The sequence below is a fragment of the Colobus angolensis genome, unplaced genomic scaffold (assembly GCF_000951035.1).
Source record: "Colobus angolensis palliatus isolate OR3802 unplaced genomic scaffold, Cang.pa_1.0 Scaffold218, whole genome shotgun sequence".
NCBI classification, from domain to species: Eukaryota; Metazoa; Chordata; class Mammalia; order Primates; family Cercopithecidae; genus Colobus; species Colobus angolensis.
In genome coordinates this window covers 4,689,151-4,761,239 of record NW_012115355.1, presented here as the reverse complement: position 1 = coordinate 4,761,239, position 72,089 = coordinate 4,689,151, and positions in this window count along the sequence as shown.

Genomic DNA, 72,089 nt, shown 5'->3' with positions numbered 1-72,089 from the left:
TGTCTGTTCATATCCTTTCCCCACTTTTTGATGGGGTTGTTTGTTTTTTTCTTGTAAATTTGTTTGAGTTCTTTGTAGATTCTGGATATTAGCCCTTTGTCAGATGAGTAGATTGCAAAAATGTTCTCCCATTCTGTAGGTTGCCTGTTCACTCTGACGGTAGTTTCTTTTGCTGGTCAGAAGCTCTTTAGTTTAATCATATCCCATTTGTCAATTTTGGCTTTTGCTGCCATTGCTTTTGGTGTTTTAGACATCCTTGCCCATGCCTATGTCCTGAATGGTACTACCTAGGTTTTCTTCTAGGGTTTTTATGGTATTAGGTCTAACATTTAAGTCTCTAATCCATCTTGAATTAATCTTCGTATAAGGAGTAAGGAAAGGATCCAGTTTCAGCTTTCTACTTATGGCTAGCCAATTTTCCCAGCACCATTTATTAAATAGGGAGTCCTTTCCTCATTTCTTGTTTATCTCAGGTTTGTCAAAGATCAGATGGCTGTAGATGTGTGGTATTATTTCTGAGAAATCTGTTCTGTTCCATTGGTCTATATCTCTGTTTTGGTACCAGTACCTAGAACTAGATGTACCATATGACCCAGCCATCCCACTACTGGATATATACCCAAAGGATTATAAATCATGCTGCTTTAAAGACACATGCACACGTATGTTTATTGCGGCACTATTCACAATAGCAAAGACTTGGAATCAACCCAAATGTCTATCAATGACAGACTGGATTAAGAAAATGTGGCACATATACACCATGGAATATTATGCAGCCACAAAAAAGGATGAGTTTTTGTCCTTTGTAGGGACATGGATGCAGCTGGAAACCATCATTCTTAGCAAACTATCACAAGAACAGAAAACCAAACACCACATGTTCTCACTCATAGGTGGGAACTGAACAATGAGTTCACTTGGACTTGGGAAGGGGAACATCACACATCAGGACCTATCATGGGGAGGGGGGAAGGGGGAGGGATTGCATTGGGAGTTATACCTGATATAAATGACGAATTGATGGGTGCTGACAAGTTGATGGGTGCAGCATACCAACATGGCCCAAGTATACATATGTAACAAACCTGCACGTTATGCACATGTACCCTAGAACTTAAAGTATGATTAAAAAAAATTTTAAAAAAAAAGAATTTCATCTCGTAGTAATTTTCTAAATGTTTGATATCTTACATGCGTTTTACCTTCTTGCAAGGAACTATAGCGTAAACAAAACATAACAAAACAAAAAAACCTAATCCCATGCTATTATTTTAAGCCATTCTGTTTCACTATTATGGCAACAATCATAATAATGTGAACTCATTTAGCACGTATTTATTTAGAGCTTATTATACGTCAGGCACACTAATCATGAGACAACACCCTTGAAGAGCTTGTAGTTCATGACAGTCCATGAAAGGTAAATTTAACAAAGGACTGCAATAGTTCTGTGTATTATAAGCTAAATGCAAACAGATCATAATTTTTTGTGTGATAATTTTCTTACCCATATAAGTTTCTCCTTATAAAACTTATCTTTTGGAATGCCTTCTACCATTTCACCATTAAGTAGCAACCAACAGATGATATTTTCTTTTTTTTGTTTGTTTTGTTTTCTTAATAGAATACTATAATACGTGTGTATATATAGTATAGGCCCATGTTTTAGGCCTCTTTAAGCTGACTTAAAATTATCTGATAGATTGCAATAACTCCTTATATTTGAAAATTGTAAGAACGTTTTCTTCTATGCAGTAGCACAAAAGATTGGTAGTAGAGGTTGTAAAAATTGCACTTCCAAAAACAGCATTCATTTATTTCTTCCATTTAGCAAACTGCTGTTTCTATGATCTCATCTTATACATCATCTCTATTTAAAATTGCAACTATAAATTCTAAATTTCTCTTTACCCTTATTGCTTATTATTACTCCAGCCTAATATCCTGATTTCTTCTTCTCAGTTCATAATGTTGCTTCAAATTCTATCAACAAATTTCATTAGTAGTTTAGTTTAAAACAATTTGGTTAGTATAGAACACAATAAAATTAACCTTTACTGACCACTCAATGTACTGTGCAAAGAGTGCTCACACAAATTTGTTTTCTCTTCTTTTTTTTTTATTTATTTAAAGAAAACACCAATCCATTAAAAACAAATAGTAACAAACTCCAAATATCCCTAAAGGCTTGTGCATTTATTGGAGAAAGTTAAAGAGTTCCTGGAAAATAGATTAGAGGTTAAATAGAATACTGCAGAAAATAAAATCACCTAGAGGAAACTAGGATGAGGAGGTCAGTTGATTTAACCTATTGTGTTGATCTAGACTTCTGGGAAAGGGGAATGGCCTCCAGTGAAAACCTGCACACATATTCATAAAGATTAAACCTGAAACTCACATAATCTCATTTCATGGCTTCCATTTCATTTTAATATTCTAGTAGATTAACTTCCTTTCAACCATATTTTGTCCTTATATAATATTGCTTGCATAATTTGCTGCTGTAGGATTTTATGGTTTTAAATATCAATAAATATTCCAATTATTAAATAGTGCTAAAGTGTGGTAATCTGAAAAGTGCTGACCATAAATATTGAAATGTTTAAAAGAGAAATGGACTTCTAAAAACCACACACAATACACACAATACAAAAATCACACTCATACCAAGAAACAAATAAATTATTTCTTTTTTATTTTATTTTATTTTATTTTTTATTATACTTTAAGTTCTAGGGTACATGTGCATAATGTGCAGGTTTGTTACATATGTATACTTGTGCCATGTTGGTGTGCTGCACCCATCAACTCGTCAGCACCCATCAGTTCATCATTTATATCAGGTATAACTCCCCAATGCAATCCCTCCCCCCTCCCCCCTCCCCATGATAGGCCCCAGTGTGTGATGTTCCCCTTCCCGAGTCCAAGTGAACTCATTGTTCAGTTCCCACCTATGAGTGAGAACATGTGGTGTTTGGTTTTCTGTTCTTGTGATAGTTTGCTAAGAATGTTGGTTTCCAGCTGCATCCATGTCCCTACAAAGGACGCAAACTCATCCTTTTTTATGGATTATAAATTATTCTACTACAAAAACAAATAAATTATTTCTATAGTAATATTGTTATTTTCAATGTACAGAACATTTTCCAAGAAATTAAAAATACAAAATGTTAGGTCTGTAGACCAAATACACAAGTAAATAAGTCTGTAGATCAATTACACAAGTATATTCAAATCTAAATATAGTTATAATATGCTAATATATTAATATCAATGAAAGTATTATTCTAATATCTGTGAAACTATCAGACAAAAACAGCAAAGTAAATACAGTATTTTCTTTTAATTTATTGCCATTGCTTTATACAAAACATTTTCTAAGAAGGGTAGTGACTGTTTATGAAATTGTGAAGAATATTAGTTATCCTTTCAGGTACTTTAGGTATTGATAACACAATGAACACAATGATTTTTTAGGTAGACTTAGTTTTGCTTCAGACTCACTTTGCTTTCCTTCTCTTTGAAATGGAAATAATCTTTAATCATTCAAAAAACTGCCTTACGAACAGAATTGCAAGTGGCAAAGGAACTTTTCTTGTAGAACCTAGACAAGAACTAAAAAGAAAACATGAAATGTGATTTTGAAATATTTAAGATAATTGTTAGAGAAACATTGTTAAATTTCACATTATTCAGTAATCTTATATGATAAAGTAGGTAGCTTTTTCATAAATAATTATGTTCAGTTTCCTGTTTGATAACACAAACTGTTTTAATTTCATGTATTCTTTCATATTTCACAATATGCTTCCCGTGTGTAATAGAAACCAGATTCAATAGTTACATATCTAGCTGACTTCATATGCACTTATTTCAATAGACTTCAACTTATTTGGCCCTAAAATAGCTTTTCATTGTTTTTCCCTTAGTCTAAAACACCTTATTCCTCTGTATTCCTCTGTTTCTTCTGGTATTATTACTAAACAAAAGGATAAATTATCTACAGGCACATAATTCCTAAGATCCCACCTCTTCTACAACTCCTATCTCTGTTGCTTCAATTTCAATATCCACAAAATGACATGTTACTTTTTCAATCACACATGTAAAAATTATTTACAAATCTTCAAAATAAATTTCAGTTTAAAAAAGTATCTACACAAAATATTTTACCCAATGAACAAGATATTTGAAATTGGTTAAAATTATTAGTTATAGACTAACAAATATATTATATTTTAACCTGCCTTAAATCTTTCATCTCTTCTATATACATTCATGTAATATTGAACATACATACATACAAAAAATCTTTTATTGGAGTGTTATTTACAGTAATCAGTATAATGGTCATCCAGCGATATCCACATTCTAATCCCTGGAACATGTGAATATGCTACTTTTCATGATAAAGAGGTATTAATGTAGCAGATGGAATTAAAATTGCTAGTCAGTTAACCTCAAAATATGGAGATTATATTGAATTACCTGAAAAAATAGAATGTAATCACAAAGATTCTTAAATGTGGAGGAAAGGGGCAGAAGAAGAAATTAGGGTGATGCAATGTGAGTAGACTCAATCTGCTGTAGTTGGGCTTTGAAAATGGATGAAGAAGTTAATGAGCTAAGGAATATGGCAGCTTCTGGAAGTTGAAAAGGGGAAAAAATGGATTCAACCCTACAGCCTCCAGAAAAAATTGCAACCTTGCTGATGCTTTAATTTTAACCTAAGGAGATGCTTTTCAGATCTCTTTCCTTCAAAAATTAAAGTAATAAATTTGTGTTGTCATTAAATTTGTGGCAATTTGTTACAGCAACTATTGAAAACTAATACACTGTCTCTAGTTAATAGGGGAGGAACTCACTAAACGTAACAAGAAATTAGACAGGTTATAGTTAAACAAAACTCTTTAAATTAAAACCACAATATTTCACATAAAATCATATCAAAGAGTATTAGAGTTTCTATATCTTTTATCTTTCTCATTGCACTCTGAAGACCAAATATGTCAGTTATGGTTCATAGTTGCAAACAGAAATATACTTGAAGGTTTTTAGCAGAATATTTTTTTTGAAGGACATTGGATGACTCACTAATAGTCTTAGAAAATATACAGAAATTAACAGAAATGAGGCAGTGTGAGGATCAAAAATCATACCAAAAGGCACCCAACTTTTGATACCACTTCTATCACAGATGGATTGCCAAACCCACTCCCCCAGCTCCTCCTGGATATGTCTCACAGTCCCTGCTACTATAAGAGTTTTCTCACTTGCTCCTGAGTCATTGAGATGTTCAGTATGCAAAGTCCTGCCCAGGTGTAAATATCTGGAAGATCAAAACTAATATATGTACTCACATCTTAGATTCCAGGATTGTGGAGAAAAAAATAACTGCTTTGATGTCACTTCTTTGGAATTTTGGTCCCTGTCTTTTGTCAAGACTTACAGAATGAGAGCTCCTCATATAACAGGAGTTTGCATGCTAAATATCTCATAAGTACTTAAATTTAATTTTAAATATATTTATGTATTTTATAATTATTGTCATTCCATGGTAGAGATGAGGAAGCTGAGGTTCAGATTAATGTTAAGTAGTTTGCCTAAAGCCATTTAAGTAGTAATCAGAAACAAAGGCAATCTTCAGATATTGGATTCTCATTTGCTGCAAGCATGGTGCCTAAAATTCAGCATATATGTAATGTATTGGAGTAGGAAAATGAATATTTAAAAATTATAATAATAATTAAGAGTAAACATTGGCTTCATAATAACACACATTTTAATTTCAATGTTAATTTGTAATTTAATTTTAAACTTTAATTTTAAGTACACTGCGCTACTTCCTTTAGTGAATACATTCTCACTCATAGTGTTGAGATGATCAAAATACTAGAACTCCTTAATTATAATAACTAATTGAACTTTTGTAACCCTAAGCCCTGACCTGCCTATACCAAAAAATAAAAATAAATAAATAAATAAAATAAATGGCTTTTTAGTAGAAGGTAAATATTTCCTGTTTACTTAAAGTTCACTTGTCTACCAAGGCTGCATTCTCTCTCTGCATTTGTTTCCAGGCTCTGGGTATAAAGGACAAGGATCATTTTCCATGTGGTGCCTGAGTTGAGTGTGAGGGTACCATGCAACTTCATATCTGATTTTGATTGACTATTCTGGGTCCTTATGGCCTCCAAGGGTTCACTACCCAGATTTAACAAATTAAAGCTAACTCAGAAAAAAAAAAAAAAAAAAACAACTATGCAAAGAAATTGCATAGTTAAAGCATAATCTATAATCTATTTTATGTATTTTATATAGCATATATAGAAAAATGAATTATCTCCACTTTGAAGTCTGTAATAATTTTCAAAATTTATGCTTTGTTTAGAAATAATAAACTGACTTCTGATAACCTGCATTAGATTCTATCACAAAGAAATATGCATTTTATAATATATTTTATTATGCATCTGTCAAATTTGCTTTCTTAAGCACATATAATACTTAGATTGTAGTCCATGTAAAACTTACTGAAGCTAAAATACTTTCACATAAAGCACTTTTAGTTAATCAGTCTTTCGGAGCTCTTAAAACAAGTGCTTCTATAAAACTGCATCACATTTAAATGCTGATTCCATCATATACACTTCACAGTCTTTGTTGCCTGTGAAGATTGATTGGCTTCTGTTGCAGTACAAAATGAAATTCAAATTTATAATTTAAATAATTGTAGCTTCCCTTACAGTGCTTCTGTTTGAAATGAGAGCCTCCACCCTTGTCCATAAAATCTTCCCTAAAGATAAGACTGTATTTCTATGCTTACTGGTAGGCATCACGTCATCAAAATGAAGGCATTAGAAATGAAAAACGAATCTTAACAATTCTCTCATGGCCCTCAGGTGGTACTTAGAAAACAGGAAATCCTCGAAAACAATCACAAAGACTAACCTTTGGCTTTAATGGCACCCAATTTCAGTAAAGCAAAATTCTCAGGATGAGTTCACTTGGCTGTACTGCCTGTAAGATCAATGAAATAGCAGATTATCCAGCCAATCCTCAGACTTTTGAAAAAATTTTACTACACAGAACAGTTACACAGAATGTTGAGGGTTATATTACACAACAAGAACAAAAATATAACCTCACTGTGGGGGCAGGATTATTTCTTGTATCTTGTTTACAGGGAAGGCAGTTTGGACACTCCTGGAGGAGAGAGAGAGTTGAAGACTTGACCAAAAGTCATATGGGAATGGATTGTCATAAACAGGAGCTCAGATTTTTGTGCTGACTGATACGACCAGAAATGGGAAAAGGAAAGGGAGAATGCTTTTAGTTCTGGAAATCTTTAAGGCAGTAAATATTGCTGGTGGGTGCGTGTGTGTGTGTGTGTGTGTGTTCGTGTGTGTGTGTTGTTTGTGTGCGTCTATGTATTTATGCATAGAAAGGTACTAGGTGCACATGAAATTCTGTGGTTCCCTTTCTACCATTGCTTATGCCAGTCTGGGGAAAACTGTCTTTTCTTATGCATGCCTGAATTTTAGTTCAAAATTATAGATAGCTTTTATGACAGACACAGTTTTGTGATCCCAAAATAGTAAAGAATCCGTGGATGATTTGACACCAACTCCCGATTTCTTTGTTTCTACCAGTATAACTAACACTTATGAATAAAAGCTAAAATGTGTGGTACCAAGACATGAATCATTTCATAATACGGTAGTCACAGATGAAATAAATTTTCATAATAATTCATAGAATTTGATTTACAAACTGTCTTTCTTCTACATTGCCATATTGGAAACTAGATTTCTAAACTACAGTGTACCTATGGAATTTAATACACTCATGCATATAATGGAACTTGGAAAATATAATATCATGACTATTACAGATGGACTCATTCAGATTGCATATAATGAGTCTTGTGTTAGAAATGCCATATTGTGACCTTGCAATGTTTGATTGCAATTACTCTAGTCCACTGGCCTGCATAGGAAACTGCCTTTTCTGCTATAATCTTACATGTGAGTAAAATTCTGATCATAGAGACATATTCTCCTTAATGATCAAATAAAGTGAGGCTATAGCATCGATATCTTAAAAATTAAAAAATTAACACCTACATGTCTGGTTAAATGTAAATTATCATGTATGTCTCTCTTTTTGACAAGAGCTCCTTTATGAATATTTATGAATATAAATATATGTAACAATAAAATATAAAAACATGGTAAATAATTTTTAAAAAAGGTTAATGCAGGAATTTACCATTCTTGAAAATGACACCAAAAGACAGCATGTAAGTTTATTTATTAGCTGGATAAAAGGATATGGTTTTCTCCCAGTTACGGTTAATGACTTATTTCTGTATGTAGAAATGCAAATTTAATATTAATAGAAACAAATGTAATTATTATTTATTCTGGAGACACTGAATATTGTGCTTTTAACTTAAATTAGTTCTAATTTCAGTTAGGTAATACCAACAAAATATATCTTAAAAATTCCATAGTCTTGAGATTATACACACACACTACATAATATATATACATATACATACAACCAACACATACATGTGTATGTTTTATATATGTGATCAACTACATTTAAATAATGCTTATTATTTGGTAGGCACTGTGATAAGATCTTTACATGCATTATTTCAGTTAACTAACAAAAAAGCAGCAAAGTAGCTAGTATTGATTTATTCTTTTAGAAAAGGAAACTGTGGTTTAGCTTAATTCACCCAACTAGAAATCATGGGAGTTAGTTTCTGAATACATGTTTGGTTAATACATTTGTCGTAATAAACATTCAGACATCTTTATTGTCTATGATTCTCCATTTCATCATCCATATATCCACTTTTTTTTTTTCTTAATTTCATACACTTAGCTGTAGTTCATAAGACAGGAATTTTAACGAGAAGATAAGGACAAGAAAATAGCTTATAGTGATTTAAAGAGGAGATGAAAAATGTGGTGTGGAGGTACCTTGTACACATAGGAATATGAAGAGTTTGTAGACATGAGGGCTTGAGTTTTATCTAGAATGAGAGTCAATAGACAGAAAGAAAGGAAAACCCATGATAAAGAAAATTTTCTAATCAAAAACCTACTATGGTAAAATGATAAGTGATTTTAAAATATAGTAAAATAATTCACCTGCAAAAGTCTAGGGAGAAAGTAGACAAGAGAAGATGTATCAGAATTACAAGACAAATGTGAGGTATCAAAAAAATTATGCAGAAAATAGGGAAGTTGAGTAAACATAAATCATTACTTTGCACCCAAAAAATAAATCAGGAACTAAAGTTGTATGCTAAAGTAAAAGACTTGGAGTAGGTTTTTAAGGGTGGTGATAAAAGGTTTGAATTAGGTACTAATGTGGAAACTATGCAGCTTAATAAGAATAAATAGAAATGACTGGCAAACATTACTGGGGCATTCAGAGGCACTTTAAATTTATATAAATATTTCACTTTCTAAGAGATTAATTCTTTTAATCAACCTTCATATCTTCCTCAGTGACATGCATAGAGAATTGTCAAAATGCTGAGTGACTTTTAATTTTCCAATTCGATCTTCATAATTACATGAACGGAAAACTTTTTTTTTGTTTGCAATAAAATGCATTTTAAATATTGCATATAATCTTGTCATTTACCTAGACCTGCCAACTGTGTTCTTGCATAGATAAAAAGGATTTTTTTAAGTTGTAGATATTTTTAAATTAACAAAACTCTAAGTACTCTTTAAACAAAGCCTATGTTTTGCAACGACATAACTAATTCAAATAATTTTTAAATAAAACAGAAAATTTCTGCACATTATATTTTAAAGGGAAAAAGCATTCTTTTCCAAAATATGCCAAGATTTTCTACAACTTTGTTATAGTCAGAGAAATAACTTGCTATCCATTTGCTCCATATATGAATTTTGTTATAATTTAAAAAATTAAAATTAGTAAAAAATTAAATATTCTTTAAACTAATTAATTTAATATTTAACATGATAATAAAAATTCGGTATACAGTATAACATTTAAAAAGAAAATACTTCTATAATCTGACAACAGGGTTTCAAAAAAGTGACTGTCTACAAAGAAATGAAACTTTTTAAAATAGGTTTTCATTATAATAATATGTATGGGAATAATTAAACTAACATAATAATGTTGTGAAAATGTGTATTTCCTGAGTAGAGAAAAATTGAGGAAAATGTTGGTACAAACAAGCATTAGAAATCTCAGGAATTTTTCAGGTGCAATTTTCTATATGATTGAAAGCAGGCATTTAAAAAATCAATACTGAAATTATACCTAAGTGTTATTCTTTATTTAATTTCTGAAATACAAAAACACTGTAAGTATTTATGAGCCAAATGCAATTAATTTCCAAATATATTGCTATGTATATGGAAGACGTTTTACATGAGATGTATCTTTTCCTCAATTTAGCATTGAGCTTTTGCAGCTTTTTATTTCACTTTAATAATATATTTCATGCATAACAAAGAATATACTTGATGCATATGTAAAATATAAAGATATAAAACAAACATCAGTATACTCACTAAAACTAATTTCAAGAATGTTACTAATATTCTCGGTAACTTTTGCACAGATATTCCAAATTTTTATCTTTTATGTTTTATTATAGATTATCACGTTATGTATACATTTGAACAATTTTGAATGTTATATATCTATATAATATAACATTATACTGCATGTTTCACCAAATTTTTGGCAATGAATAATTATGTTTTTGAGCTTTGCACAGCTACAGTTTGATCATAGTCATCCATGATTAGGGTAACTTTGATAAACATGTAGATATTTATATTTTTTATATGAAAATAATTATAAAAATATTGTATGTGTAGAATTTGGTCTTTAATATCTAAATTTGCATACTGTCTAAACTTTATTCTAAGTATCATTGATTTCCACAAAATATAAGGTTATATTATTATTTTTTAATCTATTATATCTTTATTAGTTTATTAAAGAATTGTTATATTACTATATCTTAAGTTTTCAATATTGCTTCATTTTTAATTATAGATAAAGAGAAAAAATAAAAACAAAAATATTGAAAATACATATGAATTCATAAATCACAAAAATGCTTATGTATTATCAGGAAAATATTAAAATAATAATAAGTAACTAATAAAATTAGTTTTGTTTGCCTCAAGTTTCATCACCCTGATATAATGTCAACTTCGAGAGAATATTTTTTATAAGTGAGTGACACAGAATTATGTCCTAAGCATAGTCATTTAATTTGTTATTAATTCCAATTATGCATTTCACTAATCATATAATACATATAAAGCTAAATATTTAAAATGTTAATCTAAAATTAGGTTAAAACAAAAAAAAATTGAAAATAACATTGAAATACACACATTGAACTAGGAGAAAATATTATTAATGAATAAATTACTAAAATCAGTAATTTTAACTTATAACTTGTCACTTATAGAAATTAAGAAAATAATAATTAGAATGTACATATTTTCTAAGTACACAGAATGTACCATTTTCTGTGCAATGTCTAATATGTGGGACAGTAATCTGAGCCAAATAAAAATAAAGTCTTTAAACAGTGTCAATTCAACCGAGTGTAGGAAAAGTAACTTCAGATTCATTACTGTTTACCTTACACTATACTACAGACATAACAATAAAGATTGCTATTAGTAAGCATTGGGATTATTAGGATTATATCACTGAAATATGGTTTCCTCAGTTATAGATAGAAATAACATATCTGGATTATTTTATATATAATTTTTAGATCAGGATTCTTTTCATAGTCCTGGGATACTAGAAGTTAAGGTTTGAGAACATTCTGGAATCCAACTTTATATTTATAAGGGAGAAGGCCTTTAGGTTTGTTTCACATCCTCCAATGTATCAGTGACTTTTTAAGAAGTTTGTAATCTCTACTGTAGAAAATGTTGAGGCATGATATAAATTTTTTCTACTTAATAGAATAGAAGCTTTTTAGTCCCACATTAGCACTTTTTATATATTTTAAAAGACATAGAAGAAATTCTCCTTCCATTTCTTTATCTGGACTATAGGAGAAGAATCATCAGAATTTCGATACAATCGTATGATGAATTCAAATGAAATCAACTGACATTGTTAGTGTCAACTCTGTACCAGATATTCTAACAAAACACAAAACATTATCCCTGACCTGTAGCTATTTAGAGCTAAAAAATAAGAACATCATTAAATGTATATTTTCTATTTCATTTAATGAATAAATAATTATAATGTGGTAGATTGACCTAATTTACACATTTATCCTAATTTAAATGAGTAATATCTTGTCAAAACAATTGAATCATGCACTGTGATGAATAGAAACAAATATGCAAACTTTGCTTTTCCAGGGGGATTCATGATACAGTGAAAGGAAATCAAAATCTGAATCAGTAGAAGACCAATTAGACAAATCAGAGAAAAAACAGTGAGTGGTAACATTGCTCTCCTTGAGTTGTTCATGACCAGTGATTGAAAATTTTAAGAAAGGCACAAAAGAATTTTAAGAGGGATATTCAATTATAGTAGTTACAAGGAACTGTTACTGAATACATGACCAAGAAGAAATCAATTTCCTTGCATAAGTTTCTTGTGAAGGACCAAATCTAAATATTCAGTCAGGAATGATACTGCTTTGTTTGCTATACATACAGATTGTGAGAAAGTGACTTGAAATATTAATCAAAATTTTCAACCTCTGAGATTTTGTGAGGAAAAAAAGCACCAATATAAGTGTCCTTGAAAGGAGTTTTCCATATTATGGAGAATAAACTAAATGTGTGGTAGTTGTTCATGAATACAAAGTAACTAAAATAATTGAGGAATTCAAAAACTCATGAGAGATCTCATATAAATAATCAAAATTTTAAATTATACATAACACTGGTAACTGACATTTACATACCATAAAATACAGAATAATTCTCACAACAGAGTTAGTTTAATATATGTAATTGAGTGTTCAAAATAGTGTCATAGATACCACTTTGGCTTTGGCCCTAACAGAGAATAAATTTTATTTCCACTTTCTTTTACCATTAAAGAAACAACAATAAGTAGGGAGGACATGTGGTAGGATGAATAGGAGGACTATACTTTGAGATTTGTATGAATCACCTTCAAAGCACGAGTAGGCAGACTTACGTAGACCCATTATATGCTTGCATGTTCCATATGCAATACTTCGAAAGAAAGAGAACCAATAGTCACATGTCTCCACAGTTTATGATATTGTTTTTTACATAAGACAGTTTATGATATGGTATTTCCCATGAGACTACACTGGTATGATTTGGCTGTGTCACCATCCAAATCACATATTGAATTATAGCTCTCATAATCCCCATGTGTCATGGGATGGACCTGGTGGGAGGTAACTGAGTCATGGGGGTGGGCTTTTCCTGCGCTGTTCTCATGATAGTGAATAAATCCCATGAGATCTCATGGTTTTATAAAGGGCAGTTCCTCTACATATGCTTTCTGGCCTGTTACTACCTAAGATGTGCTTCTGCTCCTCCTTTGCCTTCTACCACAATTGTGAGGCCTCCCCAGCCATGTGGAAATGTGAGTCCATTAAGCCTCCTTTTCTTTATAAGTTACCCAGTCTCATAGCAGTGTGAAAATGGATTAATACAAATACTCATGTTTGCAGGGAGCTACTTGGGAGACTGAGGTGGGAGGATCACTTGAGCACAAGAGTCTGAGGCTGCAGGGAGCCATGATTGCACCATTGCACTCCAGCCTGAGCAACAAACTGAAACTTTGACTCAAAAAAAAAAAAAAAAAAAAAAAGAAAAACAAGAAAGTCCAAGTCCGGTATCCTAGGATTGACAAATTTGGGGATGTTTGGGGATGTTTTGCAAGGTCAGATCAGAGACTGGATACCATTCAGTAAAATGATTGCTATAATGACAAAACTAGTAATCATGTATTAGATCTCATCCCAATAAACCTACAAGCAGTATTCAACACATTTGAGTAATTCCATCCTTCTTGAATCACTCTTAACTTAGCTCGAAAGGTAAAACTCTTATGACACTCCTACCTCAACAAGTAATTATTTTCAGTCAGACTTGCTTGTTTTTCATTGTTTTACCTAGTCCTAGAATTAGCTGGGCATGAGTCTTTAATTAGAAATACATGGCCAGGCACGGTGGCTCATGCCTGTAATCCCAGTACTTTGGGAGGCGAATGTGGGCAGATCATGAGGTCAGGAGATCGAGACCATCCTGGCTAACATGGTCAAACCCCATCTCTACTAAAAAATACAAAAAAAATTAGCTAAGAGTGGTGGCAGGTGCCTGTAGTCCCAGCCACTCTGGAGGCTGAGGTAGGAGAATGGCGTGAACCTGGGAGGCAGAGCTTGCAGTGAGCCGAGGTTGCATCACTGCACTCCAGTCTAGGAGACAGAGTGAGGCTCCGTCTCAAAAATAAAAAATAAAAAAATAAGAAATGTACATCCAGTCACATGAGTTTGTGTGTCACATATAGGCTTCCCATTCTCTAATTCATATTACTTGTTCTAACCTTTCTCTCCAAATCCAAACTACTAAACATTTCTACTTTGCCACCTAATAGTTGGTTCTTTGTGCCGATTTAATGTGTTGAATTGACTTGGCCACAGAGTGCCCAGATAATTGGTGATCGTTGAGAGTGTTGTTGAATGAGATTAACATTTGAATCAGTTTCTGAGTAAAGCAGATTGTCCTCCATAAAACATATCATCCAATTAATTGAAGGTCTGACTAGAAAAAAAAGTCTGACCTTCCCATGAGTAAGAGGGAACTTCTGCTTTATTGCTTTAAGTTGATCATGGTTTTTTCCTGCCATCAAACTTCTATCGTAACATCAGCTCTTTTTTGTTCATGAGCCTGCCAACATTTTCAATGAAACTCACACCATTACTACTCTTGGTTCTCAGGCCATTAGACTTGAACTGGAACTACAACATTAGCTCTCCAGGAGCTCTATCTAGCTTGTCAACTGCAGATCATGGGACTTCTCAGCTTCTACAATCATGTAAGCCTTATTAGAAATATAAGTCTGTGTGTGTGTGTGTGTGTGTGTGTGTGTCTGTGTGTCTGTGTGTATCTCCCTTATTGGTTCTGTTCCTCTGGAGAAACCTAACAAACTTGATATTCCACCTGTGTTGCATATCTTCAATTTACTCCTTTGGATACATTTTCCACAATTTTTCCTTTTTGCTTTGTACCATGGAGAATTTATTCCATATTAACAGAATCAACAGTTTCCTTTGCCTCCTTGTTTTTGGCTGAACTTGCATAATGAGAGGTACAAGAATGAAGTCTAGAGAGTAAGAGGAGATTATGATTGGGACATTTATTCCCTTGGAGCCCTCCCTACTAAGATCAGCGTGTGCTGGTTTACTTTATTGATGAACACAGCTTTCTTCAGACAGTTCTACTTATGGATGTCCTCCCTGTCATTTGTGTTAACTGCTCCTTCTCTTTGTCTTTTCAGACTTAGGGTTTATAATGCTAATCAGTCCCCTAATCACAGTTATTAGCCCACAAACTTTTGTATAAATCTTTCTTGATTTTCCTAGGCCTTGGTAAATAATCTCACTCCTTTATTAAACTCTCTTCAAATTACCCAAGTTGAGTATGCCATCTGTTTTCTGCTGAATGCTAATGAAACATCCCCCAAAGTCTTCATCATACCGACTCCTTAGGAAATAGCAAATGCATTTAACAATTGCCAAGGACAAAATTTTGTCATTATCTTTGTTTTCTCTCATCCTTTTCCTCTTCGTGTCAAATTTATTCATAATTTCTGTTGGCTTCTCCTTGAAAATATATTCAGATTTTGATAACATTACATTTGTTCTCCACTTCTAGCACTCTACTGCTCCAGTTATCTACATCCTATTCTCATTGCAACAACCAGACTGATTCCCTTAAAATAACAAATATACTATGTCACTTCACTGTACAAAACCTTAAAGTAGCTTCTCATCACACTTAGAATAAAAGCAAATTTTCATCATATTCTAGAACATGATATGGTACTCATCTTGCACAACTCTCTTCTTCCTTCATCTGTACCAGCTACATCAACTTTTTATTGATCCTTGAATATCTCAAACATGATTTTGCCTCAGGTCTTTGTTTATCTTTTGATTAAAAAATTCTTCTCTCTGATATTTTCTGTCTGATTCTTCATTACTCTTTTCTTCACTTACCTTATACCTCTAATAAAATATTTCTTAGCAGTGAAGTATTTCCTGATAACTTTACATACATGAAAACCCATCATACCATTTCATTTTACATATATCCCTTGATTTTATCTTAAAAAAATTAAGGTCTTCCATACATATTATTTATTTATTATTTATAACCTTCTTTTGTTCAGTTCTACAAATTTTAGTTTCTATCTAGTATCATTTTTCTTGAGCATAAAATTCATACAAGCATTTTTTATAGTGTAGTTCTCCTAGTGCAAATTTCTTAAGCTTTCAGTTGCCTGAACATGTATTTATTTATTTTAGACAAGGTCTCACTCTGTCACTCAAACTGGAATGCAGTGGCATTATCTTGGCTCACCACGACCTCTGCCTCAAGCAGTTCTCCTGCCTCAGCCTCTCAAGTAGCTGGGATTACAGGGCCACACCACTACCACTCATCTAATTTTTGTATTTTTAGTGGAGATGGGGTTTTATCATGTTGGCCAGGCTGGTCTTGAACTCCTGACCTCAAATGATCCACTGCCTTGGCCTCCCAAAGTGCTGTGATTACAGGCATGAGACACCCTCCTTGAGCCTGGCCCCTGAACATGTATTTAGAAGGATATTCTTACTGAATATTGAAAATTGATGGACAGTCTTTCTTTTCTGTTAACTGTTATCTTCTGTATTATACTATGACCTCAATTGTTTCTAATATGGTCAGCTGTCATTCTTATCTTTAATACACTGCATAAAATGTGTCATTTTTCTTTTTAAATTTTTGAGATTTTCTCTTCATTTTTGCCCGTTTGATCATGATGTGACACACTGTGGTTAACTTTGTATTTATCTTGTTCAGGTTTTGCTGAAGTTATTAGATATATAATTGGAGATTTTGATCTAACTTGATATTTCTCAGCCATTAACATATTCAATTTTTTTGTCTGTATGTTTCTATCTTTATTCTCTTCTCCTTCAGGTACATCCTCTTATTGCCTTTATTTAAACTGCTTAATTGGCCCAGAGATTTGTAAACCTCCATTCATTTTTCCTCAATCTTTTTCACCCCACTCTGCTTTACATATAGGAAAATGTCTATTCACCAATATTTAAGGTCAGATAATTTTTCTTTTCTTGTTATTCTCATTTATCTGCTAAGATTCTATCCATTCATTATGATATGCTCCCTTTATTTATTTCATCATGTTTATAATTACTTATTTAACATTTTTGTCTCCTAAAGGAACCAATAAATAACCATCTTAGGGGTAGTTTTTTATAGACTGACTGATTGATTTGAGTCTGGATATATAAAGCACCTGTTACATAAATAACCCACCTCAGAAAGAGACTCCATCTTACACTTCATAGGATACTTTGCCAAGAAGGACAAGGTGTTTTGCTTAATAAAATAAAAAAAAAAATAAAAAATAAAAAAAAAAACACACAAAGACTGCATCCAACCATATAAGGACATAAACAAGCACATTTTTCTACTATCAGTCCTCATCAGAGGACTCTGTAACCATAAAGATAACAGGCTTCAACAGCACCAAAATATGTCACTGAAGGCTCTGCCCACATCAGTCTCTTCCATGCAAGACCCAGGGACTGCCTGGCCTAGACCAAGAGATATTTTTATCTTCATCACTCTCTGTGGTCTGATTTGTTAACCCATCTTTCTGTCTCTTTTTCTCTTGATGTTAAATGTAACTTTTATAGTTACATTTACATATTTATATATGTAACATTTACATATTAATTAAATGTACTATTATGTGTGGTTTGCAATATTGATTGACTTGTGGAAAGGTGTGGGCCTATGCACCCTTGGCTGTGAGTACCAAGGGAATAAGAAGTACTAAGGGAAATTGCCTCCTTGGGAACTCCAATTAGCATGTGGCTTTTGCGATGGAAATAACATCAGTAAAAATCCAATATTGTGGAAAGACACAAATATGTTGACTTGGTTATCTCTGACTTTGCATGGTTCATGAGACTGGGTCATGTATTTCTATTAATTTACATGAATGGAATGATTGTTTCTATACTAAACATTGCTAATAATATATGTAGAGACTCTGTGCTCTGTTACATTCTTCTAGAAAGTGTTTATTTTATTCTAGTAGATACGTCATCTACTTTTAATCACTATGAACTTGAGTAGGTTTCGTTTACAAAAATGGGGCAGCTGTGTCTATAAAGCTCATGATGTTTTCCATGCCCCTGTAACATGGTGAGACTATCAACTTCCAAACTGTGTGCCCATAAGTTCTTCTCAAAACTTGTATTTAGACTTCCTTAGGGCAGGTCTAGAGAAGAAGGTGCTATACGTTACTTCTCAGTTTCAGTACTGGAGTGACAAAAAATGTTACAAATTTGCAGTACTTGAGTAGTGACAGATCTTAAATATTTGTCAGCATTGCTTAATCTCAGTTATCTTTGTTTTTCTCTCAAATTTCTGGCAGCTGCTCTCTGATAAACCTTTTATACTCTTGTTCTGCATATTGGAAGCTCAGTCTTAGGTCAAGGTCTCATGGTTAACTTCTAGGTAGATTGTTTCCCCCACCTCATGGAGCTGATTTTTCTCTGTTGACCTACCCCATGCAGTCTGGTTATTTTATCTGTCCCAATCACAGATAACTGCTCTTTTTCAGCTTGGTGGTACTTCCATGCTCTCATTAGTTTCCAGCTCACTGCGCTGTGGTCAGGAAGCTATCTCCAGGGAGAGCTGGTGTGACCATGGGCCTTGATTTATGAATTTTTATTCACTAACAACCAAAATCTTAAAGGTTATCTGCTCTACAAGGCTTAACATGAGTTAACTTATGTATTTCATACACTATGAGAAAGAAAAGTAGCTCAGAGCAGTCTGAAAAATGTGAGGTATACAACATTTCTCAGGACCAGAAAACGAGAGAAGGAGTCTTCACCACCTACCCCCAACTCACGCCCTTGGGGAAATTGGGGCAATTATTTAAAGCCATTTCTTCCCTTGCTTGGAGTTTCTAGAGTAACCGACAAGTTATTTAAAATTCCATCATAAGTTGTACAATGTGAGTCCTACCCATTATGTTTATGTTCCTGGAATTTACAATACAAAGAATAATGTATAGCCAGTTGATAGTTTATGTTCAATTTAGGAACTGTCCTTTCTTTTATCTTTTAAAACCTACTGGCAATTGCTGTTAATCAGAGCATAACATCAAACCTGTGTCTCCCATGTTGCAGTCCTCAAATTTGCCCCAAATAAACTCTTTACTTACATTAATTTTGCCTTAGTTTCTTTCTTTAGGTCAATAAGTGTTAAGGATTTTTAACATTTGGATGACTAGTGTGATCCCGATACTGTCAACGCTGGGAACAGAACTGTCTGTCTGTCTGTCTGTCTATTATCTATCTATCTATCTAGCTATCTATCCTTATCAAGCTTCATCCTTAGAAAACATGATGGTAGGTAAGTAATGAATAGACTGATGTTTGTGATAACTTCATATGAGAAATTAAACCAACAGATAAACAGGAAAACAAAACCCACTTACTTCTATGCAACATGATGTTCCAGAGAGGTGCTTACATCAGGACAAGTAGGATAGAAAATGATGTGGATCACCATAGGAGCCAGCTTAGATTTGTAATTGGAACATAGAGGAGACCTTAGCACATTTCTGCTTGGATGACATCCTGAGATCAATACTCTTTCACTGCTGTTTATCTGGGACAAAGAAAATAGTTTCTCTCGATAATGAGAATATTAATCTAAAACTTTCTGATTAAGTTATTGTTGAGTAGAGTCAGATGGGACAAATCAGTCTTCCCTGGTTTAATTGCAGCAGGATAATTTGAAGAAAATAAATAAAGCAATAACATTAAAAGAACAAAAAAAGATCATAGATCATTATAGAACAGTGTCTATCAGGACTGTGTCTTCTCTACCTTCATTCATTTCCAACATCTAGTAGTAGGCAGAGGGTCATTGTCTACATAATGCCTGCAGTAGAGGGAGTATGTGGGTGCCCCATGGGTGCAAGTTTCCAGAGTGTATTCTGCATCCTCCCTGGCCTTCAATCATGATATACTTTTTTATTTTTGAGTATAGGCTAAATAAATATAACAATTTATGTAAATCATTAATCACAAAAATAATTCTCAATAAGCAGTTATATCAATATTTTTGCTTAAAGTGATTACTTTGTTGCTATTACAGGGAGAAAGCATGTATACAATGATTTTATGTCAATAATAATTCACCATTTGCTGTGAATCTACATAGCCTCAGAGTTACTCCTCATTGGCCCTGTCCTTTGAGGTTTGTGGTGTAAATAGCTCTGAACTGGCAAGTTGTCCTGGTGGTTCATTTCCTAGTTTTTCTTTCAGGTATTACAAAACATTAAGCATACATCAGGATGTGTTGCCCGAAACCCGCTTTATTTTGTCTTGGCGTGACTTCAGAAGATTTTTCTATTTTGTTATATTGGAGAATTTGACATTTGCCATCATTTTAGAGGTATTTAACATGTTTCCCTGGGACAAATTGGGAATAGAATTTTTAAATTTCACTGTTAAACCAGAGACTGGTTACAATTTTAACTACCTTAGATTTGGGCTATATTTTAGCTATCCACTGTATTCACATGCCACCTACCTGTCAAATCCAAAAGTGATTATTTAAAATTATTAATAGTTTCAGTTCGAGATTTATAGATAAAATATTATTTTTTCTGCTAGCAATCTCACCACCAAAATGTTCCAGACATTTGCTAACAATTTTTTCTAATAACATTAACGATGTAAATGACTATATGTTGAATCTGAATTATGTATTTATTCATTCATTTATTTATCAATATATCTTGTTTCTTTATTGAACAAATTAACAAAATTCTTACTTTTTCAAATCTTAATTTTGAAAAATATACCAACGGTTGTAGGTGACAATTTTATTTTTCTTTTCAGTAAAAAGAAATCTCTCAGAATGTATATTTGAAAATGCTAAGTGAAAAAACTTATTTTGATTTATCTCTTCTTATGTCTATTTTTTATCAAACCAAATTATAAAGTTTTAAATTTTGAAAAAGTACATATATACACACATACATATGTATGCATACATGTACAGCTGTATACACATACATATGTGTATACATGTACTTTTTCAAAATTTAAATATGCACATACATATGTGTACAGGTACATATATATGTATACATGCACATATGTGTATATATACATATGTGTATACACATACTTATTCACATTTTTTAATTTTAAATTTTATACAAATATAAATTACGTATATATATTCACTGAATATGGCTTTTTTCAGGGTCACAGATCCATTTGAGATAATGTTTACATAACTGCTTCCAAATGTGGCTGAAAGTGAAAATTACTCAACATTCAATAAATGGGTACCTATTATTTTTATATCACTTGAGACACAAAGATGATAATGATGTGATCTCTATTCTTACCATTTAGGAGGCAAAGAGGATAGGTAAACAAATAACTTCAGAGCAGAATAGCAAGTGATTTATGTACAAAATGTTCTAAGAGTACAATAGAGAAAATGACTAAAGATGCAAGGGAAAGTTACTGAGTAATTCAGAGGAAGTGACATTTGAGATAGGTTTGAAAGCATGAATATCTGTTCAATGAGAAGTCAAGAGAGTATATCACAAGGCTTTTCACACAGAAAAGGGTTTGTGATTAACTTAAAATTTTTGGAGCATACTTCACTTAAAGTGGAGAAAAGTTTGAGGGCAGTTTTAACAGAAATTGAGTTTCAAATTAGGATAAGATTAAGACACATTTAGGGTTAGAAATATTGACTGGGACCAGATTATGAAGGGGTATTTGTCATTCCAAAGTGTTTAAATCTTACATTTGAGATAATGGGAGATCATGGAAAACTTGGTTGTGTGGGTGAAATATGTTTCAATCCTAAAATATCAAGAAAATGAATAATTTTAGCAGAATATTGCTTTTATCTTTTCTGTTTTATGTAAAGAAAACATTGCAAATATCAGTTTTCTTTTATCACTCTCACCAACCACTGCCCCTTTCACCCACTCACACATACCTCTCTCTGTCCCTCATGAAAGCTCATAATTTTCATACTATGGGGTTTTCATTTGGACGGCTGTTTAAAAGATTTGGTAAATGCTCTAAAACAGTATCTAATATGCTTCTGAGTAGTACACAGAGCTGTGAATGCATGTGTGTGTATGAGAGGGACATTTTAATTATTTACATTGAATAATCTATGTTTAAAAATGTCTCTTACACCTGGAGCTCTCCACTTTGCTAGGTTTCTGGTCTCAAATTTATGACACAAAGAACTGCACCAGAAATAGAGCAATGCTTCCAAAATCAAACTGCAACACAGTCACCTTGAGGGTTCCTGGTACTTTTGAATTTCTCATAGGATGAATACCAGGATGAATAGGTTAAAAAAATGTGTTTAGAATATTGGTTTGGATAGTAGATTCTAGTTATCATAAGAAGTAGGGTTATTGTTATATATTGGAGGCTGGATGGAGAAAACTGGTAAGACGGCCATATGAGAGACAGTCCCTGGAGAAACTCCAACCAGCCCGCCCACTAGAGTGGAGCTTTGGGAAGTTCATGATGTTTGCAACAGAGAGGATCCTGTCCCCTCCTCTTCTTGCGTGGAACCTGGGATACAAACTGCTGGGCAGAAAGCACTGTAATGGAGGGACTGGCCTTGTGAGAGACCCTGTTTCCTCCTTTTTTTTCCCTTTTCACCCAATAAAACCCTACTTTACTCACCCTTTAAGCTGCCTGTGAGCCTAAATTTCATGGTGTGGGACGGACAGAACCCTGTCTTTAGCTGAAATAAGGAAAAGGTCTGCAAATTTTTGGCACCCAACATGGGGCTCAAGAAGTAATGAGTGAAATGGGGACTCAAAACCTCTCACTGTTGCTTCTAAGCCTTTTCATTCTCAGACTTCTGAGAGTGGGGGAAACCATGCCCCCACCCCCTAGAGCTCCCAGGCCGTTTCATGGTCTTTTCCTTCCTTTTTCAATACAGACCCAAGAGTAGCAGCTCCCACTACTTCCCCCTCCCTTCTGGGATGCATGGTCCAAGGGTCCCACACAGCCTGCTGGCTGATTCCCAGCCACAAGGTGCTGCAGACTTCCCCTTTCCCATCCAAGGGGTTCAGCTCCATTGGACAGTAATTAAGCTTTTCTCTTGATGGAGGAACCACTGGCCTAGGAATAAGAGGTTCGTTTCCAGGCATTTCTAAACTGTTTTTTATTTTTGTTTCTTTAACCCATTCTTAATTTCTCTGGCAGTTAACCTTTAAAGTTTTTTCTCTTGTAGAAGATATTTCACTAGGCTAGCCCTCACCTGCCCCCACCCAACTCTCACTGCATTCTTTACAAAGTTTTGGTTGTGAAATCAAACCTCCATCTTGTTTTACATCCTGGGGGCATGGCCAGTAACTGCTTGGCAAGGCTTTGTTTAGCAGTCCTGCCTGAGAGGGTGAGCCCTCTCAGATTCAATATCTGCATGTTTTCCTAGCCCTCTTAAAAGGCCCCACCCAGTGACTATGTTTTCTTCTGCCTGTCTGTGTGTGTGTGTTGTGTGTAATGTCTATAAAAAGAGCTCAAATTAATTTTGCCTAAAGAAAGACAAGCTCTTGAATCTAATACTTTTAAAGGGAATATAAAAGTTGTGGTACCTTTCAGTTCACCTGACTTTAGTCTTTGAGAAATAAAAACAGCCCTAAAGACTCTTGGAAAAAATGCAGGTCAGATACAAGGTTTTCTAAGTGTTTTAAGGTTACAAACTGCTTGTGGGGTTTTGAGAACTGTCTGTCTTGCGTACTTCACAACTGGTAAGGCCTAGAGACATATGGAACTAACCATGCCCTTAACTAAGAAGGCAAACCTTGGCTGCAGTTAGGACACGATTAAAGGAACTTATAAAGTTTTACCTTAAAGTTAAAATTGCTAAAAGATATCATTATAACATGTAATTGAAACTATTGAAAATAGATTTACATGCAAGGGATGCAAGAAAAGTAAAATGTGTTTTATAGTAAAAGATTATTAGAAGACATGGAAATGTAAACTTTGGCCTAGGGTTAAAGAATTGTTTTGGATTAGGAAAAGCTAAAGTTTCACGGAAGTGGTGGAAGAATTGTGGAAATTAATCTTGCAGAAGAGGTTCTTTGGGTGAGCATATTGACTAAATTCAAAAGGGTTATATTTTTGCTTCTGTAAAATTTCTTAGCTATCATTTTGGCAAAATAAATAACTTATGATAATCTGGAATGCTATTTCATAATATCAAGTGTTTTAAAGCTTGAACATATTTGACAACTTTCTCAACATCACACTTGTCTTTCAAAATTGTCTTCCCTGGCACTTGGCTTTTTGAATACTTCACAGGGTCCCTGAAGTGTCCAGAAAAGAGAGGTAAACAGGATTATTTGACGTATTTAGGTACATGGGATTGCCAAAATGATACTCAATCTTCTTTAGGTTATATTTTGGTGAGTAACCATAATGATATGTTCCAAAATCATATGAGATGTCTAAAATTCTGATGTTCAAGTATATGCTATCAATCATAATTAAGGTAGTTATGTTAAGTTATTATAAACCACAGAGACAACCAAACTTCTTTGTCAATTGTGTTTCTAACTGTAACTACACTGGAAATTTTGGTATTCACAGAAAATTGTTGTCTTGTTTTAATCCTTTTCAAAGATAGCTTATAATAAGCTACAGAATTTTGACAGGTGCTCTCAAATACACATTTGTGCTAACTTTAGAGATTGTAACTTGGTAATAAAGGAAAATGTACAGGACTCATGAAGAGCTGAAATGTTCATGAATATCAAGCAAAACAAGAGTTAACTAGATGGGCTCAACTCAGAAAGCTGAAGCAAATCTTTTTGACTTTGCTTGGAATATTGCTGATCCTTGTTTTGTTTTTCAGAGCCAAGGAAACTTATGTTGAACTATTCACAGCCTGAAATAACTGAGTAAGATACACTCCTTGTGATCAAAATTTGGAGCATGTTCATTTCTCTCTGCCTAGTTCCTCTAAAATTTAGCATCTCATGAGTATTCTCGTGGCAATATGGTTGTTTGCATCAGTACAATAGGAATCCATTTTTCTTTCACAACAGAACACAATTGAAGAAAGTGATTATTTTACCAAGGCTTTGAGTGGAAGGATATGCTTTTCTAAGGAGTCAATCTCAACTTGCAGAGCCAATAAAAGCCCCATGGGAGAACCTGGCCTCACACAGTCATGTATGCAGTCCCTGTACAGGGTTCCTGACCTGTGGTTATTAAAGAATGCCACTTTCTAACAGACCTAAGGACTCCAAGTTTATCTTGGGACCTTAAGAGGAGAGGAGGGAGTCATCCAACTCACAGGTGTTTGAGGACACAAACCCATGGTTGGGCTTGGCTTTAAAAGGTCTTATTTGAGATTCCTTGTGGAACAGTCTTCCCTCAAAGCCAAATATAAAAGGTCTATGTAGAAATAACTATTCTTGCTGTACTTCATGCAAAACAGGCCAACTGTAAGGCTAAAGTCTATTTTGCAACCCACTCAGTCCTTTGATTTTTTTTTAACAAAAATGAGCACTGGGGAGAGAGAAATTATGTTTCAAAACTTATCATATATCTGTCATTAAGTTCTAAACTCATTCGTTGTTTTAATTTTTCACCTGCATTTTAGAGTAACCCTGCTTGTTACTGTTAACCAATCAGCAATCTGTGGCTGCATCTCAACAAAAACATGAGAGATAGGTAATGTAAAAATCTGGATTAATATTCTGTTTCCAAGCAATTATCCTGCAAATCCTGCCCAGGTGATGGGAATAAATAGGATACCTATCATTCAGAGTCTTACTGTTTGAAAAGTAAGACCAAGGGAGCTAACCAAAGCCAAGCACCATGCACCCAAATCCTAGCAAGCGTGACTATAGCCACCACTTATCTGTGTGTAGTCACAATACATCCTTTCCTCTCCCTTGTTGGAGGAGGACTCAGTTCCACAGTTTCAATTTAGCATTTGGATTATAATAAGGAGCCCATGCAACCTCCCTGAGATACATTTTTGTCCCAGACTCAATTCCAAGCTTCAGATCAAAGCCCTAGAAAGAAAAATGGATCCAAGGGATCCAGAGGCAGACAGCAACAGAGGTTAAAAGGCACAGCATAGTCCAGTGTGGCTGATTCCTACCAATTAAGCCAACCCCAAGCTTCCTGTTTCATGGATAAAGGTCACATTAATATCCATGACATAGATGAGGTCTAGGAAACTTGAAGGCCACTGACAGTAGGTGAGAAAGAGACATAGGTGAGAGCAAATAATTCCTATTAGATAAGCTATCCCTGCTTCATGGATGCAAGCCACTTTGCCACCCATGGTGGCACCTGCCGAGGTTGCAAAAACTGGGGAATACAAGGATGGAAGAAGGGAAGACAATGCTCTTCCTTCTCTCTCTCACCTACCCCAGTATCTGCTAGGAAGAGAAGGCAACCAGGGACACCTGGTTACCTCTTTCTAGATGGGTAGCCATCATCTTCAGTCTGTAGCCCTTTCGAATGCATCCTAAACCCTTTGAACTCCTTTAAAATATGCTTGCTTTTTCCTTTCTTTTCCTCAGTTCTCTCATCACTGACAGGTAATTGTGTCTCTGTACTACAGGACACTTCCCTCAGATGCATCCTCCAAACTGGGAAGAGTTAATTTCCCAAACCTTAAACTGGTTGACTTAGGACTGGGCTCCAGGGAAGGGAACCCAGAAGCCCAATCTGTCAGCAAGAGGGTAAAGTTTTCTTTTTGCAGTTGGGCTTTTGGCCTCCCACTCCCTATGCAAACTGGTAAAAGATCTCAGAATTTTTTAGCTGTCCTTACCTCTCCTTTTGTTCCATTTTGATAGATGTTTTCTAATAATCCTGTTTGTCTGTTCTTGCCTTCAGACCATCATATTCAAAATAGTCATGCAATCGGAGCCTTTGACAATGGCCTCATCTACTGGAACCCTTAGATAGGCCTCTGAGGGAGCTCTGACTGCCGTTTCCACAAAACAGCAGCCTCTGTCAGCAGGAAGCAGCTAAGCTAAGTCTTGGCCCTTATCCGTAATCTAAGGGCAGTTAGATGTACTTCTTTAGAGGTGCAAAGGAGACAGCCAGGTGGGAGGGGGTCCTTAGAGAAACTCCAATCAGCCTGCCCACTGGGGTAGAACCTCGGGAAGTTAATGATGTTTGCAGCAGGAAGGAGCCTGGCCCCTCTTCCTGAGTGGAACCTGGGATTCAAACTGTCCAATGGGAAGCGCTCTAGTGGAGGGACTCTGGCCTTGGAGAGCCACTGTTTCCCCCGTTTTTTCTCTTTTCACCCAATAAAATCCTGCTTTACTCACCCTTTAAGCTGTCTGAGAGCTTAAATTTTCATGGCCATGGGATAGGCAAGAACCCTGTCTTTAGCTAAACCGAGGAAAAGTCCTGCAACACCAAGGCTCATTTTCTTCCTCATATTCCTATTTTTAGTTCTAAATATCACAACAGATAATATATCCTTCAAAAGGTATAACAATCAAAAACACAACTATTAAAATAAGGGTTTGAGTTACTCACTGGGTAAGGAATCCCAACTATCTGAGAAAGCCCTCAGGGAGAATAATGGGCAGTGGAAGAAGAAATTCATAAATGCTGATATGTAAGCATGAAGAGTTGCTAGAAGAAAAATAGTGGAGTTAATTATGTTTCCAACTTTCTAATATTTCTTCCTTGTTTTGGAATAATTATATATACAATGTTTATCATGGACAACTTTAACATAGACTTCATAATTTGCAGATTAGCACAATTTAATTATAAGTGAAATGATAAAAACAAATCTTCAAATAAGCATATAAAAAGATAATACAATTTCATTAGGTAATTGTAAATTAAAACAACCATGGGATATCACTACACACTTACTAGAAAAGGTAGAATCCAAAACGCTGATAATACCCAGTGCTGATCTGGATGTAGAACAACAGGAATACTTCTTTGTTACAGGTAAGAATGCAAAATTGTCCACCCACTTTGGACAACAATTTGGAAATTTCCTACAAAACTAAACATTGCTATTGTGAATAGTGCGGGACATGGATGCAGCTGGAAACCATCATTCTTAGCAAACTATCACAAGAAGAGAAAACCAAACACCGCATGTTCTCACTCAAAGGTAGAATCCAAAACGCTGATAATACCCAGTGCTGATCTGGATGTAGAACAACAGGAATACTTCTTTGTTACAGGTAAGAATGCAAAATTGTCCACCCACTTTGGACAACAATTTGGAAATTTCCTACAAAACTAAACATTTACTGTATAAACTAGCATTCATGCTCCTTGGTATTTACCAAATGAGTTGAAAACATGTACAAACATAAACCTGAATATCTATAGCAACTTTATTCATAATTGCCAAAACTTGAAAGCAATCAAGATGTCTTTCAACATGGGAATGGATAAGAAATTGTGGTACATCCATACAATGGAATATTATTCAGCAAAAAAAAAAATATTATTCAGCAATAAAAGCTATTATGTTATAAAAAGGCATGAAGAAAGTTTGAATTCATATTGCTAAGTGAAAGAAACCAATCTTAAAGTGCTGCATACTGTATGATTTCAAATGTGTCACTTTCTGAAAAAGACAAAAATGTGGGAGTAGCAAAAATCAATAAGTGATTTTAATAGATTTGGGGAGAAACAGGGTGAGAGGAATTAGTGGAACACAGGGAATTTGTAAGGCTGTGAAACTATTATATATGATACTGATATTATACATTTGTCAAAACCCATAGAATGTATTGTAGAAAGAATGAGTCATAATGTTACTATCTACTTTAGTTCATGATGTTGTACCAATGTCAAGTTGTCAATTGTAACAAATATACCACTCTAATGCAAAATATTAATAATAAGGGTAACTGGGTGTGGGAGGCGTGGAGATGACAGAGTATAGACAAACCTCTCTGTATTTTCCATTTACTTTTGTAAAATTTAAACTGCTAAAACATGTTAATTTCTTAACAATGAATCTTCAGAATGCTACCCAAAGATCTTCTCATTAGAACTAGATGAGTATGGATAATATTTAGTGTGCTTTTCTGTTAGGTAAAATAATATCTTCATAAGGATAGATATTATATTACTTAGCTATATAAAAATGGGAAGAAGAGAGATTTTTGGTTTTGAGCAGCAAAAGTAATAAAATATAGTGATCACTTGTCACTTTTGCTATTTGGCTTAAAACAACTTCTTTCTCAATAGATTCCAATCCCATATTGTGGACAGTAATAACTTAACTCCTAAATCAGAAGCTTGAAGTGGTAAAGTTAAATCAATCAAATTCTCAGATCTGAAAGTTTGAAACTAGAAATTTTGATTCAAGAATAAAAATAAAGTCTAAATTTGTTGATATTGGCAATAGCAACAATGTTTAGTGATGTTAGAAGTTCTAGAAATTGTCTGGGAACACTTGCCTGTTGCTAAGTGTTCTGATAGTTTCATTTTTGTGCAGTTCCAGCCTCTAATCAATTTGTGATCCCTCAATATACATCCAATACATAAAACTTTTGCTTAAAATAGCCAGAGCCTATTTCTGTTGCTTGTGACCAAGAATACAAATTTTTATTTTTATTATTGTTTTATGGACATTTTCTTTATTAATTATTGATTTTCAGCCTTTATATAAGGGGAAAAAATACAACAGAAAACAGCAAGGACAGCAAAAATTCTGCCCTAGTTTTTGAAAAACAAACAAACAAACAAAAACAGAATATATTACCCCCAAATACACCTTAGCATATTTTGAGATGGCCATTCAGAGATCCTGCAAACATAAGTAACCCCTTAAAGTAGTCTTCCGTGGGGAAGATTTCTATCTGTTGAGAAAATCTGCATTGATGCATCTAGGCTTTATCTGAGGACCTCCCTTGTCCTAATCTAGAAAAGATTAATCTAGAGTCTGACACCTTTAAATGTCTGAAAGAGACATATACCATGTATTCTCTCTGAGGGCTGCTGCCTGTGAAGTTTCACCTGTGTAACAAGACCACCTTTACTAGTCAAGTCTCCACTTCCCCCCTCCCAGCAGAGGCTGTTTTGCCACACTCTAAGCCCCCATTATTCCTGTGACCTCAAAATGGTCTATAAACTTCTAGATCCCATTAGGTGGTGGGGGTAAACACTCTACGTTTCTGCCCAGTGTGTATGTTAACATATTTCAGTGCCACTTGTCCGGTTGATCTCTTTTTCAGCAAACCTTCAGAGAGCAAGGGGGAAGCTTTTCCTTGGCCCCTAAGGTGTTTTTTCTTTCTTTCTTTTTTTTTAAATCTAACAACAAGTAGGTTAGCCACTAGAAAATATAAATATTTTGAAATAATAATTCTTATTTCCACAATTTAAAAATTATTTGCACTACAGACTGAATACTTGTACCCCTGCCCCCTAAATAAGTTCATATATTGAAGCTCTACTTCCCAACATAGTGGCATTTGGAAATAATAATTTAGACAGTAATTAGAGTTATATGAGTCACGACGGTGGGGTCCCTATGGTGAGACTGGTGCTCGTGTAAGAAGAGACACCAGAGAGCTTTCTCTCTTTCCATGCACTTGTGAATCATGTGAGCAAACAACAAAAAAGTTGACTTTCTGCAATGCAGAGTTCTCACCAGGACCTAACCATGCTGGCACCTTTATTTCATAATGTCTAGCCTCAAAAACCATAAGAAAATAAAGCTCTCTTGTTTAAGCCACCCCGTCTGTGGTGTTTGGTTATGGCAGTGCTAGCAGACGAATGTGATTTGGATTAACAAAGAAAGACATAAATGTGTGCATTCCCTTGTGAAGCTAATAAGAATCATCGGCCAACATATTCGTTGGGAAGAAAAACTCAAAAGTTTTCTCATCAATAAAATTTCAAAGTCAGCTAAACAGGGCGCTGTGGGTAGCACTGCTCATTAACCTTTTCATAATATATACAGCCCTGAAAGCCTTGCCATTTTATTATTAACATATCTTCATTATAGAGCTGTCAATGTCTGTGCACACACAGAACTCCTCTGAATCCTCTGTGGCAATTAAAGTGCTGTGATCACAAAGGGGAAAGGGTGAGAATAGGCAGGCATCTTTATCACTCTTAGACGTTAATGCTTACATATGAATACAGTACTTATTTGGACTAATTTAAGTTATAAAAATGCCCAGCTTATGCCATGCTGTCATACTGAATGAACGAAATTGAGGCTTCAACCTATCTCTCTACATAAAAGCAAGTATCCATAATATATTTGTCTACTTGGAAATATATATTACAAAGACAAGCATTAAAAGTATCAAAAAATGTGGTTTCTACTTTTATTAAATAAATGCTTTAGACCATTATATGAAACTTTCTACTTCTTTTGGAAAGCCCAGGAAAAGAACTTGTTAACATAATTCCACAGTTCAAAGGTGGAGATGAGAATGAGGAAGATATTATAATATAAAGCAAAAAGTTTATGTGTGCTATAAAATCCTAAAACACAAATTATTGATATTTGATATTACACTTACACAGAAAATAATTCTAAATTGCTGTGAAAATAAACATTTAAATCTGTATTCTTACTTGTATGCTCTCCAGATAATAATACTGTCATGTAAAAGGTACACAAGTGAATGCATTTTAATAAATAGTAACATGGATAATTTACATCAATCCTGCCAATATATAGTTACTTGGTTGGAGAGTGTGCTATATATATGCAGACTTTCATCCTTAGTTCCTGGCTCATAACTCCCACACCTCTTGTTATAATCTTTTTTTTATAATATGGGTATGACAGGCCTCAAGAGAAGGCCTCAAGAAACAGAATCTTTCAGGCCTTCTCCTGCCCTTCTTTCATCTACCCCAAGGAAGGACTCTAATCTTTACAAGACTTTCTAGTTGTGGTTCATAATCTCGGATAGAGTCTTCTGGAGAGCTTCTGGAGAGCTAAACATGTGCAGCCTCCTGAAGGATGGTGTGTCCAGGAGGGCATGAAAGCTCCACATCTCTTCCCGCATACCTCACCTTACGCATTTCTTCATCTGTATACTGTGCAATATCCTTTGTCATAAACCAGTAAACTTAAGTATTTCCCTGAGTTCTTTAAGCCATTCCAGCAAATTAATCGAACCATAGAGGGACTCGTGGAAACCCCAACTTGAAGCCAGTCTGTCACAAGTTCCTGAGGCCCTGACTTTCAATTGTTGTCCGTTTAAGAAAACTGAGGCCTTAACCTATCACTCTATCTCCAGGCAGTGCCAGAATTGAATTGGAGGACACCCAGCTTGTGTCTGCTGCTTGGTGTCTGGGAAAAACTGCTACATGTTTGGTTACAGAAGTCTTCTGTGTTGATGATTGTTGTTGCATAGGTGTGAGAGCAGAGGAAAAGCATGGTTTGAGAGAGTTTTTCCTTAAACAAAGACCTGCTGAAGTATTTAAGATATTATGGTCATTTAAAAAATGTATAGTACTTCTGTGTTATTGTAATGTTATCAAATGGTGTTTTGTCTCAAAGAGTGGCGAGAATCATGGAAAGCATGCAATTCAAAGCATAAACGCAAGAACAGTGAACTGAAAAAGTCTATGCATAGAAAAGAAGTGACACAGAAAGAAAAATACTACATGATCTCACTTGCATATGGAATCTAAAGAAAAAATAATTGACTATATAAAAACAAAGTAGAATGGTGGCTACCAGGGTGGAGAGGGAAAGGAAATAGGAAGAAGCAGTTCAAAGGCTGCAAACTTACAATTACATAAGATAAATCATCTGGAGATCTTATGTATGGCAGGAGAAATACAGTTAATAATGTTGTATTGTATGTAGAAAATGTGCTAAGAGAGTAGGTTTTGGTGCTCTTAATACACACACACACACACACACACATACACAGAGGAAACTATGGAAAGTGATGGACATATTTATTGGTTACCAAAATATAGTTCTCATTTCACTATTTATATCTGTATTAAAACATCATACTGAAAACTCTAAATATGTGCAATTAAAATAAATAAAAGTAAATATGTATAAAAGAAAAAAATGATAAATATTGCTTAAAAAGGCATGGAAAGATATGAACAAAGTGGAAATTTCTTTTTTTTTTAAAACGAAACTGCAAATACCAAGGAGGCATAATCTCATTGAATTTTGAATACGAACATAATTTTGTGTAAGTAATGAATTGTGTGAGATGTGAACACATTTGACTAAGATGTTATTTAAATATTGAGAAATTTCTTTAATTAAATTCTAAAATGCAATTTATACTGCTCCAAATCACTTTAAATACTCTAGGATTTTCTGTGTTAACATTAAGGACTCAGCTAGGGTATTTTTATTTAGAATTTTCCAAAATGTTTATAGTCAATGAAAGGTAAGATAGTGGAGTAGATGAACAGTGTAATACTACAGCTGACTCTTTAACAACACATTCTTGCATTGCAAGGATCCACTTACCTGCAAATATATTCTGCCTCTGTCACCCCCAAGACAGCAAGACAAACTCCTCTTTTTCCTACTCCCTAGCCTAAACATCATGAAGAAAAGAAGAATGAAGATCTTTATGATAATTCACTTCTACTTAGTGAATAGTAAATATATTTCCTTTTCCTTATGATTTTCTTAATAACATGAACTGTTCTTTTCTCTAGCTTCCTTTATTGTAAGAATATAGTACATGACACATATAACATACACAATATGTATTAATTGACTGTCCATGCTATCAGTTTTGGGGGACTCAAAAGTTACATGTGGATTTTTGACTGTACAAGGGTTGGTGGCCCAATGCCTGAGTTGTTCAAGGGTTAATTGTATAGAACTACACAGCTGCATGGAACTTCATTGTGTCTGTACATAATGTAGTCAATAAATACATTTTTAAATTGATGAAGCTCTTTCTAATATGCTAGAAATTTTGGAAATGTAACTTTAATTTTGTTGAAATTTAGATTTATTATGTCAATATTTATTTTTGATTTGTACAATCTGTTTTTTTGTTATGCTGTTTATCTTTGCCTGTCTCACTTTGAAATATTTGAATTTCTGAATTTTATTTTTATTTATAATCTGAATTCCTCTCTGTTATTTTCCTTGTACAATCTAGGAAACTTTCAGTAAACTGTTGAAAAGGAGGGATGGGATTGGGCATCCATGTTCCAGATGTTAGGGAGAAATATTCAGTATTTCACCAATAAGTACCATATCAGCTATTGGTTATTCATAGAAGCCATTTATTGTATTGAGATTACTTCCAAACATTCTTATAGGGATGACAGTTTTCTATTATGTAAATTAGCAAGCAGGCATCATTCAGCAAACAATTTTGTAATTTTTATAGACCATTTTATAAGGTGAGAAACGTTATTATTCTGTCAAAAGATTCTTCTAAATGTGTTAAATCAAAAATTTCAGCATATAATTGGAGTAGGTCAATAGAAGTGCTATAATTTTGACTGTATGTTTGAATAGAAATTTTGTAATTACCTGTTTAACCTGGCCAATATTTGCAACTGATGCCAATACCAGGCATCATCTTCTATGACTAGGTGTTTAGTCTTTAATGGCTTAATAGCTTTATTTTTACATAGAATAATCTGAACTAGACTCTATTATTGAATTTTTGTTTCACTCTCCACTTTACTTTTATCGACACTAACTTTCAAGCTTCACAAGCAAATTTAGTAAGGCTTTAACAATTTTTAAAGTGGTTCGTAGGAATTTTCATGCATAAATTCAGCCAACAATAATGAGAGTTAATGAAGATACATCTGTTAATGAAAAATTGTCGAATATGTCACTCTTACTATTTTAGTCTTCTTTGTGTCTTTACAAAGTTGTCACTGCTATAGTTCACTGACAAAAATTATTTCAAATAAGGAGAAAATATGAAGGAAAACTTTCATTAAACCTTTCAATTTTAAGAATACCATAATAATTGCAATGTAAATTTTTATGCCTTTTATAGCAAAACGGCCTTTATCTCCTAGATGGCATTTTTATTTTAAGAAACAGAGTGTTCCTATTTTGCCCTGGTTGGTTGGTCTCCAACTCCTGGCCTCAAGCAATCCTATATATCAGACCCATAGCAATTTTTTTTTTCTTTTTTTTTCTTTTTGAGATGGAGTCTCACTCTGTCACCCAGGCTGGAGAGCAATGACCCTATCTTAGCTCACTGCAACCTCTGCCTACCAGGCTGAAGTGAATCTCCCGCCTCAGCCCCCTCAGTAGTTGGGATTACGGAAACCATGCCCGGCTAATTTTTGTCTTTTTAGTAGGGACGGGGTTTCACCATGTTGATCAGGCTGGTCTCAAACTCCTGACCTCGTGATCTGCCCCCGTCGGCCTCCCAAAGTGCTGGGATTACAGGCATGAGCAACCACACCCAACCTTGACCCATTGCAATTTTTAATATTTCTTACAGAATATATTTTTTTCAGAATTTTAAATGATCAGATACATAAATACGGAGATTCTGTCTTTCGTTCTTTCTTCTATAAGTTAGTAAGATCACCATGGTCCATAGAGATTAAATGTGCTGTACAAAATACTTATATTTTATTTGGGTTATCAGATATGTTACACAGTTTGAAATGATATTTTAAGAAATAATGATGCAATAAACATGCCAAGAAAGTTGCATTCCTTTTATTAAAAATTGGGATTTTTGATATTTCACTCTTACTTTACAATTCTTTGTAGTTTTTGAACATAAGGCCATGTATTACTTTTCTCCTTAGATTTATTCTGTCTTTAAGTATGTTCTGACCTTGGCTAGGTAATCTAAATCCAAGTAGTCATCAGAATAGCCTTGAAAGCTTGGTCCAAATCCAGGAATTTGGAGTCAGTAGTTTGGGGTGGGTCGCATTAATTTGCATTTGTAATAATTTCCTAATTGATACTAATGATGCTGGTTTTCAGAGAACGATTTTAAATAGCACCAGCTATAGTGTAATTTGTATACCATATCAACAGCATACAATATAATTGTTCTTGTTTTACTCAAAGATTCTAAAATGTTTTGTATTAAATAATTAAAGAAAAAATACTCATATATATATGTGTTAAAAAATTATGTCTTAAGTGAAATTTTAAAGGTGTAATCTCATAGATAAAAGATAACTTTCCAAATTTGAGGAAAGAAAAAGTGTTCAATTCTTAATAAGAGCTGAGACAGAAATATAATCAGAGGCTAAGACACAAAAGTTATTTTAAGCCAAATTTTGAAGTTTGGACTTTATGCTGAGGAACAAGTTTCTTATAACTTGATGAGATTTGTGTTTTAGAAAAATTAGGCAACAGGCATGTTTAATTAGATGATAACAGGATCACAGGCAGAAAGGACTGTAAGGGAATGCTTCCAAGTAAACTGGGTGAGAAATTACCCATTTACTTGCATGGGTTCTACATTGGACTGTTAACTGCTTGAAAGAAAGGGCACTTTAATTTTCTTATTGCATTCTTTTTTTTTTTTTTTTTGAGATGGAATTTACCTCTTTTTGGCCAGGCTGGAGTGCAGTGGTGCGATTTCAGCTTTTCAGCTCACTGCAACCTCTACCTCCCGGGTTCAAGTGATTCTCCAGCCTCAGCCTCCCAAGTAGTTGGGATTACAAGTTTCCGCCACCACTACAGGATATTTTTTGTATTTTTATTAGAGACAGAATTTCACCATGTTGGCCAGGATGGTCTCAAACTCCTGACCTCAGGTGATCCACTCCCTCTCATAGCTAAGAGTATCCTTCAAATAGTGGAAATTCATGAATTGACTCCCTCATGGGGAATTGAAAACACTGAAACATTAAAAATTAAACAGGGAAAAATGAGAAACACCTCTTCAGGACTTTGCCCTTAGTCCTATCTGCTCTTCAGATTTTAAGTATTATCAATCAGAAACTTTTAATAAAGACTTAAGACTTTTATTAAATGTTCTTTCAAATTATCCCTGAATCTAAAATCGCAGCCACACACACCTACGCACATGCAGGCACGCGCCCGCACACACACACACACACATACGTACACACCTCAAACAAAATCAACTACTGGTAGTCTACTTATTTTATGCATTTTTTCTTTTAATAAAGATAGTAAGAAAAAACTCATTGTATTTTCTTTTTATAACCCTCAATTATTTAGAAAACCCATGAGGATCTTTACAGAATACTTCCCTTGTGATAGAGCAGATACACCACTCACTGACTTGTCATACAGGTTTATTATGGATAGTTTATAATTTTCTCATTGTACCACCTTTTTATTCTTTCTTTTCCTATTTTGTTATTTTTTAAGATAGAACTCAAAACCTTTTTTAATATTATAGTTTTCTAGCACACGTGTGATTCTATAGTCATTTTGTAAAATGAGCTACATCAATATAATTCTAAGATAAATTTACATGAGATTGTATAATGGAGTTTTATAATTTTTATGACAGCAAGTATATGATTTCTCTAGTCCAAATGGTTATAGAAAACTAGAAATTAAGATAAAGGGAGAAGATTTAAATAATTTAAATAAAGATTTTATCTACATATCTACAGATAATATCTACAGATATTATTGGCTAAAAAAATTAAATTGTGATGTTAATTTTTGTAATTTTTTGCATAAATGTATATGTTTATGTTTTGCAGTCATTCATTACCTGTGGTCAAGGAGCACCAAAAGGTGTATGCTACAAGATCAAACAACAGTAAGAAAATTCATTTTTTAACCATATAATGTAAGTTAATTTATAAAAACAAGCAATATGTTCAAAAAAGTATTTTAATAATGGTTATTAATATAGTAGCTGGTAAGTTAGGCACAAATGCAATATGAAATGTATACCCTCCTTCTACTATGTGCACAAACCACATTTAACAACACAGGAAAAAGAAGAAGAAAGAAGTTTCTTTATATATATATATACACACACATATAGATATATGACAAATGTCAGAAGAGAGAGAAGAATTTCTCTCCTTTTTTCAAAAAGCAGGTAATGTGAGTTTGACCAGGCAAGGTGGAGTTTTCCTTTATTTGAATGATGCTACAGAATTATCGATAAATATTGAAGATAGCTCAAAATTAAACCTAGGCCCAACTTATGGGACTGCATACGTATCTAGAATGACAATGGCAACTGAACTGAAAGTTTCCAGCTGTTGAATTGTGCTGCACAGTCAGATTTCCTGGTAATTCTTACTGACACACTGAATAAAGTAATCTCAGCTGCTTGCCCACTTCCACTCCAAATTGGCTAGGGAGAAATGCAGGAGCATGAATTGGAGCTTTCTTTAATAAGTGATAGCGTATACCTGAGAATCTGGCCCTAACTGATTCATACAAAAGTCATGTTATCTTGATCGGTCAAGCAACTTTTTTTTCTAAGCATAAATTTTCTCATTTCCAAAATTAATATTATTTGTTTTATGTTATTTAAAGAGACAATAAAGCAAATAACTGAACCCAGTTTTGGCACATCGGAAGTCCTTAATACTATTGACTATAAATTTCTTACATTTTGTAAGAAGCTCATTAGGTTCACCCTCATTTATCTAGTGTGACATATTTTTGCTTTAAATTTAACCCCCTTTATTTGCAAATGCAAAACATTATTTCATTAATTTTTCAATCTTAAATATAATAAACTTAAAATAACAATAAGTTAACATTTTTCTCTAAATAATTGAAGGATTCCTTTGAATCCAAGTAACTTTCTTTTGAAATATTTTTTATTTACCTGTATTTTATAAGCAATCTCTGTATCAATGTTGAATGGATTTCTCTGAGTACAAGTGACATTTGTCTTAATGCGCTAGGATCATCTGGCAAATTAAAATATAAAGTATATTTACTTTATGTACAAGGAGTAATTTAATAAGAATCCTAATACCTTTATTGATACATTTCATTAGGTTAAAGAAAAAGACTCTATAATATGGTACTCACTGAAGAGTGATAAAGTGGGTATCTATCAAAGGGTGAAGGTGAAGATTGAATTTTTTCTGAAATACTATATTTGAATTTGGCAAATGTAAGCATCTTTCCTGTAAATTTAGAAAATTAGAGATTCAGTGAAGCATGACAGTTCCAAAAAACTTAGGCCTATTTATATTTATGACTTTACTACTTGGTTTTACAACGAATTTAGAAAAAAAAAAAAGTGAATTCTGATAAAGAAAATAAAAAAACAAGGATAAATTTTAAATATGGCAATAGCTGTTCAAAGCTGGGCTTCTTAATTAGAAAAAGGGAAATTTCAAAACTGTATCACATGGTATTTAATTGACAGAGTATTTATTTTATTATAAAATAAACTGAACTTTGTGTATTACTGATATTTCTCACAGGATTTTATACACAGTTATGGTGTAGTAATGACATTTAGTAAAAGTATGAAAGTAGAATATAATTTTCAAGAAAATTTTAAGAAAAAAATAGGAGCTAAACTATTATTGGTTTTTCTTGTCCCGAGACTTCTGCAGTTGTTCATACAAAAAGAAAATGAATAGAGATGCCGATTGTTTTCACTAACTTCATGCTGTGAATATAAATAGCTGGACAAGAAGACAAGGTTGGAAAAAAAAAACATATAATCTAGAAGGAAAAAGAATAAAGGCAGTTGAAGAAATACATATTTTGCCTTCAAGAAAACTGCAGACGATCATGAAGACAGAATTTTCTCCTCTATTTCAGTGGATTTCACTTTGTCATTATTTCTTTGTTGGCTAGTGTGTATGTCTCTTTTTTTTCCAACAGTACTGTAAGTGTTTAAAGACTGAATCTGTAGTCCTGCCTTTCCTTTGTATGTCCCATGTTAATAAGTATAGGAAAGACATTAAAAGTTATCAGTAAAGGCTGGCTAAATGAATATGGTTGAAGATGTAGGTGACTACGTAGGTGACTACATAGGTGAGAAGATGAAAAATAATCGCTTGCAATGTGTTTCAAGGTATATGTTTATCAAGAAATAGTATTTAACTCAAACTATTTGGAAGTATGTTGCCATTTTTCTCCCGAGTAGATTAAAAGGGAATAGACGCCTTTAGTGTAATGATTTAAAAAGACGTAGTTACCAGTTCTAGAGTGGTGATATGAAAGTACATTAAAGAATTTCCATAACCTCTTAAAAATTCTACAGCAACGCTTAGTATATTCCAAATTCATGTTTTTCTTTCATTGATGCCAATGTTTTTGGACATCAATGAAAGAAAAAAAAAAAATTGAGTGGTGACCTGCTCTGCCCAGATATTGTCAATGTGATCCATTTTAAAAAGGGATTTTTGCAGAAGTAATTGAGTTAAGAGTCTCAAGATGAGATCATCCTGGATTATCTGGGTGAGTCCTAAATCCAATAGTGTGTGCTAATACAAGAACGGAAGGGGAAGACTTGAGATTTACACAAAACAGAAGGCTATATGAAGTAGAAGTTAAAGATTGGAAGCAGAGATCAGAGTTATCTATTTGCCCTGGAATGTACGCAAATCTTCTCTGGGATGAGAGGGGAGGATTTAGTGTCCTGGAATGTCTCTGGTAAGGGAGATAGCCTCAATATATAATTCTTATGCTGTTTCTAAATGCCTTCTTTCCAAAGGAACATGAGCGATTCTAGTGAGAGTTGTATCCCAATAACTCTCTTCCCTAGATACAGATACATACCTATAAGAGGTATAATCCCACCATTTCATATTGGTCCCCACATACGTGATATTTCCAGGGCTGGGCTTGTTTAATAAAGACGTGGCTAGTCATGATACCCCAAACCACATCTTATTTTGAATTTCTTATAGAAGAATATAGCACGTGGCAAATAAATTCTAGAATATTTTTTATAGGTAGTCGTTAAAACTTGTGATTGGCAATCTGTAATGACTTTGTAGCGTATGTCTCTGGAATTATCTTCTGTGATACAAAAGGATTTATTTTACATCTTAATTTGATTAGAGTTTATTGCCTGTGAAATGCTTACTTTGACTCTAGAAAGAGGGAGTTGAAACTTTTGCATATATTTTTGCCATATATTAGGGCAGGCGTATATATACCACCAAAACTATGTCTTAACATGAGAAACACATAATCAATGTACGTTTTGTCAAAGTAGTTATAAAATTTCATCTGAGTTAATATTAAAAGGGGTAATATACAGGGCTACTTTCAAGTACAGCAATGATTGATGTACTAATAACTACAAAAAAAATCAGAGAACTATCTAAATCCTAATTTAGAATAAAACAGACAAGTAATACAGCAATCAACAAATAGTTTTAAATCAAAGTTTTATCAGAGATGTAATATTTGTTTATTAGCAAGTCAGATGCCAGGCTTTAAACATGACCCTTCTAAATCCTATATTCCTTAATCCTTAACACTAAGACAGATGAAATTTTCATGAGAGTATAAGTTGCAGATTGTAACTTACTGGGATCAATAATAGGTGATGAAGAAATGCAAGCAAAATAACTTAAAAAATTACTGGAATCCAGATGAAGTCACACAATTAGTACTTAGCTATATTATAATCTCTTTTGACTGTCTACTCTGCTTCCATAAATATACAGAATATAGGATTTAGATGGGTCATGTTTAAAGTCTGTCATCTCACTTGCTAATAATCAAATATCACGTCTGATAAAACTTCGATTTAAAACTGTTTGTTAATTGATGTATTACTTGTTTGTTTTGTCCTAATTTAGGATTTAGATAGTTCTCTGACTTTTTTTTTTTTTGTAATTATTAGCACATCAAGCATTGCTGTACTTGAAAGTAGCCCTGTATATCACCCCTTTTAATTTTCAGGAATATGGACATAATTATATTAAAAGGTTTTATAGTAGTGATTTATCTGCCTTCAGAAAGCAATATACATTAAAAGAAAAGTGGAATCAACTAGAAACACTTTGAGGAAGAATGCTATAGATTTTAGAAGTTATGACTGACCTGGTTTTATTTTGTGCAAGATGCCATCACATTTTTAACTGGTGTCAATTGTTATTTACTAAGAAAATAATGCCTCAAATTTTCTTTGTCCAGACACAAGTAAGATGTTGAGAATTAATTTTTTTCTGAAAATGTCTCTGTTTTCATATAATTTTGCTCATTTTTATAACACAAGTTGAACTAAAAATGGGGCTAATATAAGTTTCTTCATGTTATGAGAGATCATGGAACTGATTTTACTCAAGGTTCAGAAAATTTATAAGATACAATGGCATCACTCTATTAATCAAATGGTAAAGTGATGTTATAAGAGGGATTAATGGCAGCAGAACCGTTAGAAATATCTGCTACAGAGCCATGTAGTTTGTTTTCTATTGTACTATAATATATGGATGTTATATGTTTTCATTCACTTCTTGCCTTTTTGAGAAGAGTATTTGTTGCTTCAACTCATATCCATATAACAAAAGCAGAGTTGTACTATTTGGTGCCTTTTTGCTGAAGTAGGTGAATATATATACTAAAATAAAAGGTTCATATAAATAAAATATAAGGCATTTATTGGATTCTAATATTTGTTTTTTTATAAATGCACTGCATAAAAACATTGTAAATAATTGAATACTTAATATTATTTTTATATTATTTTTCCACATAGCAGATAAATGTGAAGAAGACTATGTCTATGTTTATATGTTCATGTTATTTCAAGTAATATCGTATTTACTTTTAGTGAGTTCTTAATAGTTTTCATATTCTAGTAGGTCAATTTTGATGTGAAGATAATTAAAGCATTGCAAAATAAGAATAAATGAAGTCTTTTTAATTGATTTTAAGGCAGTGCTCATAAATGAGAAAAAGTAAGGAAAAAATTATTGAAATTTGATGAACTATGTGAATTAGATAGACACTTTCTTCATTTATTTGTTTTTTTAAACAAATAGCTAAGTAGATTCATTTTTACATATTTACAAGCTGTAAAGCTGTTTCAAGGTCCTTATTAATAATTGATTTCCACATAATTGTTATAAATGATTAAACTAAGGTTTTAAAAATATTGTCTTCATTAGTATAATCTCATTATCTCATAAATTACTACAATTACATACAACCTGTTTCAAGGGTGTTGTGGTGCTAAATATTTAAACTTTATATTATTCAAAACTTTTTATTTGTTTATTTTTTGAGCTGGAGTCTCGCCCTGTCACCCAGGCTGGAGTGCAATGGCTTGATCTCAGGTCACTGCAACCCATGCCTCCCAGGTTCAGGTGATTCTCTTGCCTCAGCCTCTTGAGTAGCTGGGATTACAGATGTGCATCACCACATCCAGCTAATTTTTGTATTTTTAGTAGAGCCTATTTAGTAGTTGGCCAGGTTGGTCTCAAACTCCTGATCTCATGATCCTCCCATCTTGACCTCCCCAAATGCTGGGATTATAGGCATGAGCCACCATACTCAGCTTATTCAAAACTTTTTTAAATTTATCTTTATGATTATGTGTTATTAATTTAATTGGTTATTCAACAAATTTTAAGTGAGCTAATCCTGTGTAAGAAGCACTGATTTAAGTCCTGAAGATACAACAAGAGACAAAACAGACAAGAAACAACAAAGGAAGATTAAAAAGCTTAAGGAACAGTTGGTTTGGAAGAGTTGGTTTACAATGTCAGGCAAATTGTGCAAAAATGATACTGGGAGCTATTTCTATATTGAGTATCTGATGAAAAATGCCCTGGGTCAAACTATTTTAATGTAATCTATACATAAATTAATTGATTAATTAATATCAAGTAGGTAGAGAAGAATTGCTCTTCTATAATAATGTCCTAAATTGCAGGCTTTTGAAATATTTTGTTAAAAAATTGCATTCAAAGTAGTATTATCCCTTGCTATAAATGTAAGCATACTGTACTACACAGAAATGCTTTGGCCTACACAGAAAATTTTTTATAATTGTGTTTTTAAACAAGGCTTTCAACTTGTGTAGGAACTAGAAGCTTGCAGAATGCTTGTGTTCATTACAAATTTGCTGTTTTATTTTACTCAGCCCTAATGATTTTCATTATCTCCTTAGTTGATAGAATCCATTTCCAAAACCAATAATCTCTTGAAATCCACTGAGCCACAAATTACTCATTAGAGAAAATTTTCAAAGATCATTACCTTTACTATAGATGTTCACTTTTCATCTTCTGAATACTCTCTTATAATAAAAGGAGGGGATATTATGTAGTTACAGAGAATGATTTCAATGAAATACAGACCAATGGCTTGTTTGCAATTTGAAGCACTGCATTTTATTAAAGGTCAACATTGCATTGTGTTTAACCTTAATTCTATATTTGCCAATCTAATGTGTTACTACTAAAATATAAATAGGATGTTAATTATACTAGTCTGATAGTTTCTGAGGTGTTTCATGATTTTATTATAATTTTTGGAGGAGCAAATGTGTATGAATATTTGATGACCTGCAACAGTTGAACAGTAATTTAGTCTGGGAATTATTTCATATATCTAATTTAGAGCATTTCTTCTATAATAATATAGTTTTAAAAGTATAAAGTTTTTCTACTTGTAGTAAAATAAATGTTTGATTTATTTAAAAAGTATAAGCCTACCAATGTGTCTAATTAGGGGAAAAAAACACAAAAATTATCTCAAAATGAACTCAATAACTTTGAATTATACGGATTACTTTCATTACCCTCAAAGCTGCCTTGAAACCTCTGTACCTGTATTCTAATGTTTGCATGTGGAAATAATTAGAAGTTCAATAAAAATCTAAATATTTTTGTCATATAATAAATATTACTATTAAGAAAAATTACATTGAACCTAATTTATGTCTTTATTTGTCAAAGACATAATAAAAGAGATATTTTATAACGAAGACTTTAGGAAATCTTGGTTTAAATATTGACAGTGTTAATTATTAGCCTTGTGATCTTGGACAAGTTATTAGATCCTTTTGTTCTCCATTTTCTCACATACAAAAAAGTAAATTGCATTTATCCTATGAAACTCTGGCCACAGTGCCTGCGCCACGGACATATTAATGGATGTTTGGCTTTTTGCTTTTTGATCTACTAGGCCTCCATTTGCTGTTTGGGGAACCCTCTATGCTATGAATGCTAGCTGGCAGCAAACACTGTCTCCCACTACAGGGGCATACAGTGTTGGTGCTTGCTTTTCCACCCTCCAATTCCAACAGGAAGCAAATACAGGACCCAGGCATTGAAGACAGTTGTATCACACCAATGTGAATTTGGAGCCGCTGGCAGGTAAAGGTTAGGAACAATCAATGATATTTTTAAATGTTATTATAATAACTTTTAAATATAATAACTCTTAAATATTACTATTAAGAAAAATTACATTTTTCTTAGGAGGAAGAGCAGCAACAGGAAACACGTCTACTACCAGGAACAATTTTGGGGATATTCTTACAGGAAATGCTGATATTAACCAAGATATACCAATATATTTTTACTGGTCATTAAAATAAGGTTTGTGGCACTTTTCTTACTGCTTGGCATCTGGCCTACTTCCCAGCCTTCCTAATGATTCTGTGAGCTGACTGATATCCTCTTAATAAACTCCCTTTTTGCTTAACCCAGCAAGAGTTGCTTGAAATGCTTACAAATAAGAACACCCTCTGATACAGAAAGTGGTTACTGACTGCTAATTATTGTTTTATTATAAAGTGCAGCAATTAGTTCATAGGACTTTTTTCAATGGACATATCAAATTTTTCATTTTTTAAAAAGTGGGCTGGATTAGATGACCTGAACTTTACATCTAACAGAATTCTTGTGATACTGTGATAACACAATTGGCCTTCCCTATCGCTGGGTTCCACATGTGTGAATTTAACCAACTACAGATCACCATTTGGTTACTGAGGGACACCATTTGGTTACTGAGTGTTACTGAGGGACAGGTCACCCTTGGTTACTGAGGGACAACCTTATGAGAGATTTATTATATCTTTTCTATGTGAATAATAAAGAAAGTGAGTAAAACATCGTTGTACAACCACAAATAGGAAAGAAATAGAAGGACTAAAGAAAATGCTGAGTTTTGACAAGTAAATGTGACATACAAAGGTTTACTAATGTGTGTTAATAATATCTTGTACTGTGCAGCTAAGCTTTCTTTCAAAATAGATAAAATAACATCTGAAAACACAAAGAAATGACTCCATTTTAATTAGTTTATGTCATGCTTACTCACATTAGGTAAAAGAGCCTGTTTTCGTGCCGCTTTTGTACGTAGTCCTGGTGCTAATTAATTCAGCCATACAAATACATAAAATGAGCACTAAAAACACATAAAAAATAATTGACTCCCTAAGGCGACTTTCTTGGCTTTTGCTGGTAGGATATGGATTCATTAAAGTACTTGCCATTATGTGTATTCATTAAAGAAGGAAGCAGTCTATTTTGTCATCAACAAACCAAACAAACTTTCTAACCTCTTGCTAGTTCGCAGATAACACTTAGTTTAATTGGTCTGACCCTGACTATCCTTTAAGGCTTTTCAAGAAAAAAAGTAGGTAGACACATGTAGAGGGAGGGAAATTAAGTGGGCCTGGCACAAGCTCCTGAAGTTGCTCTGGTAACAATAGACTTAGCATATACAAAGTTCAAGTGAATATGAATTGTAAGTGATGGCTGAACTGTTAGAGATCAGAGCAAAATTCAGCAGTTCTGGATACTGCTAATAAACATTTTATATTTTTGACTAGTGCCAAATATTTTTACGTTATTGACAATATTCATAAAATGTTATGCTGTAGGATATTTGTAAAATACATATGCAAAATATATGAGAGACATAGACTTAATATATTATTGTCACTATTTTATGAAAGTTAGTAAGGAAAGGAAAAACACTAACATGTCAATAGAAAAATGGCAAAGGACCTAAATGAAGAAATACAAACTGCTAATAAAAATATTCAAATATTCTAGAAATATAAGATTTGCATGTTTAAATAGTAATATACCTTTTTTTTCTGTATGTATAAAATTGAAAAATATTCAGAAACCAACGAAGATGATCTTCATTGCTGGAAAGGTACTGTGGAATAATCAGTCTTATACTACTATCTGGGATACAAAACTCTCTGGAAAGCAAGCATCAGGAGTCCTTAAAAATGTATTCCCTTGGCCGGGCATCGTGGCTCATGCCTGTAATCCCAGCGCTTTGGGAGGCCAAGGCAGGCAGATTGCCTGAGCTTGGGAATTTGAAACTAGCCTGGGCAACATGGAGAAACCCCACCTCTACTAAAAATACAAAAAATTTTTTTTTAAGTTTCCTCACTCCTTACCCTGTAAGATCAAGTACAGCCCTCCCACTCTCGAATTGCCTAATACAAAGTGTAATTTTTAGTTGAAATTGAATTCAAATGCAATTTGATATCTGTTTTCCCGATTTACAGTGGCAAAATAAATGGAAAATTTAGAGAAATTTTTGAAGAAAAGATGTGTTTGTGTCTGGCGAGAGTGCTGAGTAACAAAGGAGGTCATACTCTAAAAAGAGCAAGAAAACATAGGGATAGTTTTATAATGAAAGATGATCTGAAAAGTCCTTCCTCTCTTTTTTTCTTACATTTCAAAAATTTAAACAACGTAGCTCCTTCTGCATCAGTAATATCATGACATATCTTGGTGGTCTTTGAATATGTTGCAATAATTAAAGTCATTACTAACGTATTTGTGTCTCCAATGTTCAAATTTCTTCCTCTATGCATTGTCTATTCAGTTAAGGAAACTAAATTTCTGATTTCATAAACATTCGGGAAGAGTTCCCTTTTTCTGCATTAATTCTCTCACTGCCTTCTCTGTTTCTTTTGTGGGAGCATTGCCTTCACAAATCACGTATCTCAAATCCTGTCTCAGATTCAAAACTTTTGAGGAATCCAACACTATGTACTTCCAAAGTATAAAAGGTGATACAAGACAACACTTCTTAATAGGGTATGGTTTACCGGTCTACGGAAACAGGAGCACAAGAATCATCAGCGGCACTGTTATTTGGACTTGAAAGAATATTTTAACATTGGAGTTTATCAAGAAAACAAAGAAAAATGATAGAAGTAAAAGGAATACTTAGGAAAAACTATCATGAAATGACCACGGTGAAGATTCACTGAACAACCTAAGCGTGGCTGCTTGTTCTATCTGTTCTATGTCCCTCTATTTTACCTCATTGTCTGCTTTTCCTTGGGTTCCAGCCCAGGAAATTGATCTGCATTATTTCATCAATTGTGCTCTGTGTCTCTGGTTTCAGCTAAGCCAGACAATGGAAAGCCTCATTAGGAGATTGTGAGGAGGGAGAAGATGAAGTTAGAGTATTTATTTTCTCATCTACCTTCCTATGAAGTTGCTTTAAGCTTCTGACTTGTATGCTTGGCAAAAATTGCATTTATTTCAAGACCCCTGACCTTATTTAATGTTCTGTTCTTCTGTCTTCTGCATGTTTCTGATATGTTGAAATATCTGATTTCTTAAATATGTTCCCCTTCCTTTTCCTTTGGATCGGAAGATTATAATATCTTGTTATTAACAGCGCTCAGTTACTACAGTACCTTTGTGGTTCCCCTAAAACTATGTTTGTAAGTAATTGACTTTGTAATTAAACAACATTCACATTAGGCTACTTTGAGTTTGCCATCCTTTTCCTTTTAGAACCTTGATAGTACTGAAATGAGAAAGGTTCCCGTGTTCCCCTAACAGAGCTTGCGATGGGGATGTCGGTCACTTCTTCAGTGCTCCACTGCTCAAACCTCTAGAGGAGCACACAGACAGGCAGGCTGTGTAGCTCCCACCCCATAGCAGTGCCTAAAAGTGAATATATACAGCTCCTGAAGCCCCAGTGGGGGTGTGTTACAGGGTACTCTTTTAGTTTTTGCCATCTATAGGCGGCTGGTGTTAGCCAGCTCAATTAGACCCTCTACCTTGTAGCAAGGACGGAGGGCTTTCTGTATCCCTGGTTCTTGCCTTGGTGTACGGGGAGAATCAGATCACACCTGGGCTTGGAGAATGAGTGCAAGGTTTTATTGAATGGAGGTAGCTCAAAGGAAGTCAGAAGGGGATGGAATGGGAAGGTTTTTGCCTGGAGTCAGGCTGCTCAGTGTCTTGGGCTCTCCTCTGTCTGCCCAGCCAAACTCTGTGTCGTTCTGCTTCTGCCGGACAGCGGCCTGCTCGTCGGTGGCCTGACGGCATGCCAGGGCCTGTCAAGAGGTCCAGGTGTCTGTCAAGAGGTTCAGCTGCCTGTGTGTTCCTCTGCTGATGTGCTCTTCTCAATGTCCAGCCACCTGCGTGCCTGCCTGCTAGGGTCTCTGGGTTTTTATGGGCACAGGATGGAGGCTTGGCAAACCAGGGTGCTCTCAGGAAATGCAACATTTGGGTAGGAAATGCCTGTCCTCACCTAGGTCTGTGAAGGTGAAGCCACAGCCAGGAACCACTTCTCTACCCAGTGCTTCCCTTCCCCACTTCCCTATCATTTAAAGGGACCACACTCTTCCCTTCCCAACACTTTCCTTCCATATTAGTATTATGAATCTAAATTTCTGAATACCTTATGATATGTTCATAATTTTGAATTACTTTTTTCTTTCTATATATCTGACCCAAATCTTATTTCAACATCTCTTTTATCACTTTCAATTATTTGTATATGTCTATGTTCTATGCTTTTTCTCATACAATTCTCAACAATGTTATACAAGTTTTATTAATATGTATCCATATAATTATTTTTTCTATCAATACTTTTTAATCAAATTATTGTCATGTTGTTTTCTTAAATTCACATATTAAGGGGAGAAATTTATTAAATTATATTTTTGTAGCTCCAGCTAGCACTATTTCTTCTAGATACTGGTTAATTTAAACAACATTGATTTACAAGGATTTGTATTCCTCTTTAATGTGTTCTGTACAGTTGCTATGGTTGCCAATTTTTGTAGAAAATTACTTCTATCTATGTTGCATCTCTAAGGCTATATGAATTTCAAATCTCACTATTTAGAATACTTTCTAGTCTTTGTGTTTTTATACTTGGGTCTGTTTTATGAAACAGAGACAAAAAAGTTTCCAATTTGTATAAAATCTTTAAAAATCTTCCAACAGGGAAAAACCATTGAAATAAGAAGTAGCCAGCAATAGTTGTTTAAACATTTCAAACCCTCCTAATGTGAGCTTTAAAGATGCATGTTTTTTAATCTGTAGGATCCTCTGAGTAAGTAAATATAGTGTAAATATAGTAAGTAACTATAGTATAGTTCTTTATTTTTTATTTTCACTTTCTATTATACATAATAAAAATTACATATTGCATTAAGTTGTCTCTAATTAAAAACCTAAAAAAGCATTTAATTGACTAACTTATTCAATATTTAATTATCTGGAAAAAAATTGACCTCTTTAGTACATATTTATTAAGCACCTAATGTATGTTAAGCACTAGACCTAACGTAGTAAGAAGAAATGGCGTCTTCTCAGCTATAGAAGAAATTCTACAAAATCTTGACTTTATTCATCCAATATTCAAGCAAATATTTTACAGATACCAGGAGACAGAAAAAAGCAATTCTTCACAAATGCCTTATCCTTTATGATTTCCACTTATTATTTTCCACTTATTATTTTTCCACATATTTCCACTTATGATTTCCATTTATTATTTTTTAATAATCTTCTTTATGTTATCTGTATTTGCCTTGATACCTTCTTTGGCAAGGTTATCCTTGTTTTTCTATGTACTAGAGACTCCTCACAGTTCTTGTCCCATACATAGAGCCTGGTTCATTATTGTGCTTCTTAATGCTCTCTCAATTCTAATTGTGCTAGGTTTAGGAACGTGCAGTTAGTGTTTCTTCCTCTAGTCAAAAAGAGTGATAACTAAAGACACATTTCTTAAACTAATAGAAAATGAAATCATATGCATTGCCTGAAATTTTAAGCTTTAAGGGTCTTGTGAAAAAGAAAAAAGTAATTAAATCCTTCTGTTCTTCCTCCTGTTTTGGGTTTTTTCTTTTTTTTTTTTTTTTTGAAAAATTAAAAAAGAGTGATAACTAAAGACACATTTCTTAAACTAATAGAAAATGAAATCATATGCATTGTCTGAAATTTTAAGCTTTAAGGGTCTTGTGAAAAAGAAAAAAGTAATTAAATCCTTCTGTTCTTCCTCCTGTTTTGGGTTTTTTTCTTTTTTTTTTTTTTTTGAAAAATTAAAAAAATATATTTATTTAGTTTTTTTCTTTTACTTTTTTGTATATTTCATTTTGCATTCTGATAGTAAGTATGAAAATTTGAATAAATCCTTATCCTTGGTATATGCCATATTGTCAGCATGAACCATGTGAAACTCCTGAAATTATTTGTTTATTTAATCATCTGTCAATCCATCTCTCTATTTATTGTTTATTTACATTCTGTAACTCCATTTCCCTCCTATTTCCACAGAATAATCACTTATAGCACTTATCATCAAAGAGATTGTGACTTATAATGACAAAAATATTTTACAGCCTCACATTTCTTAAGAGTAAAATAAAATTAAGACACTGATTCAAGTGGGTCCACAACAAATTATTCTGTACTAAATGATAGTTTTACATATTGGGATTTTTAGGAGTTCTTATGGAAGGAAATACTACACAATGAACACAATGAGTGGATAATAGAGACTTTGGAAAAAAATAAGATACTTAAACTGAGTTATTGAAAGTAGATGAATTTTATTAGAAAGTGAGAAATAGGGAGCTAGGCCAGGAAAATGTAAGCCAGAAAAATAGATGCTTAAAGTATATGGAAATAATGAATTATTGAGCCCCTCCAAACAAGATAAGTTGAAACAGCAACTCATTTTAAAACAGACTAAATGTGCTGGGTGTGCCTTTGACTTGACCCTGTAATTCCAACTACTTGAGAAGCTGAGGCAGTAGGATCACTTGAGACCAGGAGCTCCAGGCTACAGTAAGCTATGATCACACTACTATGCTCCAGCCTGGGTGACAGAATGAGAAGCCAACTCTAAAATAAAAACCCAAATCAAAAAACAAAAGCACAGACTAAACAAATATAACTTCTGCTATTAAAAATAAAATAGAACAAAATATACACACTAACAAATTTTTCTAAGTTATTTCAGCCATTGACTGTTTGATTTGATAATTTAAGGTTAATTAGGGAAATAAATATGCTTGTTAGCTTTTCTGAGTATAGCCTCGCAAAAACTATTTGCATTTTCAAGAATGTGTCTGCAAAATTCAGTGTTTTTTTTTCGGAGGAGATTATTATTTAAATTGCAGAATTTAGCTTATGGTTATAAAACATACAGCACACGCATATCTATATTTACTTTATGATTGCTTATACATGTGTCCACCTTTAACAGGGTATCTATTTTGTATGAAGTGACTCCAGAGAGTGAGAGAGAGAGAGAGAGGTGTCCTGTAGTCACAGGCCACTTCATAGGCGATAACCAGTGTAGTCTTAGAAAGGAGGTGCTTTTTAATAGTATGATCACTCATTTGGCTGCACATCAATGATCTACAATTGGAAAAGCAATGTGGAAGTTAAAGGGAGGAATTTATTTGGGAAGATTTTTCAATGTGTTGCCCTCACTGGATTCACTGCTGCTTTAGACTCACTTTGTTTGGTGAGTCCATTGTCTATCCAACACCTCACTCCATTCTCATGATGGAAGGATGGTGAGTACTGCTCCTGCTTCCTTCCTTCCCATAGGTGTTTTAAGAGAGGTTTAAGCAAGCCCCTTATTGAGGTAAATTTTTAAACCCTGAAGTGGTGGTGGGGGATATACTGGATTAGGAATTTATACCTGCTTAGGGGATCTAAAGACAAGAGATTCATCTTCAGATGTCAGAAGAAAATTAGAAAAATGAATGAGAAAGAGTAAGAGAGTAAAAGCAAGTGAGGAGAGAGTAAGAGAAAGAGATTGAAAGTGTCCATGATAGATAGATAGAGATAGAGATAGAGATAGAGATAGAGATAGAGATAGAGATAGAGATAATCTGTAGTCAGGGGCCTCTTCATGGGTGACAACCAGTGCAGTCTGACGGGGCTCCACATTCAAGAGATACCTTAACTACTAGGGGCTTAATGCTATGAGATTGACATGTTGAAACTCTTAATCATGGCATTTATGTTTTTGAAGGTAAGTCCTAGGAAAGTGGTGTTGGAGCTTCACATGTGGGCCTGCCTTCCAATACTTGCTTGAGATGGATTCTTGGTAGCTAGATTACCTACCACTTTTCACCCCTGCCCAGCTTCCACTGTCACTGACTGCTCAGAATGAACTCCAGCTTGTATTGACACAGGAAGCCCTGCAGTCTGCCACTGCTGTCTGCCTTAATAGGTAACCTGAACACAGTCATGGAAATTTGCAGGGTTTGGTGGACACATACTGTGGCATCTTGGGAGGCATGCTGCAGTTATCCTGGCTCTGGGCTGTCAGTGCTAAAGTGCATTCAGACATGGACTTGAAGGGGCAAGTTTTTATCTACCCCTGATCCAAGGTTTAATTATAGCTTGCACAGACATTGCAATTCCTTGGTGGTTTGCTTGTCTGTCTTGGGTAGGTGTGGTGGGTCCATGCCAACCCAACACACTGTGTATCTGACTAAAAGCTTAAAGAGAGATAAGCCAGCAGGCAGCGGGCTTTTCCTTGAGATGTGTTGCAGGCTTCCAGGTACCTGTGAGGATCTATATGCATTTCCTAAGCATCCCCATGTCTAAGGGAGCTCGATGTTAAACAGCAGTTAAAAAAAAAAGACAGTTAAAGAGACTGTGGAAGAGGAGATTATTTTTTAAAAACATTAATTTGTTACTTTTAACAGAGTCTTTTTATTTTTTTCAAAGCAAGGGTTTCTATATTTAAATTTTGCATTGGAGTCAATGCTTTCTAGCTTATATTTTCACTGACTATGGAGGAAAAAAAACATACGTTTTCTTATTTTTTTTCTATTCTTGCTGGTTTGTTTATTTGCTTTGTTTGCTAAATACATATCACTTTTCAGAGAATGGGAACCTATAGGCATCTTAAAGGATTCCCATAATGCTTAGAGAGGGACTCCCCATCAACCCCTAAACAAATACATAAGAAAGTGGCTAGAATGCCAAAGTTTTCAGGACTGAAAGAAGATATGTAAGTGATCACCAGGAAGAAAATATAATGGGCATGTCAAAGAAAGTCTAGTCAAATATCCCCAGTGGGTATCTCTGAAGAACTCACAAATAAGCTCCCCCGCATACTCCCACGGCCAAAAAAAGGAGCTTGCTTTTATTATCTGCCAAGTCAAGGGTGTGTTAGCCTAGTGCCTTCAAGACCAGAGGTAACAAAGCCTAACTACATTGATGCCAGGAAAGGAGGAACTTTTTGCATCTTACCTCTTCAGCTTTGCTCTCTTCTTTCAATTCTGGGATCACCAGAAGCAGCTTAGTGAATAAGGAAGGAGGAATAGGATACTAAATAGGTAGACAGAGAAGAAACTGGTCTAGATCCCTTTCCTTCCAAAAGTTTGACTAGCAATGTGCTCATGCTGGACAAGGTGCAAAGATTTAACTTGGAATAAAGCTTGGAGTTTTGTTGTTGTATTGGACTAGATCTATTTTTTAGATGGCAAATATTCTTCTAACTGAAAATGACCAGAGGATTCTTTAATACTAGGAAGAATTGAAGAAGTTGTTACATTTGTACTAGATTGTGTCGTAGGGGAAAGTGTCTAAAAACAGGCACAGAGTGAAGATGAAGCTGTACCCTAATGACCTGTCTAAGTCAGTATTACACACTTCTATGGACTTATCAATTAACTACTATATTCCAAAGCAAAACCTTTATTGAAGTAATGTAAGTGTGAGTAAAATACTGTATTGGATATTAATATAAATTTTACTATTTTCTTTTTCTGATATCAATAACATTATAAGTTGATCTTAAATAACAGAAATATAGTATTGATTGGTCTGAATGAATAAACAATTTTTATTATTTATAATGAATATTAACCTATAAATTACTATTTTTAAAATTCTGAAACATTTGATCACACTAAAGATTACAGATCGATTTTTAGCTTCCATTTAGCTGTATAAAATAATCAATTATTATTTATTCAGAATGATTTTAAAATTTATCTAGCCATATCTAGACTAATATTTCCTCCATGATAACTAATGCTAAGAAAGCAAATGGGAAAACAATTTTTTTCCTCTATTCAAAAGCCTTAGCCCCATTTAAAGAATTTCCAAATTGTACCTGGCAGCTAATCTCACTTCTGACATTGACACTTTTCTACTTGTTTCTCAGAGTCTGTAAATACATCTTCGAATGAGATTTTAGGAATAATTATTCTACCTGAATAAATATACCCTAGGACTGCTCAAACATCTAAATATTTTGGGGAAAAATATTTTCAGAAAAACTGTGCATTCACAACCTATATGTTGACCTGTAATCGATTTGGATATTCTACCCTGCCATCAGTTTTCCAGAAAAGAAAACCACTACCAACGTGTAAGAACCTTTATTTGCCCTTTAGGTCATAGATAGGATAAAACTAAGCTTATGCTGTTTTCTAATAATCTTTTTAAAAACTCGCGAGGTTAAGAGTTTAAGACCATCCTGGCCAACATGGTGAAACCAAGTCTCTACTAAAAATACAAAAATTAGCTAGGCGTGGGGGTACACACCTGTAGCCCCAGCTACTCTGTAGGCTGAGGCGGAAGAATCTCTTAAACCCGGGAGGCAGAGATTGCAGTGAGAGATCTTGCCACTGCACTCCAGCCTGGCTACAGAGCCAGATTCTGTGTCAAAAATAAATAGGTCAGGTGCGGTGGTTCATGCCTGTAATCCCAGCACTTTGGGAGCCCGAGGCAGGCGGATCACGAAGTCAGGAGTTCAAGACCAGACTGACCAACATGATGAAACTCTGTCTCTACTAAAAATACAAAAATTAGCCAGGAATAGTGGCACGCACCTGTAATGCCAGCTACTCAGGAGGTTGAGGCAGGAGAATCACTTGAACCCAAGAGGCAGAGGTTGTAGTGAGCTAAGATCGCACCACTGCACTTCAGGCTGGACAACAGAATGAGACTCCATCTCAAAAAATGAATGAATGAATGAATTAACTAATTAAAAATATCAAAATCAGAATAATGAAATCTTACATTTCATTTTACACACACACACACACACACACACACACACACATATATATGGTGTTATGTTGTATATATATATAAAACAATGTTTACTGTTATGTTTTATATATATATATCACAATATTTACTGGAAAATAACACATCTACTCAGAAGTTAATGACTATGTGGTCAAGTAGCAGACATTCGAATAAAAATGATAGACACTTAAATTTTTTTTTTTTTTTTTTTTTTTTGAGACGGAGTCTTGCTCTGTCGCCCAGGCTGGAGTGCAGTGGCCGGATCTCAGCTCACTGCAAGTTCCGCCTCCCGGGTTTTTACGCCATTCTCCTGCCTCAGCCTCCCGAGTTGCTGGGACTACAGGCGCCCGCTACGTCGCCCGGCTAGTTTTTTGTATTTTTTTGGTAGAGACGGGGTTTCACCGTGTTAGCCAGGATGGTCTCGATCTCCTGACCTCGTGATCCGCCCGTCTCGGCCTCCCAAAGTGCTGGGATTACAGGCTTGAGCCACCGCGCCCGGCCGACACTTAAATATTTTAAGCAACATTTCGTAGGATAAGCACAATATAATATACAGGCACATATTATTTTGGAAATATAAGGAAAAATTCTTGGGAACATAAGAAATAAAGGAAGAAAGGAGTATGTTTGACAGAAGAGAAGACATTTTACAAAAACCTTAAAGAATGGAAATTCACTAATAAAGGCAGAAAAGAAGTACATTGTAAAATATAAACAACAAATGAACTAACAATTAAGTGGGCATCTTGATTTCAATTAAGAAAATTTTGAGAGCATCAGTTTGTGCACACTATTTGAGTATGGGGAAGATTAGAATAGAAATCTAATCAGGTACCGGTCATAGGCTTTCTCATGCTAATACTTTTCCACTTTATCATACGGACCAATTAGATAACATTTTTAACAGATAACTGAAAACATTATGAAAAATTATTGCAAGAGTTAAAGAAATGGTAGATGATTTCAGTAAGCAAGATATTGTAAGAGCCCAGATGAGAGAATGCTGTGAAATAATATTATGGTACAAAATATAGAAAGATGTGCATTTGAGAGATATTTGTTTAGTGGTATTGACAGAATTTAGAAACCAAGAACACAAATTCGAAGAGAGTGATGAGAAAAATTATAATCATGAACAAGATTCCCAAGTTTTATTGACAGCCGAGACAATTCATATTATGAAATAAGTTAAAAAAGTCAAATCCTCTCATTTTCACGTCTATTTTAAATATTATTTAATCTCCTCAAAACTTGGATTCAGTCACCATCTCCTAACTCTCAGGAGGTAACATATGACAGTCTCTCCTATTTTAGATTGTCACTTTGTTGGAAGAAACACTCTTGGTTTTCTGCCACCAGTTGACCAAAACTGTCATTGATTCTCCTACCTAGCTCTAATCTCACTACCTACACCGTTGAGCCATTCCTTTGCTTGCCTTTCAATTTAATAATTTTTCCTTACTTCTATATTATTAATCTATCCCTTTCTAAATATGCCATCTTATCATTTAAACTTGTCCAAATCTCTCACATTTGAGAATGAGGTCTACATCCTATTCTGCACTTGCCTTATCTTTTTATTTCACTTTACAGACAAATATTTCAAAAAGTTGTCTATATTTGTCCTCCACATATTTTCATATTTTTATTGTTTTGTTACTTTCCTTCATTTTGATTTGTACACCTGAAACTATGATAATAATCACCATGTTACTAAATCCAAAACACACATTTTGATCTAAGATACTCATTCATTTTGGCATATTGTGGTCTACCTCTTCCAACTGAGTAACATGTTAGGCTTCCTAATACCAGATATTGTTCTTTACATTTTGCAAGGGATGGTAGTCTGATTTGAAGGCTTTTTATTAGACATATTTCTTCAATCTTGGTTTTTATCAGTCCAAGGTGCACACACAGTCGCTCATTCTCCCACTCTTTCTCTCCTTACCTCTCTTTCTTTCTCTCTCTCTCTCTATCTCTATCTCACTTTCCTTCTAATATAAAATACTACAAAATGTGGTCTGTGAATCATAACTGGGCCAGAAATATGTGTTTGACACATAGTTTTAAAAATAAAGCTGTACTTTTTCTTGTAGAAAAGATGTTTAGCTGTCCAGGACAGCATCTCCAGTCTTTTTGGAGGGACTTTCCCTACTGTGAAGTGATGAGAGGGTGCAGTGTTTTTGGCACCATCATGAAAGGAGACATGTAAATTGCAGGAGAGTAATGGGGACAATCATAAGTAGGAAAATCCACTTTATTCTTGATCACATCATATGAGACGGAGGATATTGGCCCTAATCAGTCTCTCTCTTTTTGGAACTTTGAATACAGATTTGGGTGAGTAGAAATGGATCTAAGCTGTAATCAACAGTATGTTGAAGATGTTTTGAGCAAATTGTGTATGAGGTTTGATCTCATACACAGTTTGGCCAAACCTCCTTAGACCCCTTGATTCCTGTGTACTTTCTAAGATGAAACACTTTTTAGTCTCTCATAAGTTATGTGAGGATATATACAATTACAAAAACTTTTCTATTCATGTAAAACATTCAGAGATCATTTCTATTGCTGTTGAAAGAATGACTGCAATGTACAACGGTTTATGTAAAAAAAAAATATATAGACTCTTGGCTTCCCTTCAAAATTTGATGCTCTGGCAAATCCCTAGTGTTAAAGACCAGCTGGCTTCATTAAATGAGGCATGTGGCCTTCGCTTCCAAACCATCCCTATTACTTTTACATCTGGGAAGCTTGTTTTCATTATCTGAACAACCAAGGTAGTCATTTGGCTTTGTGAACTTCAATTTACACTTTTCCCCAAACATCTCATTCATTCTCACTGCTTAAGATCCCATATGTGTCTTAGAATTCCACAATCTAATATGTTAATCACAGATCATATATTTGAGCCACAGATCTATTGTTACAATTGTCTTTTAGATATTGTTTTCACTGGCCTAATATTAAAGAAAATAATTAAAGCAGAGATCATTACTCAGGACAAAAACCTTGCTATTCTCTCCATCTTCACTTTTCATTGAATGCCAATGTACACAAAGTTAGAGAAGTGAAATGCATCATTAACTTCTCTCTCATCTCAATGACTAATTATGGCAATCTCTCAATACTATATACTAAGTATCTCTCACAATTATTTATTCATTTTTTAAAATCCCATTAACCTGGTTCAGAGAACAATAAATGCTTGTGTAAACTATTGCATTTTAACTTCCATATAGTACATTTGCCTCAAATTTTGATTTCCAACTGTACTTTCCCACATTGCAGTTGGAGCATGAAACACCATTAAATAATTTACCTTTTTTAATGTAATATCTACCCTTCTTAATAACACTTAAAATTCTTATTCTCATGAGCCACATCTGATGATACTCACTTTTTGTTTTTGTTGGTGTTTTAATCAACGTGAAAATACATATAAATAGTTGGATATTTATATATGAAACCCAAACAAGTAGACCTAATCTTTATTTCTAAATCACTTAGGACTGAATAAGTAAAACCTAGATTGGTTGTGGTATCTATTGCACTGTTTCAAGTAAAGGAGAGGAGGTTATTATTTGTCCTCTGACTCTTGTAAATAGAGGCTTATGAAGGTAGTCTTAGATATCTAAAAAAAATCTAACTTCAAGAAGAGCCCTCAAAGTATTCATTGGTCTAAGGAAGTTTAGAAGAAAGAATACGAGTGTAAAACAGTGGGACATTAAGTAAACTAATATTGTAATGTACAATATTTCCTTAGATCCCTGGTATGGAAGGCCTTACAAATTAAGAGTAGGCACATAAGTTTAAAAAATACACAGAAGTGTAATAAATAACATGATTTGGGAAATACACGGTAATCAAAGATTATATATTAGTTTTTTTTTTCCATACCAAACATGGATATCCACCTACTTAACAGTTTTATGTAGTTTTTCTTACAGTGTGATACTACTCACACTAGGACATGTAAGATGGTTTTAGAAGATACATAGCTATCGCCATCCCAGTAGCCCACTTCTATGTGCAATATCACTGAGCTTGCTACAGATTCAGAGAAACACAAAACAGAAGAAGATGGAATCAGAGAGATAATGAGAAATGAGATTATGCAGCATGTTTTAAGTCATTGTAACCCTTTGAATTTCACCCTGAATGAAATGGGGGAACCATTGCAGTTTATTGAACAGAGCTGACATGCTGTAAATTATACTTTTGAAAGATCATTATAGTAGCTATGTTGATAACAAACTGTGGCAACTGTGTGGGAAGGATAAACAGGTCTGAGGAAATAAGTAAGAAAACCATTGCTATAATGTGAGAATGATGATCACTAAGTCAAGAGGGTTAGCAGTGAATAGACTAAAAAAAATATGGATTTTGGATACATTTATATATACACATTTTTGTTATTTCCTTAAGATAATATATTATAGTTTTCAAATATTTATTTTGAAATAATTGCACACTTTCAAAGTACTAAAAATAGTACAAATATTGCCCTGAAACTTCACCAAAATTCCCCAAATGTTAACACTTACTTTTCTGTGCTTTATTCATCTCTTATTTTCTTTCATTCTCTCTCTAGCTTTTTTTCTATATCTATATCTATTTTGATCAACATGTGCATACAAACGTTATCATTATTCTTTTTGTATACTTTGGGAATAATTTGTAGCTATAATGACACTGTGTCTTACATACTTCCATGTGTTTATACAAAACACAAAGTCATTTTCTTACATAATCAGAGTTTAATAATCAAAATCATGAGATTGTATTTGAAATTGTATTAATTTCATCTCTGGATATATTGTAGAGGTAGAGTCAACAGCATTTCTGGACAAATTAAAGCTGATTATGAGTAAGAGAGGAGTCAAAGATGACACCAGTTTTTTTTTATCTAAACAGATGGAAAAATAGCATTGATATCAGTGAGAATAAGAAAACTGTGGGTGGAGCAGGTTTTGGGTGAGGATGGCTGAAAATTAGGAGTTCAACATTAAACGCAATAAGTTTAAGAAGTCTCTTAGCATCTAAATTGAGGTAAGTTCTGGAGAGCTGTCTAGAAAGATGTCCTTGGAAAGAGGTAGTCTTTTCCACATAAGAAAACAGATAATTGTGAACAAAGATCTAAAGTAGTTCAATATCTAAAAGAAAGTTAATTGATTAGTGTCATGAGAGATGATTGTTATTTTCCCAAGGATTTTTCTTTTTTTTTTTTTTTTTTTGAGACAGAGTCTCGCTCTGTAGCCCAGGCTGGAGTGCAGTGGCCGGATCTCAGCTCACTGCAAGTTCCGCTTCCCGGGTTCACGCCATTCTCCTGCCTCAGCCTCCGAGTAGCTGTGACTACAGGCACGCACCACCACGCCCAGCTATTTTTTGTATTTTTTTGTAGAGACGGGGTTTCATCATGTTAGCCAGAATGGTCTTAATCTCCTGACCTCGTGATCCGCCCGTCTCGGCCTCCCAAAGTGCTGGGATTACAGGCTTGAGCCACCGCGCCCGGCCGAGAATAGTTTTTTAGAGGTAGATTTTGGAATTACAGAATGCTAACCATTTGGAATACTTTACAAAAGAACAGGGAAATATTCACAAATGTGGACAACATTAATATTTCAGAGATGTGTGAGAATTGCTAGGCCACAGGATCCTGGTTAAAGTAATGCCTCAAAGTGTACATGTTGGTAGAAAAGAAAGAAAAGGGCGGAAGGAATGGAAACGTAAGAGCAAGGGAATAAAAAGCTGAGGGACTAGAAGGGCATAATAATACATGAGAATAAAAATGGTGAAACTGAGAGATACGTAAGCTTATCCAAGGACAAAAGAAGTATATACTTTTATATTTCAGCCCTTGAAGAGTTCATATTGATAACAAGGTCTAAAGTGGGGAATCAGTTGTTGAAATGGAGATTAAGTTTGCTGAAATGGAGGATGCCCAATTTAGGAAACAGATCTAAGAATACCTGGCAGGGTCAATAGTCAAAGAAGGGCAAATGGCACAGTTTCAATTCTGCATGATTGATTCGTGTAACCTTTCCTCTGACAGAAAAGGGCCTAAAATTATATGGCATCTACTTTCTTATTCCTTTTGTTCTCTTTACCAGTCCTTCTAGGACATTTTTTTCTCAAATCTAAAGAGAATTTTCCTTCCTGCAAGATTGAAAAATCTTCAGTTTCTATTTATTTGCTTCATTTCCAAGTAAAGTTTATTTGTATTCTTTATATTCACTGTGAGTCGATAAACAGAAACAAGTTTCAGGGTGCTCTCATTTCACCTAGCAAGTATCTCTTTCAGTAAGATTATAAAAGTGCCTGTCTCTTTATAAATTTGCATGCATTACATTTACATGATAAGCTGTGGTTCTCTGATAAGTCAACAGCTCTAAAATTTCAGAATCTTATCAAGGCTCTTTCAGTAACTGAATCTCATAACTGCTAAGGAAAAAAAAAAGCAAAGATTCTACCATTATACTACCAGCCTTATATATCACTGAAAGGATTTCTAATTTGGATATATTATTTTGAAATAGACCTTTTTATCATGTTTTCTTCCCACTGGTAATCTTTGACTGGTATCTTCATCTGCCGTGAGTAAAAGTGCTATTACTTGCTAGCACATCATTAACGTCCGGCAGGAGTATAATAAATTACACCATTTCTCTGCAATTTTACTCGAGCACTATTTCTTGCTGAAATGTATAAAACTGAAAAAAACCTTGGACTTCTACCTGACACAAGAGCACAGAGATATGTTGTAAGTGTCAAGGTTATAACACTTTTACAGTCAGGGCAATCATGTTGTTTTTGGTCTACTTAAAGAACAGGGCAACAAGAAGTACCTAATTAAATGTGGGGCAAAATCAGAATATATGTGGAAATACAGCACAAGCCATTTTTTAATATATTCGGCAAAAACAGCAAAGTTCTGACATTTATCAACATTAGAGTGGAGTCTAATATTGCTAAATTACTCAATTCAAATGTTCAAAGCAGAGAAAATCCAGGTTATGTGGGCCATAAGATTTTTTTTTTAATTGTGTAGATTCATGTGTAGATTTGTTACGTGGGTATATTACATAATGCCTAGGTTTGAGCTTCTAGTGTATGCATCACCTGAATAGTAAACATTGTAACTCTAGGTTATTTTTCAGCCCTCATTGGCTCCCATCTTCTCACCTTTTGAAGACTTTAATTTAAAAAAATGTCCCCACAATGTTTCTTTTTTTTTTTTTGGTGTAATAATCTTGTATATTTATTATCTCTTTCATTTCACTTCCAAACAAAAATGAAATTTTATTATTTAAAATGAATATTTACATGAATAAATTGACACCACAGTTAATTGTAAAAAATGTATATATATAACTAAAACATTAGTACAAAATTATTAGGAGCATCAACCCTTTATTTTCAATGCGTATCTTTCCTAGTCCCACTTTTAAATATATGTAAAAATAACAATATTTAGTCCACATAAAGGCAAGTAGTGTAACACATTACTAAACATCAGAAATAATTCCATTTCTTGATAGAGAAAAAAGATAATTCAATTTTTCTTACACAGTATTTTTTGGCGAAAGTTTTTGCAGGTAGTGGGAGACTACATGAACAATGTTTTATACTTTCTTTTTGTAAATCATATGAAGGAGAATTAGGAAAAAGATATTAGGCAGAACACCTGAGACACATTAATTAACTGTAGAAATATTAAATTATTCATTAGCACTCATTTCCAATCCCTTTAAGTGTCAGGTAACAGAAATTTTGTGAATGCCTAATGCAAACTTTTACAAAATAGTTATTTGTATTTCATTGTATTTCAAGTTGCTTTCAGAATTGCCTCATTTTGTGGTCAGAGTAACTGTGAGCTAATATTCACATGCTTTTATTCTCTCTCTGATGTCCTACTTATGATCCAATGGTTAATCATTGTTATAATCACCTGGTGCAATAGTAATAAAGATTGGTTTTGTTTTTCTTCAAGCCTCATCCCAGCAGCCTCAGTTGAATCTGGAAGCATGAATTATGGTTGAAGTAGTTATTCTGCTCCCTGGAATATCCAATGCAGCATGCATGTTTGAAACGTAGATATCCTCCAGCATGAAAAATATTGAATTTGGGTTTAAATGTATCCTAACTTCCTAGAATAAGGTCTATCTAAACTCCTAGAATAAGGTCTATCTAAGCTAAGTGCTCTCACGGTACTTTTTGCATGGTATTTATTATGTTATTTTCTAACAGTTAATTTATTTTCCTGCCATAACAATTTGTGTGTGATTTCTTAAAAGCTGAAAATATGTCTTTTACGTTTGGATTGTGCCTAGCAAAATTCATGGCACCTTTTTGATAATCAGTAACTTTTTGTCTTTGCATGATTGGTACTCTCTCCTCTTTACTCCATATAAACCAAGGAATTTTTTATTATCACAGGAATCTTCATTGGCATGGCAGTTGATTCAAGGATATTGAGACTTTCTCTTAAAGGCAATTAGACACCCAGAAAGAAAAAGAGTAAAATGAATTTAGGATTGGGTAGTGCCCTAGAAAACGCTTGCAAAGTTCTATTAATTCTTCCATCTTTTCTTTACTTGGAACATCACAAATGCCCTGTTTTAGGAATGGTGCCTTTATAAATGAAGATTATATCCTACTTATGAGCCATAAGTATTTGACATAATGCTCTGGAATTTTGCTCCCTGACTTTCATATATCAAATTTGCCACAATCTTCTATTGCTAAAGCTATTCTCTGTTTATACTAATATCATTGCCATGTTATCTCTGAATATTTGATGTTTCATATTTGGATCAAATCTTATATCTCTTGTATATAGTCCAATATTTCCCAGTTTTGGATATTAAAAACCACACAGTCCCAGTGTTAGTATCTTTCTTCTAATTTTTATAATCATTGTTATTATTTATAATTTTAGAGGCAGGGACTTGCTCTGTCATCCAGGCTTCAGTGCAGTGGCACGATCATAGCTCACTGCAACTTCAAATTCCTGAGCTCAAGCGATTGTCCTGCTTCAGCCTCCTAAGTAGCTGGGGCTGCAGGCATATACCACCATGCCTGGATAATTTTTTAAAAATTTTCTATAAAGATGGAGTCTCACTATGTTGCCCAGACTGGTATTGGGCTCCTGGCCTCAAGCAATGCTTCTCTCTTAGCGTCCCAAATTTCTGGGATTACAGAAATTAGTTCATGCCTGGCCCAATTTCTATAATTATATGCTATAGCTATATGTCACTCCTACATTTCTCAGTATTTTAATTTGTATTCCTGATTATTCATGATCTGTATGTAGTTCAGAGGCTGTAAAAGACCTGTGAGTAATTTAAAAAGAAGTGGGATACTTTTCATTGGTGAATCCCTGATTTGTTTTAAATTTGTGTTATTTGTAGAAAATATCTTACATCATAAAGGGATATTGTGTAAAATATATTTCAGAAATGGCATTTTGGCTCTTAGAGCTGTTGATTTGGGGGATTTATTTATGTTATGAAAGAATAAACAAAAATACAAAAATATTATTTTATTAAATAACAACTAGGGACCATAGAGATGATAAACCAGTCAGAGGTTGAAAGCTGTTTAGGGTGGGGAAAACAACAGAAGCAAAGCACAGAAGATTGTTTAGGGTGATGAAACTATTTTGTATGCTACAATATTTTTGAATAGCTGATACTATGCATATACTAAAGCTCATAGAACTTTACTACACAAAGAGTAGATATTATAGGCAATATTAAAATATCATTTAAAATTGGGGGTAGGTTGCAGAGTTAAATGCAGAGTGTGACAAAACAATCTAACTGTATTAAATACACTTGAAATAATCTCACTGAACAGGATAGAAAGAAGAGATACTGAACTAAGTACCTTTAGAAATGAACAGAGTCTGTGACTAAAGTCAAACAAACTCTACTTAAACACTGTACTTTAATTGATAAAGTTATTTCCAATGGAAGTGCAGTAAATACCTGTGAGACTGCTATAGATACTTGCAAGTTTTGAACAATTAAGTAAAAGAATGGCAGATAGTGGGAGCTAGGTAGGTTTCTCACTAGTAGACAGTTAGAAGTTACACATAAGCAAGGAAGGGAGTCCAGAATGATCCATATTGTAATGAATTAGAGCTGAACACATTATTTAAACTCATATTTTGCTTAACATCGACATAGATGTATCTCTCTCTCTATAGATATGTATATGCACACACACACATATATACACATATACACACAATTATATTTATATATACATTTACATTTATATATTTCCTTGTTGTGTCAGCTGAGAGAAACAAAGCCACCTCAGTAGCAATGAGGATGAAGATCTTAGTCCCTAATATCATTCTTCAATTAAAAAAAAAATATATATATATATATTCCTTGGGTATATGGTTGATTATAGGAAAAGAACAGAAAATTTACAAGATGATATACAAAATAAACATAGAGATCTTGTAGTAGACGGTAAAATAAATACTGACAGCAGGAACAACTACAAAGCAATGATGAGTACATGTCAAAGGGATGTAAGAGCTAAGTAAAAGTCCTACCCATGGCCGATGGTGGAAAAATTTGAGCAACAAAATAAATATAGAAGTATTAGATTGTACCAAAAGGATAAAATAAATATCCATAAGTCCATACTCATATAAATAAATGATAGAATAGAAAATAAATAATGAAGCAGAATATAGCAATCATCCATGAAGAATTCCAAGTAATTTATGAGGACATTATTTTCAAGGAAGTGGAGCATAACTTCCTACTCTTAACTGTGGGCTACACATAATGACTTTCTTCCAAGGTGTATTGTTTGGAAAAGGGGAAAAACATAGCTTATTGTAGTGAAATATGACACTCACTATTTCAAGTAGGAGATAGGGTTAACGTCAACAGTGACAAGTAATGTTTACATAATGTACATTTGATACGACGGTGATGAGACTAGTGTTTGATCTCAATGTTATTCCTCCAAAAAACCCATAACCCAATTCTAATTTTAGGAAAAAATATCAGAAAATTCCCAATTGGTGAAGATTTTACAAAACACCTGACAGTTCACAATCTATCTTTTTTGACAAACAGCATTGGTGACGCTGCTTCTTAGCTTTTGGTAGACTTTTATTGCTTTTTTTGTTGAATTTTATAATATTGTGCTATCTTCCTCTGTGGGAAAGTTGTAAGCAGCTTTTCAATGGATTTTTCTAAATGATAGTATTCTTCAGAGTTCCAAGCTCGTTTCCTTTTCTTCCCCATTACAGCACTATGATTAAGTATCTACTTTTTTCCAATGACTTTAATGAACATTTTTAAGGTATGAATTTTGAAATCTTTATCTCCTGTCCAGATATGATTGCTCATGCTCAGAACCATCTTCCCATTAGCATTTTACCTCAGACCTAAAACTCAACTTTTTATCTCATTCATATCTCGTCTTCACATTCACATACTTACGCCTCCTGTATTTGCCATTTCAATATTATTCTATTAATTCATTCAACAAATAGTTATAGAGTACTTATATACCAGGACATTTTCTGGGCAGTAAGGAGACAAAACTTAAAAAAAAAGACCAATATTCTTGCCAACTTGGAGTTTATTTCCATATGAGGTCTGGTGGGAGTACTGATAAGATAAATAACTAGATTACGAGTTTGACAATGGGAATAAATTAAGCAAGAGTTAAGAATATGAATTGAAATATAGATTGTCTTCCATTTAAAATAAGCTTAAAATAAATGATCATTTATTCAAGAACTTAAAGATGGCAAGAGATTAAAACATGAGATCCACATGGACTGTTAACTCTTTCTACATTCAGGTTTGCAGATGTGTCAGAATGTCTGGATTAGTTCCTGCAGATATCCAGTATAGGGACAACAACGACAACAGAAATACCAGTGTGCTGTAAAAATAACATAATGTATTTGAATGAAAGTATTATCAGTCTACATTTGTAATATTTGATACACCTTCTTGACCAATTTTATATTTTTAATGTTTTTACCACATAGTGGTCAATAAGTATCATCATTGACTATGTCAACATGTTAATTATTAAGTGGCATTTGACAAAGTGAAGAAGAATTGGAGCATTCAATGATACATGAAATCCAATGAATGAATGAAAGAATAATTTCAAAGTTAAAATGTAAGAACAAATAATTAAGTGAAGCAGAAGAACTTAGTACACAAAATGAGAACACTCAATTTTAATATGCTTTTCAGATGTGTATTTTAAGCATCCTACAACCACAAAGATGACTGCAAGATCATTTGACAAATACTCTTATCTCTTTTTATTAATTCCAAAAAGATATTTTTTTCACTAATTCTTATAAATTGCTCAACGTGTATTTCAGTTTACCCTATCTGTAACAACATCCAAGCAATCAAAATAGTGATTCATAAGGAGTTTGCTATAATGTCTTTTAGGTAATGGTACATAAAATGCTACCAATTGTTAGATCAGAACATGTACTTCTAAATTTTCACAATATAAAAATTATACATTTTTTTTTTTTTTTTTTTTTGAGGCGGAGTCTCACTCTGTAGCCCGGGATGGAGTACTGTGGCCGGATCTCAGCTCACTGCAAGCTCCGCCTCCCGGGTTCACGCCATTCTCCTGCCTCAGCCTCCCGAGTAGCTGGGAATACAGGCGCCCGCCACCTCGCCCGGCTAGTTTTTTGTATTTTTTGAGTAGAGACGGGGTTTCACCGTGTTAGCCAGGATGGTCTCGATCTCTTGACCTCGTGATCCGCCCGTCTCGGCCTCCCAAAGTGCTGGGATTACAGGCTTGAGCCACCGCGCCCGGCCTCTATTTTTAATTAGTATTTTTATCCCATACTTAGCAATGAGTAGGATTTCTTAATCTTTGAAGTTTGCATCTCAAAGTGATGAATGGTAAAATTTCAGTCTTTTAAACCACAAAAACCTTTTGAACAGGAGGATGTAATCAATAACCTATGGTCCTTTGAAAATTATTATTCAATATTAATATAATAAGGGACTTATTTGATGTTAGAGATTCATGTTTTGTACATTATTCGCCAAAACAATAAAATTAAAAATAATCCTGGACTATGTCTGCTTTAGCAGTCATTTGTCCTTTGTCAAGATGATGTCCCTGTTCCAAGCTCAGCATCTATAGCAAGTGGCAGAAAATAGAGCAATAAATTCTAGTAGGGTCGATTTTGATCAGCATTTTTTTCTTACATAGCTTCACCATTCACTAAATATCCAGAGCTATTCTAAAATTCCTGAGCAGAATGAGTTGCAAATTAATGAACACATTTAAAAATGTCTAAGCCTTTTGTTTTTCCAGGTTTTATCATTCTTACTCAAGACACTGGTTCTGCAATCCAGAGACCCATTCTCTCACCACTACTATGAATACCTTTATGTGTGATATACAGTGGTAGATTTAGAATGAATGTACAAAATATGCAGACAAAATGTTTTATTTTAAGACTTTAGAATCAAGTAAATCACAAAATTTTCTTTCAATATTTCTATTATTTAGCAGCAAAAACATCTTATGGTAGAGACTTTTAAATGTAAAATATTTTAATGCTTATCCAAGCATGTTAATTTTTCAACATATACCACACTTCAGTATTATACTTTAATATCAATGAATTGATGTTTTCGGGAAAATAAATATTATACAATGTTTATCACGCTCCTTTGTCTTTACTAAACTAAAACATAAATAACGCTTAATATGGAAAATAGGCTCACTATATCTAATTTTGTTGATGAGATGGGCATTTTGGGAAGAACATTTGGATTTCTCTTTCTCCCCTTCCTAAAAATATACTTTTATTTGAAAACTTATTTTATCATCTGATTGGTGGTAAACAATTTATGGTATTAAAAGAAAGCTTATTAACATTAGTGAATTTGGAATTCATATATATGAAATTAGATGTGCTTTCATACAGCTTTGGGTATTATTATGCTGAACTAAAACATGACTATGCCTATGTAGGAGATTATATTAGGAACAGTGTTCACCATCTCAATAAAATAAGAATGCTAACACGTATAAGAATAATATAATAAATGTTTTTGAAAGGTAGAATTTAAGTACTGTGTGATAGCTGACCAAGGAAGATAAAATTTCCTATTGAGTCAATTCAGGTATGCCTTTTATAGGAGTGGGAAATCGAGCTGCACTATAAAGGTATGGTTTCTTGGTTCAGAATTCATGGTATATAGCAGAATAGATAATTTGGAAAGACAGGGATACATAAGCAAGCATCGGGTGATTAAAAATTTTTTGGAATAGCTGGAAGTGCAAGCTCTAGTCTTAACTTCTGGGAGCAATTCAAATTACCAGAACTAACTACCTAATTAAAAGGAAATATTCATTTTCTAAGGTAATATTGATTGCTTTGCTCTAAAACTATCAGAACCTACTCTGTTTCTTCTATCAGTGTCTGCCTAAGGTTACATAAAGCATACGTTCCGTGATAGACCCTTCAAGCACTGTTGGATCCAGGCTAAATTAAAACTCTATTAGCACTGCATCCCAGAACAGCTGGAGAACACTTTCTTGCTTTAAGTATTTCTTTATATTGAGACTATTAATGGTCATTACATGAATGAACTATAACAATACATACAAATATGGTACATGTTGACTCAAAATCCAGATACTTGTAACACTTTCTTATTGATACTGGGCTCAGGACAAATCAATTTGTTATTCACTTTGAAGGAGCTATGTTAACATGCCTCAGAAACCTGCAGCTTAGACATGTCAGTGGGGTGTGGTGGGGGGGGCTTTAAATATTTATGTATGATACTTTCATCTTTAGATCACCGGTGCTGTGGACCAGCCTAATGAAGGCCCTTGCACATAAAGCAGAGTTGGAAAATTGATAAAGGCCAGAGCAAAGTTACAGCTTTGAATGAAGGTACTTTGTTGTCATTGTCCATGAGAAAAGAGATTCCCTCTATTTTTTCCCAGTGTATTTTTATAAACATAAGTCATTTACAAAATCATTGGTTACTTGCCAGATACTTAGCTGTATTGATTTATCCCACCAAAGAGTCTGTATCTGAAAAGTAAGTTGAAATTGAAGTTACTACCTAATTTTGTCTACATTAATTTATGGTAATTCTTTAACATCACAGCAAAAATCCAAAAGATGATTAAGTGGGAAAGTAGAAGAACTTTATTACTTGGCTTTTAAAATATTCTAGGTGCTGTAGTAATATAATAAGTACTTCTATTTTTGCTGATCTTTGGTTTACTTTTTTGATACTGAAGCATACTTCCAAAAATTTCCCCTTGTCCTTTCTAATAATAATTCTTCTGGCAGCTAAAAATGTACATTATGGCAGGGCGCGGTGGCTCAAGCCTGTAATCCCAGCACTTTGGGAGGCCGAGACGGGCGGATCACGAGGTCAGGAGATAGAGACCATCCTGGCTAACACGGTGAAACCCCGTCTCTACTAAAAAATACAAAAAACTAGCCGGGCGAGGTGGCGGGTGCCTGTAGTCCCAGCTACTCGGGAGGCTGAGGTGGGAGAATGGCGTAAACCCGGGAGGCGGAGCTTGCAGTGAGCTGAGATCCGGC